This window comes from Nycticebus coucang, chromosome 7 (genome assembly GCF_027406575.1).
Source record: "Nycticebus coucang isolate mNycCou1 chromosome 7, mNycCou1.pri, whole genome shotgun sequence".
In the NCBI taxonomy this organism is placed as follows: domain Eukaryota; kingdom Metazoa; phylum Chordata; class Mammalia; order Primates; family Lorisidae; genus Nycticebus; species Nycticebus coucang.
Genome location: NC_069786.1, coordinates 97,550,989 through 97,613,745, shown reverse-complemented (window position 1 = coordinate 97,613,745; position 62,757 = coordinate 97,550,989). Strand labels below are relative to the sequence as shown.

Here is a 62,757-nt window from a genome sequence, read left to right as displayed (position 1 = left end):
AGATGTCTAAAAGACTTAACTTCCACCTTAAGTCTTTGGAAGATTTATGTTTATTGTGTTTATGACATTGCTGTTAGTCTGCCCGCCCACATCTCGTTATTTCTTCTAATATAAAATCCTGTGTTCCAGTTGTGATGCCAGCACTTAAATTAAGTTTTCACTTAAAAGCCCTCCTCATTTTTCTTTTAACTTTCGGAGTGAAAAGCGGAAGTGACATTTTGTTGCAAACTCTGCATTTCATTAGTATTTAGTATAAGGAAATACTAGAAAAATAATTAACTTATCGTTTTTCAATAAGGATTAAAATGGCTCAGTCTGCTTTCTTTCACTTGCTAGCAGCACCCCCCAACCGCCACCCCTGTGGATTTCTCTTTTCACAAGCCATTGAGGAACCCTACAGACTACAAGAAAATGTAAATTCTCTTTACTTCCCCAGCTCCTTTGTCTTTTAGATTTGTTCCTTTAAGCTTCAACTGCTTCCTGAGAGTACCTGTAGGATGAACAAGCAGGCCTTAAGGACTGGAAACACCTGGAAAGACGTCTGTCTGCAACCTTGCCTGAGGAAAAAAATGGACATGGCATTCACACTCACAATACCTTGTGATTTTGGCTGCAATTGCTTTTTTGTATTTTTCCCCCTTAAATTTATCTACGCACTGGACTTCAGTGCTGGAATTCTTCCTTTCTTTCTTTTGGAATGTCATGCGGTTGGTTCTCTAGCTCCTTTAACCCTCTTCCTTCCATCTTTTCTCTTGCTCCCGGCTCTTTTTCTCTCTCTTTTTTTTTTTTTGAGACAGAGTCTCACTTTGTTGCCCTTTGTAGAGTGTGTGATGTCATAGCTCACAGCAACCTTAAACTCTTGGGCTCAAGTGATTCTGTTGCCTCAGCCTCCAGAGTAGCTGGGACTACAGGCGACCTCCACAACGCCCTGTTGTGTTTAGAGGTGGGGACTCACGGTGGCTTAGGCTGGTCTCGAACCTGCAAGCTCAGGCAATCCACCTTCCTCGGCCTCCCAGAATGCTAGGATTATAGGCATGAGCCACCTGGCCTGCTCTCTCTCGTTCTGATCTATTCCCGCCTCCGCGCTCTCTCTCTCTTTCTAGTATAAAATAAACTTATACTTTTATATCGTCATCTTGGCCTAGAGAAATTCTTTTCTGTTACCTGCTCAGCATTAGCTGAGCAACTGAGCTTTCCAAGGCCTATCATTTATGTCTTGTACTAGTGGTCTGTCTTAGCTGAATAGAATGGCATTTTCCATTAGAGACAACTTCATTTTAAAAATGTAATATTTACAACCATTTGGGGCCAGAAGGTTGGGGCAGAGTTTCTTTTAAAACTGTCCTTGTGTAAGCATTCGGTCTGTTCAGGCCAGTAGGTCAGGCTGGTTTTGACCAGCTTGTTTTTGCCCAGAGATGGATTCTTGTGATGAGGCTGATTTCTGAGTCCACTTAGGCCTACAAAATGGGGGATCCCTGTTCAGCCTTGAGCCGGGGAACCTGTATCACTTACACTCCCCGGTTTGTCCAGAGAAGACAAAATAAGCAACACCCCACCACAGATCATGCCCAAGGACTCACTGAGCAGCCTATTGCCAACATCTGACCTGCACCCAATGCTGAAAAAATGACCACTATTAACCCCTACCTTATTATATTGCTAAAATTCCCACTCTGGGAGAGATTTATCCACAATTTTGATTATGGAATGTTTGTACTAGAGTGATTTTTCACTGTGCTTGCCTGCTCTGCACTCCACCCTAAATAAACAATGATGTTCACACCCCTCATGCATTATTCATTTAATCTCCAGGAAAACTTCTGACCCTGTTTGTTGGGGAGGCAGATTTAAGACAGTTCCTACCACCCACACCTGTGCAGCTGTTACCAGACAAGAGGATTGGGCTGCCTGTCACCGTCAGCCAGTACGCAGAGACGAGGATAGATCCACCAAACTTTGTCAGAAGGCTAGTGATTCTAGAGGACAGTGAGAGTAGCTTCTCCAAGATGTTCTGTTCTTCCATTTTCAAAATCATAGTTTTATACAGGATAGCCATAAATTGCACTTGAACTTTAGGGCCACCCTATACATAAAAGTTCAAAGCAAAGACCACATTAACCCTTATTTTAAATGATAATCAGCATAACTCCGTGACCTATTGCAACATTCCACTTCAAAAGTTAATCTCTTAAATCAATCCTCCTAAACTACTCAAAACAGGCATCTAAATTTACAAAGCAATAAGAACAGAGACTGGAGATAAAGGTGACTAAGGACCTAACGCCAACAGACTAGCTGTGTCATTTTGGCCCTGGCCTTTCTGACTCCATCTTATTCTCGCTACATGTGCTTTCACAACAAGCAACTGTGAACCTCCCGTGGGTTTATTTTTTATTATTTTTTTTTTTTGTAGAGACAGAGTCTCACTTTATGGCCCTCAGTAGAGTGCCGTGGCCTCACACAGCTCACAGCAACCTCCAGCTCCTGGGCTTAAGCGATTCTCTTGCCTCAGCCTCCCGAGCAGCTGGGACTACAGGCGCCCGCCACAACGCCCGGCTATTTTTTTGTTGCAGTTCGGCCGGGGCCGGGTCTGAACCCGCCACCCTCGGCATATGGGGCCGGCGCCCTACCGACTGAGCCACAGGCGGTGGGTTCCCCCCCCCCGTGGGTTTATTAACAGAATCACAACTTTCCATTTTACTTTAGAGAATCTAGACAAATGATTCAAAACACTTGTTTCCTAGTTAAGACCTCTTAGTCCCAGATATTTCAAGACTAGCCTCCAAACACATCTGGTTACATGAATCTTGTGTAGGGAGAAAAGTATTTACTGATTGGCCAGCTGTTTAAATTACATCATAAAATAAAAATTACAATAGTAGTGGTTTAGAATATAACATACTGGTTACAGACATTTCTGATTACCTAGGAGTTAACCAGCCCTATATCCTACATCTTGTTTACCCAGCCGGACACATTAAATGCTCAATGTGTGTTATATGTTCCTTTAAATGAACCTTGTAATGGCTGTGCCATGTAATGGTTATTTAATCTTGACCAAACCACTTAACCTCTCTGGGCTTCTGTTTCCTCATTTGTAAAATGTAGGTTAATAACAACATCTAATATATTTTTATGATGGCTGTAATCAGCAGACCCTTTTGTTCAAACACATTAATATTGCTTTCTTCCCAACTGACTCGTTTTGTACCTACAGCTTCAAAACCAAACAAGTAGAAAAGGAAGACAGGAAAGTCAGAGGGAAAGGAGAGAGTAAGGAGTATATCAAGACGTGAATATCAGCATCATAAAAAGTGATATCTTTATATCTTTATATCTCAGAGCAGTTAAAAGGACATAGCTGCTTCATTTATTGTAAAAAAATAATTCTCACGTAAATTGGATTTGATTTTGACTAAAGTACATTACTTAAACAATAATTTTTACTTCAACTTGTTAATATGTTGTTTAGGATACTCCATCCTCATTTATAAGTGAATTATGTTTGTAATTTCCCCTTTATAATACTTTTTCCAATTTTAATATCAGGTGTATCCAGATTAAGTAGAATGATTTTAAAGTATTTCTTCTTTTTCTATTGTCTGTAAGATTTGGCATGATCTGTTCTTTGAAATTATCTTTTATTTTTATTTATAAATATTAGCTGTCTATTCTTCGGTAGTTTGGGGAAAAAATAAGAAGTTAATTGATGACTCCATACTGAACCTCAGAGTCAAAGCATTCTATAATAGACATACTCCTATTTGACAATGTGAATGTTACTTTCTTTGCATTACTTTTATTGTTATTATTGCTTAATACTTCGTTGCAGCAATCATCTGATCTCTTTTCTGAATGTATTTGTCTTCATTCGTTCTTTGCAAGGTTTTTGTTTCTGGTCCCTATCTTAAACGTTGTTATTGTTGTTAAATTTTGAGCCTTTTTAATTTTGTGAAGGCAAAAAGTGGAAGCCTAATGGACACATGTATATGTGAAAATAAAAAAAAAAAAACTCCCGAAAATGTAAATTCTTATCATATAAAATCACAAACCTAAACAGTACAATTAATTGGGCTGAATTTAATCTGATATCAGCTGACTTTTCAGTCATTTGCCTTTGCCTGTTGGTATAATGGAATAGAAGCAGAAACCCGGGATTAGGAGTCTGGAGATAAAGTTAGCTACGGCTCAGCTATTACTGGCGTATTCCTTGTTGCAAGTTCCTTATCTATAAAACAAGCCAATTAAATTAAATGAGCTCACAATTCTATTATGATACTCTCCTGCACAAGGCACTGATTTATTCCTCTTTCTCTGTTTTTCTTTATTCTTATAGTCATTAATTGCCTAATATTTTCTACCTAAACGTAGATTCTAGTGAATTAGAATTTGATTGCCCAGATCCACACTGAAAAGGAGAAAGGAAGGAAAAAAAGTCCTTTTTAACACACCAACCTTGCTAAAAGAAAAATCATCCAAGAACAGTCCCTGAGCATGAACTAGGTAAAAGACACTGCAAATCAATAAACCAATAAAACAAAGTAGAAATAGTATACTTCCATTTTATTTAACCATCTGATCTGAGCATCTGTACTCCATCTGGCAAGTTGAATTGCACAAGAAAAATTAACCCGGGGTGATAGAAACATACAAGGACAATTGTGTGGTTTAAAGCATTTCTGGGAAAGATAGAGATAAAAGCTTGGACACCAAGGGGGTCTTGGCAGCAGACACGGACCTAGCCACACTCATACTACCACAACAGCTCTGAGGATGCTTATCTTACGCAGCCAACAGTGGCACTAGATGCTGCCAATGGGACCACTGCTGCCACTGCCACTGGAAAGAGTGGGAGTGGTATGCTACAGTCCCCCATACCTGCAGCTTGGCATTACTCACTCCTGTTGCTGGACCTGACTTGGATGTGTCTCACGGTCAGGCCTGAATCTTATGCTACAAGGGACAGAGCTAGCTGCTCCCTAGCTGCAAGGGAGTCCTGGACAGCTTGTATCTGGCTTTTCTTTTTTTTGACTTCTTAGTGAGAGACAATCTCTGCCTGGGCCTCTTGAGAAAGTGGGAAAAGTGGTTTGTTATCTCTCACTTCAGTTTTTTTGTTTTGTTTTGTTTTGTTTAGGCAAATGCAACAATCTTTCTATAACACACTAACAGGGATTCTTTGTAAAAAAAAATACAGCAACATTTCTTTTAATAAAAACTGTTGTACATATTTAAAGTAACATGATATTGTAAGATACATTTATAGTAAAATGGTTATGAAAGTAAGAAATTATAACATCCTTAGCCGGGCGTTGTGGCGGGCGCCTGTAGTCCCAGCTACTCGGGAGGCTGAGGCAGGAGAATCGACTAAGCCCAGGAATTGGAGGTTGCTGTGAGCTGTGTGAGGCCACGGCACTCTACTGAGGGCCATAAAGTGAAACTCTGTCTCTACAAAAAAAAAAAGAAAGAAATTATAACATCTTTATCATCTTATGTAGTCGTCCCTTTTCCCTGCTGTGGCAAAAGCAGCTATAATCTACTTATCAACAAAAAAATCCTGAATATAATACATTATCATTAACCAGAGTCCTCGTGTTGCACATTAGACTTTTGGATGCCTTCCTTCTACATATTTGTTATTTTATACTCTTTGACCTGTGCCTTGTCTTTCCTCCGCAGGCCCCACCATCCAGGGCTCTAAGAGGTTTGCACAATGATGACATCCCCTGATAGCACATTGCTCAGAATGTGTCCCCCTAGTGAAGAAAACCCGACCGTATATCCATCAGATCTATTAATGGACACTTAGAGCTAAAGTGCCTATTCCACTTAGATGTATCTTTATTCTCCTTACTTTCTATGACTACTGAATCTGTTTTGTACTGAAGTGGTGTATACGAAAATTTTGTTACTAGGGTGTTTCTATCAATGTTTCTTTGAAAGCCCTATAGTTTTGCTTTATAAAGCTTATTGCTGAGTTATTTGATGAATAGAACTCATAATTGTTACATATCCATTATGAATCGTGGCATTAAAATATATCCTCCCTGTCTCATTTAATACATTTTGGTTTAAATTCTACTTTGATATCAGGATCACAACCTCTGCTTTTATTTTTTTTGTTTCTATTTGTCTAGTATACCATTGTCCACCCCTTTAGACATTCTGAATCACTTTGTTTTAATCATGTCTCTTCATTTCAGCATCTTGTTTCGTGAACAAAATTGGAAATCTTTTCCTGCTAATGGATAAGGTAAACCCATTCATATTTATTAATGTGACATATATTTAGTGTCAACAATACTTTATGTTACAATTATTTTGTATAGTAATCTTAATATTATGTTCTGTTTGCTGTTACTTTCTGTACCTGATGCATTTTCTTTGCTCTTCTATTTTTTTATTTTTGTATTCATAAAGCTTGTATTTTATTCCACTGGTTACCTGTGTACTATACGTTTTTAAAAGAACCTTAGTTGCTTATTTCTTACTTAACCTTCTATTATATGATTTGTTAATTTTAATATTATCCCTTAATCCCATCTGTTGCTTGTATCACCATCAATGAACTTACTCTACTTTCCTCTTTCTCTTTCTTTTTCCCCATTTTTAGCTGTGTTGTTTCTACTTTGACAGAACTTATTATGCAAAACATGGGTGTGTATAACATTCCATGTTGACCTTCGTCCCACCTTTGTTTATTCTTAGATCTGTAATTAAATATAGTGAATGATCACTATTTCTCCTTTTTGTAGACATCAGCCATTTGGTTGAATGGAAATCACCTTTCCAAAGTTTCCTCAAGTAGGGCTCATGTACAAAATAAAAAGAAAATCTCTGAATCTTTTCATGTTTAAAACTCATTTTCTCCTATCTTGGTACTTGAAGAACGGGGTTGCCTTGGAAGTCCTTGATTCATGCCTTTTCCCTTGTATGTTTTTTAAAACTACTTTTCTATGGTTGCCTTGTTTGTATGTTGTTTTCGCTTGTTCTTTCTCGTTTTGTTGCTGTTAGTTTTTGCTTAGTGCTCTTGGAGACTATTTTCTTTATTTTTGAAGTCCGATCATTTGACTTGCACATGTTTTGGAGTTGACACGTCTAGATTAATTTTCCCATGTAATTTGTGGGTCCATTTCAGAATACAGACTTATGTCTTCTTTTATATCCTGAAATATGTTTGGATTATGGCCTTAAATATTAGTTCTGTTCATTTGTTATTTTGTTGATATTCTTTGGGGGGCTACCATCATTTGTATATTGTTTCTTTTTTCTTTTCTTTTTTTTGAGACAGAGTTGCAAGCTGTCACCCTGGGTATAGTGCTGTGGCATCCTAGCTCACAGCAACCTCGAAGTCTTGGGTTTAAGCAATTCTCTTGCCTCAGCCTCCCAAGTAGCTGGGACTACAGGCACCATGCCTGGCTACTTTTTTTGTTGTAGTTGTCATTGTTGTTTAGCAGGTCTGGCTGGGTTCGAACCCACCAACTGTGGGGGTACCACTTAGCTATGGGCGCCACGCCAGTATATTGTTTCTTCTTTGCCTGTCTTCCATTTCAACCACTTCTCTCTGAACCTGATCACTTCTAGTTTTTTTTTTTTTTTGTAGAGACAGAGTTTCACTTTATTGCCCTCGGTAGAGTGCCATGGCGTCACACAGCTCACAGCAACCTCCAACTCCTGGGCTTAGGCAATTCTCCTGCCTCAGCCTCCCAAGCAGCTGGGACTACAGGCGCACGCCACAACGCCCGGCTATTTTTTTGTTGCAGTTTGGCCGGGGCTGGGTTTGAACCTGCCACCCTTGGTATATGGGGCTGGCGCCCTGCTCACTGAGCCATAGGCGCCGCCCCACTTCTAGTTTTATATCTCTTTTTGATTATTGTGGTTATTTTCTTACCTTTTGCCAATGTCCCTTATTGAAATTTCATTTGATTCTATCTTTCCTTGGAAACTTGTAAGTTGTCCTTCACTTCTGCAATATTTTTTATCTTTTTCCTCACATATTTTTCTTTGATTCAATCCATTCTCTTTTTATTTCTTCTTGTTTTTTGTCTATTTCTAGTTTAAAATGTCTAGTTTATGGTGTTTTTTTTGTTTATTTTGTTTTTTTGAGACAGAGTCTCAAGCTGTCGCCCTAGGCTGAGTGCTGTGGCATCACAGCTCACAGCAACCTCCAACTCCTGGGCTCAAGCGAGTCTCCTGCCTCTACCTCCCAAGTAGCTGGGACTACAGGCACCTGCCACAGCACCCAGCTATTTTTTCGTTGCAGCTGTCATTGTTGTTTGGCGGGCCCGGGCTGGATTTGAACCCACCAGCTCAGGTGTACGTGGCTGGCACCTTAGCTGCTTGAGCCACAGGCGCCGAGCCTAGTTTATGGTGTTTTATTATAACCCAATGCTTCCTCCTCCTCTTATTCTTATTCTTATTTTGAGACAGAGTCTCCCTCTGTTGCCCTGTCAAGAGTGCAGAGGCATCATCATAACTCACAGCAACCTCAAACTCCTGGGCTCATGGATCCTCTTGCCTCAACCTCCCCAGTAGCTGGAAGTAAATTTTTCTGTCATGACATCTAGCTGATTTTTCTAGTTTTAGTAGAGACAGGGGTCTTGCTCTTGCTCAGGCTTGTCTCTAACTCCTGAGCTCAAGTGATCTTCCTGTCCCGGCCTCCCAGAGAGTGCTAACATCACGGTCGTGACCCACATGCCTGTGCCCCCAAATGCTTCTTTGAGGATTTTTTTCTTCACTTTGGAGTTCATGTCACAGTTTTCTTCTGCTTTGAGTCTGAGTTCTTTTGAGGAGGAGAGAATTTTCATCAGCTAAAGTGCTTTTTTGTCGTTGTTGTTTTCTTCTTATAATAGTTTTGTATGTATTTACTCTGTTTTCACCTGTAATAGTTAATTTTTTGTGTCAGATTGACTGGATTATAGGATTCCCAGCTATCTAGTTAAAATATTATTTCTAGATGTGGCTGTGAGGGTGTTTCTGGACTAGATTGGCATCGAAAGCAGTTGAATAAGAAAGCAGATTGAGTTTCTCAATATGGGTGGACACTACACAATCTATTGAGGGCCTGAATAGAGCACAAAGGTAGGAGATAGGTAGATTAGTTAGCTCTCTGCCTGACTACTGAGCTGGCATGGCAATCTTCACCTGCTCTCCGGGCCTCTGGTTCTCAGGTCTTTGCATTCAGTTTAGGATTGAGCCAGTTGGCTCCCCATCTCTAAGGCCTTTGAATTATGCCACTGGCTTTCCTGGGTCTCCATCTCACAGACAGAATATCATGGCACTCCTCAGCCTTGATGATCACGTGAGCCAATGCCTTCTAATTGTCTGTCTATCTATCTATCAATCTAATTGGTTTTGTTTCTCTGGAAAATCCTAGTACATCACCTATTCATTTCAAAGATTTGCTGAGGTTTGTAAGATTCCAAGTTCAAGGGTATCTTCTTCTCTACAGTGAAATGCAATTGTTAATGGATGGTTCTTGATGTGCATAAGTGTGCACATGAGAGTGTGTAGCTAAAGATCGTATTTTTTCAAAGCTTTGAAACTCACTTGCCTTACTTGCCCTAAAGTTCTTTTTACCTCTTTGTCTCCTCACCACACTCTGAAAATGCCTCTCCATTTCTTTTTATCTTCTGTCGCTCCAGAAGCAATGTTTTTTATAGACTGCTACCGTGAAATCATATGCACATTAATAAAACATATATACTAGGAATCTTTTCCAGTATTTTTTTTTCCTGAGACAGAGTCTCACTATGTTGCCCTGGGTAGAGTGCTGTGGCGTCACAGCTCACAGCAACCTCAAACTCATGGGCTTAAGCAATTCTCTTGCCTCAGCCTCCCAAGTAGCTGGAACCACAGGCGCCCCCCACAACACCCAGCTATTGTTTGGTTGCAGTTGTCATTGTCCTTTAGCTGGCCCAGGCTGAGCTTGAAACCGCCAGCCTTGGTGTATTTGGCTGGCACCCTACTCAGTGAGCTACAAGTGTTGAGCCTCTTTTCCAGTATCTTAACACATAGGGTGAACTTTCTCTTTTTTGTCTGTGGGGTTATCTTAGATCAATCACGGACACATGAACAGCTCTCCTCTGCTCAGTTCTGTTAATTTTCTCCTGACTGCTCTTTATCTCTGTGAAAGTTAGCACAGGAGCTCGGGAGGCAGCTTGCTGAGATTTGGTGCTTATTTTCTATTTCCCGTTAACTTTGAAATTTGAACATCCTCTTTTAGTTAAGCAGGCAGCATGGGTTTCATGTAGTTTTATTTGTTGCTTTTATTGTTCTGTGTTGTGGTGTTTGGAGAATGGGAGATTCAGATTTCTTCCACTGTGGCTGCTATTACCTGGGCTATTCAGAAATTCTCCCACCCATATTATTTTGGTGGAATTGCATCAAGCATTTTAAAAAGAAAAATGTTCCAACTCATCTCGGTTTTGTGAATAAAGAAGCAAACAGCTCCTTCCTTCTCTCATACCGTCTCCAGGATCTGAGAGAAGAACTTATTTATGGTTTGGGATCTCTTCCTGGGGGATGGCCACAAAGTTAATTTGTTTCTCCTTAACTGTGACAAGTGCTTATCTCTCCCACCTTAGAGCCAGAAGTGGCTAATTAGGTCTGTGAGTCAGACTGTTTGATTTTTATGATGCTTTCTCTTATTCTTTACTTCCAGGAGAGCTGCAGGAGGGAGTAGTCTCCTAAGAATTCTCCTAATAAAAAATAAAAAACAACTTTCTGAGCTGCTTAGGGAGGGCCCATACAGCTTTGGTCTGAATTCCCACCGTAACTTAAAAGGAAATGTTCACAATGTCTGGAGCCCTTGATGTCCAGCAAATGAAGAAGAATGTCCTCAAATACCTTGCAGCAGGAACCTACTGAGGTGGCACCAACCTTGGCTTCCAAATGGAACAGCACAGCTACAAAAGGAAAAGTGATGGCATCTACATCATAAATCTGAAGCAGACCTGGGAAAAACTTCTGTTGGCAGCTTGTGCCATTGAAAGGGCGGCGCCTGTGGCTCAGTCGGTAAGGCGCCGGCCCCATATACCGAGGGTGGTGGGTTCAAACCCGGCCCGGGCCAAACTGCAAAAAAACCAAAAAAAATAGCCGGGCGTTGTGGCGGGCGCCTGTAGTCCCAGCTGCTCGGGAGGCTGAGGCAAGAGAATCGCGTAAGCCCATGAGTTGGAGGTTGCTGTGAGCTATGTGAGGCCACGGCATTCTACCGAGGGCCATAAAGTGAGACTCTGTCTCTACAAAAAAAAAAAAAAAGAAAACCCTGCTGATGTCAGTGTCATATCCTCCAGGAACACTGGCCAACAAGCCATGCTGAAGCTTGCTGCTGCCACTGGAGCCACTCCTATTGCTGGCCGCTTCACTCCTGGAACCTTCACTAACCAGATCGAGGCAGCATTCCGGAAACCGCATCTTCTGGAGGTTACTGATCCCAGGGCTGACCACCAGCCTTTCACAGAGGCATCGTATGTTAACCTGCCTGGCAATGCTCTGTGTAACACAGATTCTCTCTGCGTTATGTGGACATCGCCATCCCATGCAACAAGGGAGCTCACTCAGTAGGTTTGATGTGGTGGATGCTGGCCCGGGAAGTTCTCCGCATGCGTGGCACCATCTCCTGTGAACACCCACGGGAGGTCATGCCTGATCTCTACTTCTACAGAGATCCTGAAGAGATTGAAAAGGAAGAGCAGGCTCAGCGTCTGTGGCTCAAGCGGCTAAGGCGCCAGCCACATACACCTGAGCTGGCGGGTTTGAATCCAGCCTGGGCCCGCCAAAACAATAATGATGGCTGCAACCAAAAAATAGCCGGGCATTGTGGCAGGCGCCTGTAGTCCCAGCTATTTGGGAGGCTGAGGCAGGAGAATCACTTGAGCCCAGGAGTTGGAGGTTGCTGCGAGCTGTGATGCCACAGCACTCTACCCAGGGCAACAGCTTGAGGCTCTGTCTCAAAAAAAAAAAAGAAAGAAAAGGAAGAGCAGGCTGACTCTGAGAGAGCTGTGACCAAAGAGGAATTTCAGGCTGAATGGACTACTCCTGCTCCTGAGTTTACTGCTACTCAACTGGAGGTTGCAGACTGGTCAGAAGGCTGCAGGTGCCCTCTGGGCCTACTCAGCAGGTCCCCACTAAAGACTGGTCTGCAGCTGCCACTGCTCAGGCCACCAACTGGGCAGTAACAACCACTGAATGATCTTAAGCTGTTCATTCACAACCTCTTAAACAAGTGGAAATAGGTTGGAGGAAAATAAAAAATAAAAAAAATAAGAAAAAGAATTTTCCTAATGCTTTGGTTCCTTTTAAGCCCCTCCCCTTCCTCCAGTCCATCAAACAACTGGGAGCAACCTAAGGGTAGGTTTACAACAATATCATTGAGCTAGAAGCCCAGGCTTGACCCTTGCATTAACAGAGCATTGGTACCTTTCTGGTTTTGTTTAGACCCCTGTTAACTGTAATCATTTCTGCAGTCCCAATTCCCCAAGTCGTCAGCTATCACCTGGCCACCATCCCCATATTATTTGTACCTGCTCTTCCCATTACTTCCCAACACCTCTACAGACCCTTCTAAAATTCCCTTTTAAAGGTTATCTTCACTTTTTAAGAAAATCACACTGAAACTTTTCTGTTCCTAGAGGTCTTGCTTCCTATGCAGCCTTCTTCAGTGGACACCACTTTTCCTTCCACTCCTTGCATATACCAGAGCCAGGAGGTGGGACATTGTTGTCCTCTTTTCTTTTATTAGCACTTCCAGACAATTTTTCCCCATTTGTCTTTCTAAGCCCTAGGTAATTTTAACTTTACACATGTATCTAGATAGAAGATCTTTCCTTCTCTCGATGTTGTTTTCTAAGACTTGGCCGATTATCAGTCATTGAGGACGTGGGCTTCTGTTTCGTCATCTTTCTCTCTCCATTCTTGTTGACTTTCTGGAGCTAACTCATCTTACATCCTGGCTTGCCATTTCCTTAAACTTTACTCCACTAACTTTTCCCTTTTTTATTTCATATTAATATAAGGGTACAAACGATTAGGCTACATTGTTTGGATTTGTTAGGTTGTAGTTGAGCCCTTCACCCAGGAGGTGTGCCATACACCACTACATTGTGCCCACTAGGTGAGAGCTTGCCAGACCCCTGTCTCTCCCCCCACTTCCTCCTCTCCCCTTCCCTCTGCTTGAATTTAATTCTGTTTTTCTGTCATGTTCCACTAACTTTTCTTTCACACCATTTCAGCCCAGAACCTTGGTTGGGTCGCAGAGTTAATGACTGAAATCCTGGATTCAAGTGTCATACTCTCTGACCACTGCCTTCAATCCTTCCAGCTCACTTCCTCTAGTGTCCCTATTTGAATAATTCCTCCACTCCACTGAGATCTCAAACCTATTAACTGCACTACCTTTTGACTATGCATCACCACACCTATATACTGATTTCCCTCTTTCCTCAGCATAGAGTCCATGTTACAGTAATCAAGCACCTACACCACATATCTTCAACTCTCTGCCCTCTCTCTCCTTGTTTTATGCTGTTTGGCTCAGTCCCAGCCCTGGCTGAGCCCAATTATCTACTTTCTCAACACCTGCACTGAAGCTGTTGCATGTTATTGGATGAAGGTTATATAACCAGGATGACTGGTTTGTCATCCACATTATAATGATCATAACCTTCAAATGGACACTCATCCCTTCCTGGCAAGCCTGCTGCGTTTCTGTAGAAAGTTTGCTTTTCAGTTCCCAAGATAAATAATTCATATTTCATCCTCCGTGTTCAAATCTCTTCCATGCTTCATCTCCTTTACTCTCAGCCTTTGACATTGCTTTAAACTAAATTGAGAATGTAGAAGCTATCTGATCAGAATTCCTCATCCTACCTCTGTGAAATCTATCAACTTAAGTGAACTTAAATATATCTTCTCTGTTTTACTTCTGTTTCTGCTCTTGCAAAGAGAAATTCCTCCACTCATGCTCTAACTCCAGGACTCTTTTCCTTTGGCTGTTCTCTCCCCCTCCTGCCTCACCTATCCCTACCCCTCTATTGGATCATTCCCTTCAGCATAAGCTGCTCTAGGACTCTCATCCTGAAATTCCTTCTCTTGACTCCTTATCCCAGTTCAACTACAGCCCCACTTCTCTACTTCTAATTATACCCAGTCACTCACCTCACTTTCACGCTCCAACCTGCTTTAATGTGGGTTTGCAGCCTCATCTCAGCATTGAAACTGTTCTTGTCAAGGTCACCAAGGACTCCTGCATTACCAAATCTAATTGACGTTTGCTCTATCAGTGGCATTTGACATTAATGACCCTTTGCTCTCTTGGTTCCTGTAATTCCATCCACTCCTGGTTCTCCTCCTTTCTCCTGGCTCTTTTTTTCTGAGCCTGACCTCAAAGTGTTGCAGTCAATGCTTCATCCTGTTTCTCCTCCTCCTCCTCCTCCTCCTCCTTTCCTTTTTGAGACAGAGTCTCACTCTGTCACCCTCAGTAGAGTGCCATGGTGTCATAGCTCACAGCAACCTCAAACTCTTGGGCTCTGGTGATCCTCTTGCTTCAGCCTCCCAAGTAGCTGGGACTATAGGCATGTGCTGTCATGCTCAGCTAGTTTTTTTCCCCCTATTTTTAGTAGAGACAGAATTTCATTCTTGCTCAGGCTGGTTTTTAATTCTTGAGCTCAAGCAATCCACCCACCTTGGCCTCCCAGAGTGCTAGGATTATAGGCATGAGCCATAGTACCTGGCCATCTTGTCCCTTCTTATTTTTCTGTCCTTTATATGGTTGATTTCATTCAGTCCCATGGCTTTGAATGCTTATGCCTTCCAGATTTATACCTTCAGCACAGAAGGTCAGATTTATTCAATTGCTACTTGATCTCTCTACTGGGATGTATCTTAAACATCTGAATCTTAGTCTCTAGTCAAAAATACACCTTCTGATCTCTTCCCTCCAACTTATTCCTCTCCCATAATTCACTTTCTCAGTAAAATCACCATCATTCGGTCACTCAAGGCAACAGTTTAGAGGTAGGCCTGCATTTCCCCTCTTCCCTTATTTCCAATATGTAGCATCCATGAAAATGTACCCCTCAGATTTCCAGCTGCAGGGAGCATCATTGACTGATGGCCCCAGCTGCTGTGTGCTGACATCTATTCCCAGGTTTCAGGCAATATTGCCCACTGACTGCTCCCAGCCAGCAGCTGAATGAGCGCACAGGGAGAAAAAGGCAGGCCCATTGTGGGAGACACAGGACTCCTCTGGTAGGGGACTTTGGCTTGCAGATTCCCCATTGGCTGTACTGAAACTTTCTTATAACTGCATCATATATACAACTCTTCCTATCTTTCCTTTCCGTCCTCCATGGGGGGCTGACTCTATCTAAGGTCTTTCGCAGTTCCCTGCAGATGCCTCCCTATTATTCTTTCACGAGTGAGAGAATAACTCTCTTGCATGCTTTTTTCTTTTGGCCAGGGCTGGGTTTGAACCCACCACCTCTGGCATTTGGGGCCGGCGCCCTACCCCTTTGCGCCACAGGTGCCGCCCTCTTGCATGCTTTTTAAACTGATATTGTTGCCTGCTTCTCAGAAAACTAACACATCATATTTTATCCATCACTAAATTTTACATCATTTCTATCTCTTGCACCCATCCACTTCTTAATGCCATCACTATGCAAGGAGAAACTATAACATTTCTCTCCTGGGTTACTGTAATGGTCACCCACTTCCATCTCACACCTCTCTAATCCATTGTCACCACGGTAGTCAGAGTGATTTTTTTTTAAATAGTAAATTTGTCATGTCACTTTCCTGCTTAAAACCTCTCAATTGCTTCCCATATGCTTAAATTCCTACCATGGCCACACCATGCTTTCCAGGCTGGCTCCTGCTTCTCTCTTCAACCTCATCTTGTCCTGATGCTCTGCTTCACATACTAGTATCCTTTCTTTTCCTACAACTTGCCAAGTCCTTGCCTGCCTCAGGGCTTTTCCACTTGCTCTCCCTTCTTCCTACAATACTCTTCCACCTTCTTTCTAAAATGCCATGTCCATCACTTCAGAAGGCAGGCCGATTCTCACCCTTAGCTCTCATCAGTAAAGTCTCCTCCACTTGACCAATCATTTCCACCCAAATCCTCCTGACTCCTTCCCGAGCAGTTACCATTGTCTGTGACTATTTTGCTTAGTGCCTGTTTCTCCCACTTGAACAGACTTAGGCAAATGATGGCTTGAACAAACACTGTTTGTTTTTTATGGCCAATGATCTAAAAACGTTTTTACATATTTGTTTGAAAAAAGCCATTTGTAAAGAGTCATTTCATGGTATATGAAAGTTATGTGAAATCTGAATTCCAATGTCCGTAAATAAAGCTGGAACACAGCCATGTTCATTTGTTTGTTTTGTCATGCTGCTTTCACAGTACAACAGCACAGCTGAGTTGTCGTATGCGGTTCACAGAGCCTAAAATATTCACAGAAAAAGTTTCCGACTGCTCTACTAGAATGTAAGGTCCGTGGGTCACTAGTGTTTGCCTAATTTGGTCCTTTATTCTCATTGCCTGCTCCATATCTAATGTTCGATAATTACAGGCTGAACAAACCTTTCCTCTCTCCCCAGACTATTAACATCTCTCCCTGGCTTATTCCTTTCTGTGATTCAGTCAGAACAATTTAGAACCAAGTATTTTTGACTCTGGAGAAGCACTTTGGAGACAGGAGTGTGTTTCACTCATCTTGAGATACCTAGCCCAAGTAGGATGCAGCTGGAAACCGAAAGCACTCTTAGAGTTATCTTTAAGAGAAAATTAAGTAGTGTGTGCGAAGGCCTTAGCACAGTTGTTAGGTGTTTGCTCCTAGCCCAATTTTCCTTGCTGTAACGGCAACAAAAATATCACCCTTTCCAGGACTGTCACACAGACTAAATTAAACAAGAATGCTGCGTGTGAGAAAGCTTTGCGAACTGCACTTTCCACAGGACTTATCCAGCTGCAGCATACTGTGTTACATAGTTATACACCTTGGCGCTGAACAGCCCTGTTTGGAAGGATGGGCCCCGACCTGGGAGTGAGAACACCTGGCATCCTAATTCTTGTTACTTATTTAGTGACATTGGACAATCGCAACTTTTGTGGCCTATTTCTTTTCTTGTGTAAAACCAGTCTCTCAACGGACAGGACCACCCCGGGAGTCCGGTCGCTGGCCGTCTCTGCCCATCTTTCCTTTTCCTCCCAGAGGGGAAGCCCACTCCCAGCCAATCCCGAGCTCGCCCTGGGGGGCGTGGCCAGGGCGTGGCCTCCCTCCCGACCTCCCTTCCGCCGCCGCCGCCGGGCTGGCCGCACGGGGGCGCCGCGGGCTCGCACTGTTCTCGAGTTGCCGGGCAGCCGAGGAGGCTCTCACTTCCGCGTGGGCCCCCCTGCGTCTGGCGGCCGCGCAGAAAGCCGGGCGGGCCGCAGGTCAGTCGGGAGGCCACCGCCCCGCCCTGCCGGCGCGGAGGAGCGGGGCGCCGGTGGGCCGCGAGCCCGGGAGGCGGCGGGGCACCCGGTGGAAGGGTCCGGGCCGCGCTGATCATTGTCGCCCTGGGCTGCAGGCTCGAGCTCTGGGCGGATTCGGGGTCTCCAGTACGTGGGAGACCCCGGCGGGGCTTTCCAGTTCCTCTCTCTTCTTTCTGCTTCGCCAGAGGAGTGTGAGCCCCTTGAACAGAGTTGCTCCAAGTGAGGTTTGTGGGAGAATCTCGACTCCTCCGCAGACCTTTTGAAGCAGACTGTCGGTGCTGTGGCCTGGGTGCCTGCAGTTTCCTCAGCATTCCTGATGGTTTTGATGTAGGTGGTCATAGCACCGCACTTTGGGGGCACTTTCCACATAACAACGAGCCTCAGAGGGTGCATTTGAGGGTGGAATCTGGGGCGTGTCACCACAGGTCTGGCCTTGGAACGGTGATGCTCCTCTGCCTTAGGAGAGCTGACTGGGGGAGGGGAGGCGTAGCTCTTAAATCCTTGAAAACCGGGTCTTGCTGCGTTCCTGTAGCCACCTGTCTTCAGATGGGTAGGCCCTGGGTCAGGAGCCATAGCCATCGGTGAAGACAGGGGCGAAGGAGGCAATGTTTAGTGAACCAGAAGAACTTGGCTTTGTCCTGCTGATGTGGATTGGAGTTGGCCCCATCACCTGCTAGCAGCCAGACCAAGTGTGGTCCCTGTACACATCACTCTTATTTTTTACCCCAGAGTCCTCATTTGTCAACAGGGACAGTAATTCCATTCATGTGAATTAGGTAATGTCTGTTTTACAGTGGCTGATACAGAGTGAGCATTCAGTAATGGGAATTAGTAGGAGTATAGATCAAAAAGTAGGGATTAAACACATAAGATAAAATATGGACAGAAAAACAAAGTATATTTTATTAGAACTGTGCAAGCATTCTACCTGGGGGCCGAGGGTAGGCTACTTGGGAAGGTCATATAAGAAGTGAAGTTTGCCCAGGCATTGAAGGATAGATAGTATTCTAGGGAGCTGGTAATTGGGGCAGGCCGAACCAGCTCCATCATATGCCTCAGTGGTGTTTCTCTCCATGGATCTTTGGAGTGCTCTCCCAGGACTTCTAGGGAGTGCAAGAAGTATCAATAAGTGGCTTTTGGAAAGGTAGCCTTCTGGTACATAATGGTTTCTGTCCATTGACTGTGTTTTGCACTAATGGTTTTGCGATGGAAGTCCATGAGGCAGATATTCTTCTACTGAACATGGGTAGAGGAGATTGTAAGGCTCTCTGATTTTATTGGAGACTGACTAAAGTTCAGTATCTATGAAAGGATCTTAGTTGATCACCGAGTAAGAATGGACATGGTGTAGTTGAGCCTTTTGGCAGCCATTTTAAACTTGCTATGAAATGTGTAGATGCTACACATTGTTAGTATGGGGAATACCCTCTCCATAACAGTCCCCTTCCATACAAATGCAACAGTGTCACTTGTGGTTCATTGAGCTCCAGAAGGGATTAAGAAATCCAACCCTTAAAATGTCCCCAGAGCTTTTGCCATTTGAGAGTGAAGAAGCCAGATGATTTGGAGGTGTTATTTGTAGTTCTAGACCACTCTGGCTACTGGCATACATAGAATCCTAATCTCAGTTGATAAATTATGTATTCCTCAATTACCTAATTTAAGAATTACAATTATTGTTGCTGATAATTTCTCCTCTTTTGTTCCTTTAAATCACTTTAGTCAATATCAACAACTTTATTACACACTTTATGGTAAAATTTGTGTCATTATACTTAATATTTATCATTTATTGCATACTTAATCTGAGCAAGAGGCTGTTCTAAATGCTTTTTCTATGTTATGTTAAATATTCCTTTGATAGTCTTTTGAGAATATTTAACCAATAGGCACCATCACTGTCTCTATATTATGGATGAAGAAACAAGAAGTGTGAGATAATGAATGGCTCATGGCCCCAGAGCTAGACAGTGACAAAGGCCAGCAGCTCAATTTATGCTGTCCACTGACCTCTGCTGTCTGGATGACTCCCTCAGACTTACCATAGTTGAAAAGGTTTGTGAATACGGAAGAGCATATGCACGCCTCACCTTTGCTTGATACAGGGAGACCATATGTCATCTCATTTAATTCTTTGAACAGTCATTTCAGCAGGTAGGATTGGGTTGGTTGTAGTTTTTTACCTTTTTTTTGAGACAGAGTCTCACTTTATTGCCTTCAGTAGAGTGCTGTGGCGTCACAGCTCACAGCAACCTCCAACTCTTGGGCTTAGGCAATTCTCTTGCCTTAGCCTCCCGAGTAGCTGGGACTATAGGTGCCTGCCACAATGGCTGGCTATTTTTTATTGCAGTTTGGTCAGGGCCTGGTTCGAACCTGCCACCTTCAGTATATGGGGCCAGTGCCCTACCCACTGAGCCATAGGCACCGCCCAGTTTTTTACCTTTTATATAGCCTCTGAGCCAATGTTTTACAAATTCTCAGCATATCTCATTATTTTTGTTTATAAAAATTGTGTCATATAAAGTCCTTCTATTCCATATTTCCAGTACTGAGGAGTTTATTTTCAATCACATTGTAATGTACTTATTTCATTATCTATTTTATGTTGTTGGAAATGTCAGGGACCATTGTCCTTTGTTCTTACAGAGGGGGACCGGGAACACCATTGTTTTGAAGTTTCTGAAAGTGTTGTTTGGCTAACGTTCAGGTGTCTGGGGAAGCGATGGAAGGCCACAAGGCAGAAGAGGTGCTAGATATTCTTCGCCTGAACGTGGGTGGCTGTATTTACACGGCCCGGCGTGAGTCATTGTGCCGCTTTAAAGACTCTATGTTGGCGTCTATGTTCAGTGGTCGCTTTCCTCTAAAAACAGATGAGTCAGGTAAATGTCTGAAGTCTGGAAGCATGATCATGAATATTCATTAATATAGGAGTCCAGTTTAAATTCCCTTTGATTTTCCTAATTACAGCAGAACATATTAGATTAGTATATTAATTACTGAGATCATTAGGACTATGGAGATTCATTATTACATGAGAGATAAAATGCCAGTTTTGAAAACTTGTGATACTGTTGCCAAAATTTCGCAAAGAAGGGGGAATGCAGAAAGGCCTGTCATGACCTAATTACGGGGATTAACTATATTTTGAAAGTCGTGACTGTCACGTTTTCACAGGTGAAGGTTTCAAGGCTGATTAAATAGATGAGCTTCTCTCTGTGTTCTTCAAGTTAGAAAATGTACTTCCCTGGACAAAGCAGCTGCCCTTATAGCAGACAGAGCAGTCAGTTGTCATCAGTGTAGAATTAGTGTTACACTTGCCACCTAGCCTGGCTTTGTAATCTTGTGGTGGGCTGAGGTGCATGGCGGAGCAAATGTCAGTGCAGTGATGCTATTTGTCTCTCAGAGGCAGAGGACCCCAAATTGCTGTTTCAGAAGAAACTGTAAGTCACATGGGTAGGGTTCTTTCTGGGTCCACTCCCTGCCTCAAGTGCTCTAGGACTCACTGAACCTACTGCTGGTTATAAAGAAACCTCATCAACAAAAGTGAAGCTTTTTGCACTATCGGGTGAGCCCCAGAACCCACTCTTGGTGCTGTGTTAGAGAGAAGAGTTGAGGAGTCTTGAACATGGGGGCTATTCTGTTAATAACCCCAGTGTTGACAATTGCTTTGCCAGCTAAATGGCAGTTGAAAGAATGGAAAAATCACTGATGCTTCTGCCCTGGGCTTGATGTCTCCTAGGCAGAAAGGTTTATTGGGGGAAAAGATGGTAGGTAAGCTGGGATTGGGTTTTCTTTTCTGCCTCCAACTCTTACCTTCTTTTCTAAACAAATCAAGGAAGAAAGGGAATTATTGAGTACCTTATTATTATTATTTTTTGAGGCAGAATCTGACTATGTTGCCCTTAGTAGAGTGCTATGGTATCACAGCTCATAGCAACCTCAAACTCCTGGGCTTAAGCGATTCTCTTGTCTCGGCCTCCCAAATAGCTGGGACTACAGGTGCCTGCCATAATGCCCGGCTATTTTTTTGGTTGCAGTTGTCATTGTTGTTTTAGCTGGCCCTGGCCAGGTTTGAACCCATCAGCCTGGTTGTATGTGGCTGGTGCCCTACCCACTGAGCTACTGGCACTGCCCTTATTGAGTACTTTAAACAGAAGTTTTTTTTTTTTTTTTTAAATCTAAGATAAATCTTTTATTATAAAGTAGTGCCATCATTGCATTTCTTCTTTTTTAAAGTTTATAGCTTCTGGCAGGGCACAGAGGGTTATGCCTGTTAATCCTAGCACTCTGGGAGGCCAGGGCAGGTGGATTGCCTGAGCTCGTGGGTTTGAGACCAGCATGAGCCAGAGCAAGACCTCATATCTAAAAATAGCTGGGCATTGTGGCAGGTGTCTGTAGTTCCAGCTACTTGGGAGGCTGAGGCAAGAGAATCGCTTAAGCCTACAAGTTTGAGGTTGCTCTGAGCTGTGATGCCATAGCACTCTACCGAAAAGTGACACTCTGTGTCAAAAAAAAAAAAAATAAATAAAATAAATAAATAAAGTTTATAGGTTCTCACAGTACAAAGGAACTAACGACAATTTCAAATACATGGCATGCTTGCAGATAGGAGCCCCAGGCACTGGACACGGTGATGAGCACCCCACATGTCCTCTGTAGTGGGCATGTCTGTATGTCTGTCCTGGTCCAGCTGGTGTGAGGCTAGGGGTAAGCTTCTGTTTCCACCAGCAGTCTGAGGTCTCCTTGGCTTTTGCAGTAGCCATATTTGGAATATAGTCATTGTATCCAAAGTTCCAGATGGATCTGAGAATGTATTTTCTCATATGGTGGGTGAAAATACTAAAGGTCCACCACTAACTCAAAGTCCTTTTGTGCAAGTTGCAGTTCCGTGCCATGGTGCATGACTTGGTCAGCAGAGCATGGGCTCACCAAGTAGCCTAATGATTCTGCTTGGCCTGGCACTGGTACACGCGGTACACCCACCAAACATGGAGACTCTGGTGGTACATGTTTGGGTTCAGACTTACATGCAGAGTTACAGAAATGCAGGTGGTTTTCCCATGCAGCTCACTCAGTCAGTTTTAGGATATCGCCAATTTGTAAACTAAGCATTTCTGGTGTATCATATCTGCCGTTTGAACGAAGAACCAAAAGTCTGGCTTAGTTAGATTAATTTGATCTCTTTGACATTAGCTATTAACCTTCTTATGAGAAAGAAATGTTTAAAAATTTTAGAAGTCCTCAGACATAGCTTGATTGTTGGAAGTTTTGTTGATAATCATATGTACCTTTGCAATCATTTTTGAATTGAATTTTTTTCTAGGGGCTTGTGTTATTGACCGTGATGGACATCTATTTAAATACCTTTTGGATTATCTTCATGGAGAAGTTCAGATCCCCACAGATGAGCAAACCCGCGTTGCCCTACAGGAAGAAGCTGATTACTTTGGCATCCCTTATCCGTACAGCTTGTCTGACCACTTGGCCAATGAAATGGAGACATATTCTTTAAGGTCAAATATAGAACTTAAAAAGGTCTTGGCATTTTCTTAAGTTTTAAAAAAAATACATATATTTATTATGCACAAAGCAATATTATTTTTTGTCACATAAACCAAACATGAGATAGTTTTTGTAATTTTTGAAGACACATTTTTTAATTACTACTACTTATTTTTTAAGGCCAAAAAATCTAGGAAAGACATTGCCTTGCAAAGGTCTGTTGAATTTATATTCCTCATTGAAGTTTTAATGCTTTTTGATGGCTTTTTTATAGAACAATTCTGCTCCTCAAGTTCTGTTTAAATTAAGAGAAATACTAGACTATGCGAGGACATAGTGCTATTATATTGTTTACTAAAATGAGTTTTTAAAAGAATGGTCACAAGAAATAACAAAATGTCTTTCCTGATTTAGTGAATGTAGCAGTTTGTTACTAATTTAAAGCATTAGTGTGATTAATTCACTTTGAGATCAGTAAATTATTTTAAAGGTGCTTCTATTTTAAACCACCTTTGAAAGCTCTGTTCGTGGCTTGAAAAGCTTCATTATCTGTTTTTGTCTTATTGAAAGTACTATACCTTCTGTTAATTAGCCTCTTTGGGTATTTAGGAAAAGTATTTTTCCTAGAGAATTGTTTAAAGTGAGAACTGATCTGAATTGGTTTGAATTCTTTGATTTGTATGTCAGTGTTTAGGAGGCAAGCTGATGGATGGTTAGTTATTAGGAGTGTGGTATGAAGAGAGAAAGTTGATTTGATTCCATATCCCCTTTAGGAATTTGGATGATTATATGGGTTCTGCTACTAAAGTTATTTATAAATCAAATTGTCAACCAATAGTCTGTCAATGGTGTTTGTCACATCTGCAGAATGGAGCTAAAAAAGTCTGATGAGAAGGTAGGGAAAGGGTTAAGAAGGTAGGGAAGGGTTAAGATTCATGTTTAAAAGGTTACTGCGCTGCGGCCCACATTCATGCTATCAGCCAATGTATGATTATTTCAAGAGTTTGTGACATATATGGCACTGTACAAGGGACTGTGTGGGACATCAAGAAATATACCATCCTGTTCTTGCCTTTGAATGGCTCATGGTATGGTCAGGAATTCTTACAGATGTATATGCAAGTATAGTTAAAAGCCAATACAGGAATTAGATAGCTATTTTAAATGAAAGTGCAAGACATGTTAGGACCCCGTTTTCATTTGCTGAATCAGTAAATACAAAGCATCTCCTTTATATCAAGCACATTTCAGACACCTGGGGTACATCAGTACCCACAACAGAAAAAAGTACTGGTTCTCAGGGTGCTTAAGGCAATAAAAGCATCCCTGTTAGGGAAGGCCTTGGCAGCCCTTGGGTAAAGCCCTTGGCTCAATGTGCCGGATCACCTTGTAGTCTCACTCGTGGCATTTCTTACATATACAGCGTGCTGACGGCCTGTTGAATGTCCATCTTCTACATTAGCTGTAATCTGCAGGAGGGCTGAGACTCCATCTCACCGTTGTTCACCATTAATCTCCAGAATGTGCTCAGCACAGAGTAGGAACTTAATATTCCAGTGAATGAATGAATAGGTAGATAATAGCAAATGAGTTCAGACAGTATGTATTGTTCATATATTCCTGTCTTATACTATAACAGAACAAAGGTAATCTGGTTAATCCAAGATTGAAATTTGGAGTTAAAAATAAGGATCAGCCATGGGGCTAGTCAGTAGAAAGTGAAAGGTAGATTAGGTCAAATGGGAAATTTGGGGGAAAATATTCTAAAGGGAAAAGAAAAAGATCTAACTTTTAATTATTATAAGAAGATTTTAAAATCAAAGGTGATGTTGGCAGGCTAAAAGAGAAGGAAATAAAATGGAATTTTATTTTCCATGTGGAAAAGGATTCTCTAGAGTCTAGATGAAAAGGTGTTGGAATTTTGGTTGGTACTTTTGTGATTATTTACCCCCCCACCCCCAATTAATTAAAAAAAAGAATGTTTGGTTTTTAAAGGCATAAAGACTAAGCTGAAATTTATAATCTTTTTATTTCCCTTATGACCAACTGAAATTATAGCTGTACAGGAAAATAATAGAGCAAATTGATTTTTATTTTACTCTAGAATTAAATTTAAATTATATATATATTTTTGCTTCAGGCTTTAACAGACTTCTGTGATTCATATGGTTTAGTTTGTAATAAACCAACAGTTTGGGTTCTCCACTATCTTAACACATCTGGTGCAAGCTGCGAGAGTAGAATTATTGGTGTATATGGCACAAAAACTGATGGAACAGATGCTATCGATAAGCAGCTGGGAGGAAGAATTCACAGTAAAAGCATTTTTAAAAGGTATGTCTGCATTTATGTAAAAAGGAACAAAATCTTGATCTCTTCTAAGAGGTTTTACTGCATGGAATATTGTGCTTGCCTGAAAAGACCATCATCAATACCTCTCAGTAGACAAGAGTAATAGAGTAAGGCCTCAGAGCTGTTGCAATAGGCCTGCTTTGTGAGGGGATTATAGTTCAGACTATTTCACATACAGTATACATAAGCTATGGGCCATCTACTTGATTTAGTACAGTGGTTCTCAACTGCAAGGGTGCATCTGAGTCCCCTGAGAGGCTTTAACAAAAAAAAAGGAAAGCCACATGCTCAATGTCTTCTAGGCCACAGAAACACTGGTCTGGAAGGCAGCAAGTCCACTGAGAGACCCAAGGCCAGCCTGCACCTTGTTGTCCTCTTCTGAGAAAATGATGAAATTTGAAGTTAAAATTTGGTCCCTTCCAACTTTAGAATTCTGTGACTTGATCACGGTAAATTCTTCTTTTTTTGAGACAGAGTCTTACTATGGCACCCTTAGTAGAGTGCTGTGGCATTACAGCTCTCAGCAACCTCAATCTCTTGGGCTTAAACGATTCTCTTACCCCAGCCTCCCACATAGCTGGGACTACAGGTGCCCACCACAACACCTGCCTATTTTTTTTTTTTTTTTGTGGTAGTTGTCATTGTTGTTTAGCACGCCCAGGCCGGGTTCAAACCTGCCAGCCTCAGTGTATGTGGCTGATGCCCCACCCACTGAGCTACAGGTGAGGACCGATCATGGTAAATTCTTAAGGGTTATTCTCTCCATATTTTTCCTGTAGTCTTATTTACAAAAGTCAATTCACTTAGCAAACTTTTTTTAATTGCCTGGGAGACTGGATTGGGTCACATATTAGTGACTAAAGCGTGACCATGTAAGCTTTTTTATTTTTTTTTGTAGAGACAGAGTCTCACTTTATGGCCCTTGGTGGAGTGCCGTGGCCTCACACAGCTCACAGCAACCTCCAACTCCTGGGCTTGCGATTCTCTTGCCTCAGCCTCCCGAGTAGCTGGGACTACAGGCGCCCACCACAACGCCCGGCTATTTTTTTTTTTGGTTGCAGTTTGGCTGGGGCCGGGTTTGAACCCGCCACCCTCGGTATATGGGGCCGGCGCCTTACGGACTGAGCCACAGGCGCCACCCCGTAAGCTTGTTTTTTAAATGATGAAGTATGTCATCAGCTTTTGAATTCTTTACAGGTGAGGATGTTTCTATATAAGATGTATTAGTGCCTTATATAATGCTAGAAAAGCTTTAGTCAAAGTTGAATCTTTTCTAGGGTTTTGGAGTTAGCTGATTTTCTTTAAAAACTTGATTTTAAAGATACGTTGATTTGGGCGGCGCCTGTGGCTCAAAGGAGTAGGGCGCCAGCCCCATATGCCGGAGGTGGCGGGTTCAAACCCAGCCTCGGCCAAAAACTGCAAAAAAAAAAAGATACTTTGATTTAACTTTGTGGTCTATGCTGTGGAATTAATAAATGCTTTACCACAATAAAGAGATCAAATGTAGGTTAGTATATGATCCAGGGTGTATGTGTATTTTTGTGCATATATATGCTTGGGGGCATATACTCCATACCTACCTATTTTTTCCTTAATTATAAGCACTTAGTGTTTGTTAGCTGTATGTATGTACATGAACTCATATTTAGGTAGTATATTTTCATTAATTTTTGCGATATTTCTAGAGAGGCTGGAAATAACGTTCAATACATTTGGAGCTATTATTCAGTAGCAGAATTGAAGAAAATGATGGATGCCTTTGATGCTTGGGAAGGAAAAGGTACATGTGCAATTCTTTCATTTCATGGAAGCAGGTAGACTCTTCTTTAATACGACAAAGTAAGCTCAAATACTGTATTTTGTTTTTTTGAAAACATGTTTTTTCATGTGTGTCAAGGTATTTGTCATCTCGTGGTAACATATACACAGTTCACTTATAAATCTTTAAATCCCCTGAGTTGCTAGATATTATTAGTAGTTTATGATTCAGTAACCTCAAATATGCTTCTGTTAGTTATGTTTACCCATGTTCAATTAAACAAGAATTCATTGAAGGTCATAACTACAACTTGGACTTTACCTTACAGATGCAAACAATGTAACCTAATTGTATGTGCCCTCATATAAACCTGAAACTTAAAAAAAAGAAGAAAAACAAGAGTTTATTAGTACCTACTATGCATTGTTCTAAGAATACTTCTAAATTAAGCATATAGACCAGCCATGGTGGCTTATGCCTGTAATGCCAGCACTCTGGGAGGCCAAGGCAGGTGGATTGTTTGAATTCAGGAGTTCAAGACCAGCCTGAACAAGAGTGAACAGCCTGTCTCCACTAAAAATAGAAAAACCAGCCAGGTGTTGTGGCATGTACCTGTAGTCTCAGCTACTTGGGAGGCTGAGAGGCAAGAGGATCACTTGAGCCCAAGAGTTTGAGGTTGCTGTGAGCTATGATGCCATGACATTCTACCAATGGTGACAAAGTGAGACTTTGTCTTAAAAACAAACAAACAAACAAATAAATAAATATAAAATATGTATTCAAGAAAAGAGAGAGAAAACAAAAATAATGCTGGGAAGATGTGTAAAGAATCCTTATAAAACAAAGTAATTTTTAAATGCATACTTTGAAAATTGATAGTTTTTATCAAGCTGCTTGAACTTTATAATAATAATGCTGTTTAATATCCACTGTGATGCGTGGCTTATATTCAGTATCTTTTAGTCCTAACACAACCCTGTATGCTGTATGCTGTTTACCATTCCTATTTTATAGATGAGAAAACTTGAGTGTGAGAAAGGCCATCCCACTTGTTTAAGGATCACAGAGGGTTAACTGTTCCTGCCTAAGTCTTTTTTTTTTTTTTTCTTAATTAACAAGGATGTATATTCCTATTAGGGGCAAAATACTATAATAAGTCCTAAAATTGGGCCCAGAGATAAATAAGACACACTCTATCCTCAGATGATCTTAAAAGCTAGTAGAGACAGACTGTCAGTCATATAAGAATGACTGAAAGGGGAGGAAGAGGTGTTTAAAAGCTGTGCACTGGCTGTTCTTTCTTCGGGCAGTGCTAGCACCAGTGCTGTTTCCACTCCTCAGCTTGGCCCCCGTCACTTTTCCGTCTTTTTTCCTTTCTGATCATATTCCTCAAGCAGGCAGGATAATGTCTTTAAGCTTATTATTTTAGATTTAATTTACTTTGAGATACCCATACTCAAGTGGAAGAATAAACCCCATGGTTTCTCTGGAGGCTTAGGGAGTAGCTTTTTCCTCCACTGACTTAGGATGCTGAAGCAGAGTATTGGGATCACTACCTTTTTACAAAGCTTGTGACTGATTTTAACTTTTCAAAAGCATGTAATGAAGCATCATTGTCATTTTTTTTTTTTTTTTTTGAGACAGAGTCTCACTTTGTTGACCTCCGTAGAGTGCTATGGCATCACAGCTCACAGTAACCTCCAGCTCTTGGGCTTAGGTGATTCTCTTGCCTCAGCCTCCCGAGTAACTGGGATTACAGGTGCCCATCACAACACCTGGCTATTTTTTGTTGTTGTTGCAGTTTGGCTGGGGCCGGGTTTGAACCTGCCACTATTGGAAGGGAAAAGACAGTTGCTGTTATTTGTAGAAATTGTCTTAGAAAACTCAAAAGAATAAACTACAAGTATTTTAAGGGCTAAGTTTAGTAGACTGAACCAACAGAACAGAATATACAGAATATAGTATATACAGAGCACTAGTAAAACTATTATAAGTGAATTAGAAATTATAGGGGACGACCTCATTCACAGTAGTTATAAACACAACATAAAATAACCAGGCCCGTGCTTTGGACGACTAGAGATGCTTGAGTCTTTTATGAAGAAAATTGCTGAAATGTATTTATCTATCTGTTTGTCCATCTATAAAAAAGAAGGCCTGAAGATAGTGGTGAGACATAGCATGATCCTGAATGGGAAATCTAAATATTATAAGGATGTCAGTTCTTCTCAGATCAAATTATGAGTTTATTGGAATATTAATGGAACTCTTTGGGAATCTTGAGGAAATGATTTTAAAATTCTTCTGAAAGTATAAACAGATAAAATAAGCAAGAACATTTGAGAAGTATATAGTAGAAGTAATTAGGGGGATGTGTCTGTCGGCTAGTAAAACATGCTATGGACCTATGATAGTAAGGAACATGTGTTTTTGGTATAAGAATAGAGCAGAGATCAAGGGTTAACTCTTATCAAGTTGTAAGAATAAAAATACTATGTGATAAAAAGTATTAAATATTAGTAGAAAAAGAATAGATGATTTAATAAATAATTGAGAAATATGCTTGGGAGGAAAAACAAAACTGTAACCTTGAATTATTTATTAAAATCTCAGATAGATTGGGCGGCGCCTGTGGCTCAGTGAGCAGGGCGCCGGCCCCATATGCTGAGGGTGGCCGGTTCAAACCCAGCCCCGGCCAAACTGCAACAAAAAAAAATAGCCGGGTGTCGTGGCGGGCGCCTGTAGTCCCAGCTACTCGGGAGGCTGAGGCAGGAGAATCGCCTAAGCCCAGGATTTGGAGGTTGCTGTGAGCTGTGTGATGCCACGGCACTCTACCAAGGGCCATAAAGTGAAACACTGTCTCTACAAAAAAAAAAAAAAAAATCTCAGATAGATCTATGAATGAAATAAGAAACTGTAGTAAACTAAAAGAAAATGTGAGCATATAATTAATTTTGTCATAGGGAAAGAAATTACAAGCTCAAATAAATCATAGGGACAAATTTAACAATTTGGTTATATAATATTTAAAACATTAACTTTAAAACATAAAAAATTATAAATAAAAGACTAATAAAAAACTAGGCTAATCAATGTAACCTGATTTCTTGTACCCTCAATGAATCCCCAACAATAAAAAAAATAAATTAATTAAAAAAAAAACTAGGATAAATAATGTTACACTAAGGCAGTGCCTGTGGGTCAGTCAGTAGGGTGCTGGCCCCATATACTGAGGATGGTGGGTTCAAACCCGGCCCCAACTCAACTGCAACAAAAAAATAGCCGGGCGTTGTGAGAGGCGCCTGTAGTCCCAGCTACTCTGGAGGCTGAGGCAAGAGAATCTCCTAAGCCCAGGAGTTGGAGGTTGCTATGAGCTGTGTGACGCCACGGCACTCTACCCAGGGCGATAAAGTGAAACTCTGTATCTACAAAAAAAAAAAATAATAATAATGATGTTACATTCACTGAACAAAGAATAGCCTTAATACAGAGAGAGTTTATTTAAACTGATTAGAAAATCAGCTCAACCCCTACTACCAAAAATGTACAAGGTTCGTGACCATAAAATTCCTAGAAAAAGAAACACGTAGCAGGAGGGTCAGTCTCATTATTTTTCAATGAAATATATATTAAAACTAGTTTTATATATCATATTAGTAAAGATCTCTCATGGATTCCTGCCAGGAAGATACAGCTTAGTTGTGAAATAACTTGTCAGGTCACATACATACTATTGAAATTGTGCATATTCTTTGATCCAGTAATTCTACTTTAGGAATCTATCTTAAGGGCATAATCAAATGCAGACAAAGGCTTATGAACAGAAATGTTGTATCAGGCATTCATAAGAAGGACAAAATAAAAAAATTTAAATGTCTAAAGACACATCCAGGGATAGAATGTAATAATACTGTTACCAGTATTTTGAGTAAATTTTTTTTTCGTTAGAGACAGGGTCTTGCTGTGTTGCCCAGGCTGCAGTGCAGTGGTGTGATCATAGCTTACTGCAGCCTGAAAGTCCTGGGTTGAAGTGATTCTCTTGCCTCAACCTCCTGAGTAGCTGGGACTACAGGAATGTGCCACCATGCCCAGCTAATTGTTTAATTTTTTTGTAGTGTTGGTGTTGCATTATATTGACCTGTCTGGTCTTAAACTCCTGACTATAAGTGATCCTCCCACCTCAGCCTCCCAAAATATTGTGATTACAGGTGTAAGCCACTATGTCCAGCCCTTGAATAACTTTTATGTAGATGAATGCCAAAGATAAAATCAATGATAGAAGTTAAAATGCTAATCCCTCTCACATGTGGTGCCCTGAGCTGCCCCAGGACTCTGCAGAGAATCCTCACCAGCAAAAAGGCCCTCGCCAGAGGTGCTCTCTTGACCTTCCAGAACTGTAAGAAATTCCTTTATACAATACCCAATTTTAGGAATTCTGTTATAAACAACAGAAAATTAAGGCACTGAAATACTGTAATTGCATATGAGAATTTGTTATTAACAAAATAATTTCCTCAATATATATGTAAGTAAATTATTGTGTAATAAAATGACCATGATGATGACAATAATAGTCATATAGAAAACAGTCCTCTGTAGGAGCCTACATTGTGTCTCTGCTTGATACTTTTTAAAAAAATTTCTTGGGAATTGATTTAGAGTTCTATTAGAAATATTGGAGAAGGAAAAATTAATAAATATTAACAGTGAAAGGTTAATAGGAATATGAGAAGATAGATTTAAAATTGCAGAAGAAATATTAACAGATCAAAAATAGTCAATGATAAGATAAAACATTTTTTTTTCTTTTCTTTTTTTTTTTTTTTTGTAGAGATAGAGTCTGACTGTACCACCCATGGGTAGAGTGCCGTGGCGTCACACGGCTCACAGCAACCTCTAACTCTTGGGCTTACGCGATTCTCTTGCCTCAGCCTCCCGAGCAGCTGGGACTACAGGCGCCCGCCACAACGCCCGGCTATTTTTTGTTGCAGTTATTTTGTTTAACTGGAACAAAATACATTAGCAATAAAATATGAGTTATTAAATTTTTCTTTTTAGTTATAAAACTAACTTTTAAAAACTCAACTTGTGGGGCAGCGCCTGTGGCTCAAAGGGGTAGTGTGCCGGCCCCATATGCCAGAGGTGGCAGGTTCAAACCCAGCCCTGGACAAAAACTGCAAAAAAAAAAAAAAAAGTTCAATGTGTGTAGCCAACATAGAAAATACACAGAGTGAGGAGCAGGCCCCACAGAGTAATGGTGGCTAAGAGTACAAGTAAATTCCAAAATCCATTAACAGGCTTACCAAGGGATAATTCTGTCGCTGCCTACAAAATTGTTTAAATTTTCTGCCAGAAGACCAGATGCTGTCCTGTAAAAAAAAAAAATAATAATAAAGTCCCCTTGAATTAGTCTGTGGCCTGTGGCATCTGCTTTCAAAGGTGGAATAAAGCAGTATCTATAGTAAGAATTAATAGACCTGTTTGTAAAAGCAAAACTTTGCCAAAAAAAAAAAAAAAGATAGTGCACACTTAGGTGCAAGTATGTATGTGTATAAAATCTATTGCAAAATAAGAATAACTCAAAATTGCACAGCTCTTTTATTTTTTATTTTTTTAATTGTTGGGGATTCATTGAGGGTACAATAAGCCAGGTTACACTGATTGCAATTGTTAGGTAAAGTCCCTCTTGCAATCATGTCGGCCCCCATACAGTGTGACACACACCAAGGCCCCACCCCCATCCCTCCTTCCCTCTTTCTGCTTCCCCCCCATAACCATAATTGTCATTAATTGTCCTCATATCAAAATTGAGTACATAGGATTCATGCTTCTCCATTCTTGTGATGCTTTACTAAGAATAATGTCTTCCACGTCCATCCAGGTTAATACGAAGGATGTAAAGTCTCCATTTTTTTTTAATGGCTGAATAGTATTCCATGGTATACATATACCACAGCTTGTTAATCCATTCCTGGGTTGGTGGGCATTTAGGCTGTTTCCACATTTTGGCGATTGTAAATTGAGCTGCAATAAACAGTCTAGTACAAGTGTCCTTATGATAAAAGGATTTTTTTCCTTCTGGGTGGATTCCCAGTAATGGGATTGCAGGATCAAATGGGAGGTCTAGCTTGAGTTCTTTGAGGTTTCTCCATACTTCCTTCCAGAAAGGCTGAACTAGTTTGCAGTCCCACCAGCAGTGTAAAAGTGTTCCCTTCTCTCCACATCTATGCCAGCATCTGCAGTTTTGAGATTTTGTGATGTGGGCCATTCTCACTGGGGTTAGATGATATCTCAGGGTTGTTTTGATTTGCATTTCTCTAATATAGAGAGATGATGAACATTTTTTCATGTGTTTGTTAGCCATTCATCTGTCATCCTTAGAGAAAGTTCTATTCATGTCTCTTGCCCATTGATATATGGGATTGTTGGCTTTTTTCATGTGGATTAATTTGAGTTCTCTATAGATCCTAGTTATCAAGCTTTTGTCTGATTGAAAATACGCAAATATCCTTTTGCATTGTGTAGGTTGTCTTTTTGCTTTGGTTATTGTCTCCTTAGCTGTACAGAAGCTTTTCAGTTTAATGAAGTCCTATTTGTTTATTTTTTGTTGTTGCAATTGCCATGGCAGTCTTCTTCCCTTCCAATATCTTCCAGTGTTTTTCCTATGCTTTCTTTGAGGATTTTTATTGTTTCATGCCTTAAGTTTAAGTCCTTTATCCATCTTGAATCAATTTTTGTGAGTGGGGAAAGGTGTGGGTCCAGTTTCAGTCTTTTACATGTAGACATCCAGTTCTCCCAACACCATTTATTGAATAGGGAGTCTTTCCCCCAAGGTATGTTCTTGTTTGGTTTATCGAAGATTAGGTGGTTGTAAAATGTTAGTTTCATTTCTTGGTTTTCAATTTGATTCCAAGTGTCTATGTCTCTGTTTTTGTGCCAGTACCATGCTGTCTTGACCACTATGGCTTTGTAGTACAGACTAAAATCTGGTATGCTGATGCCCCCAGCTTTATTTTTGTTACAGAGAACTGCCTTAGCTATACGGATTTTTTTTCCTGTTCCATACAAAACGCAGAATCATTTTTTCCAAATCTTGAAAGTACGATGTTGGTATTTTGATGGGAATGGCATTGAATAGGTAGATTGCTTTGGGAAGTATAGACATTTTAACAATGTTGATTCTTCCCAGCCATGAGCATGGTATGTTCTTCCATTTATTAATATCCTCTGCTATTTCCTTTCTGAGGATTTCATAGTTTTCTTTATAGAGGTCCTTCACCTCCTTCGTTAGGTATATTCCTAGGTATTTCATTTTCTTTGAAACTATGGTGAAGGGAGTTGTATCCTTAATTAGCTTCTCATCTTGACTGTTATTGGTGTACACAAAGGCTACTGACTTGTGGACATTGATTTTATATCCTGAAACATGACTGTATTTTTTGATGACTTCTAGGAGTCTTGTGGTTGAGTCTTTGGGGTTCTCTAAGTATAAGATTATGTCATCAGCAAAGAGGGAGAGTTTGACCTCCTCTGCTCCCATTTGGATTCCCTTTATTTCCTTGTCTTGCCTAATTGTATTGGCTAGAACTTCCAGCACTACGTTGAATAGTAAAGGTGACAGAGGACAACCTTGTCTGGTTCCAGTTCTAAGAGGAAAAGCTTTCAGTTTTACTCCATTCAGTAAAATATTGGCTGTGGGTTTGTCATAGATAGCTTCAATCAGTTTTAGAAATGTGCCACGTATGCCTATACTCTTCAGTGTTGTAATTAGAAAAGGATGGTGGATTTTATCAAATGCTTTTTCTGCATCTATTGAGAGGATCATGTAATCTTTATTTTTGCCTCTGTTGATATGGTGGATAACGTTTATAGACTTGCTTATGTTAAACCAGCCTTGCATCCCTGGGATGAAGCCTACTTGATCATGATGAATGACTTTTTTGATGATAAGCTGTAATCTATTGGCTAGGATTTTGTTGAGAATTTTTGCATCTATATTCATGAGTGAGATTGGTCTGAAATTCTCCTTTTTGTTTGGGTCTTTTCCTGGTTTGGGTATCAGGGTGATGTTTGCTTCATAGAATGTGTTGGGGAAGATTCCTTCTTCCTCAATTTTTTGGAATAATTTCTGCAGTACAGGAATAAGCTCTTCCTTGAAGGTTTGATAGAATTCTGGAGTGAAGCCATCTGGACCAGGGCATTTTTTGGTTGGAAGATTTTTTATTGTTTCTTTGATTTCAGTGCTTGAAATTGGTCTGTTCAGGAGCTCTATTTCTTCCTGGCTGAGTCTAGGGAGAGGGTGTGATTCCAAATATTGATCCATTTCTTTCACATTGTCAAATTTCTGGGCATAGAGTTTCTGGTAGTATTCAGAGATGATCTCTCGTATCTCTGTGGGATCAGTTGTTATTTCCCCTTTATCATTTCTGATTGAGGTTACTAGAGATTTTACTTTTCTATTCCTCGTTAGTCTGGCCAATGGTTTATCTATTTTATTTATTTTTTCAAAAAACCAACTCCTTGTTTCATTAATTTTCTGAATGATTCTTTTGTTTTCAATTTCATTGATCTCTGATTTGATTTTGGATATTTCTTTTCTTCTACTGAGTTTAGACTTAGATCGTTCTTCTTTTTCCAATTCCATAAGATCTCTTGTGAGGTTGTTGATGTGCTCTGTTTCTGTTTTTCGAATGTAGGCATCTAAAGCGATGAATTTTCCTTTCAAAACTGCTTTTGCAGTATCCCACAGGTTTTGGTAGCTTGTGTCTTCATTGTTGTTATGCTCAAGGAAGTTAATGATTTCCTGTTTTCTTTCTTCCTGCACCCATCTGTTATTCAACAGAAGATTGTTTAATTTCCATGCCTTTGGGTGGGGTTGAGCATTTTTGTTAGAGTTGAGTTCCACCTTTAGTACCTTATGGTCTGAGAAGTACAAGGTAAAATTTCAATTCTTTTGATTCTGTTGATATTTGTTTTGTGTCCCAGGATATGATCAATTTTGGAGAATGTTCCATGGGGTGATGAGAAGAATGTATATTCTTTATCTTTGGGATGGAGTGTTCTATATGCGTGTATCAAGCACAGTTGTTCTAGGGTCTCATTTAAATCTCTTATATCCTTGTTTAATTTCTGTTTAGAGGATCTGTCCAGCTCTGTAAGAGGAGTGTTAAGGTCCCCTGTTATGATGGTATTATCAGATATCATATTGCTCAGACTGAGTAAGGTCTGTTTCAAGAATCTGGGAGCATTTGAATTGGGTGCATAGATATTTAGAATTGAAATGTCTTCTTGTTGTATTTTTCCCTTGACCAATATAAAGTGACCATCTTTGTCTTTTTTGACTTTAGTTGCTTTAAATCCACATGTATCTGAAAATAAGATTGCAACTCCTCTTTTCTTCTGAATTCCATTTGCCTGAAAAATTGTCTTCCAACCCTTGACTCGGAGCTTGAATTTGTCTTTTGAAGCCAGGTGTGTTTCTTGCAGACAGCAAATGGATGGCTTGTGTTTTTTAATCCAGTCCACCAATCTATGTCTCTTCAGTGGGGAATTCAAGCCATTAACATTTATTGAGATAATTGATAAGTGTGGTAGTATTCTATTCGTCTTATTTTGTGAGAGTCCATTGCTTAGTTTTATGTTTTGCATCAGTGTGGAGGTTAGGTTCTGTCCTTTAATTTCTGAGTTCTTACTTTGCTGCTGATCCATTGTGGTGGTCAGTGTGCAGAACAGGTTGAAGTATTTCCTGTAGAGCTGGTCTTGTTGTGGCGAATTTCCTCAATGTTTGTATATCCGTAAAAGATTTGATTTCTCCGTCAATTTTGAAGCTTAGCTTAGCAGGGTACAGAATTCTGGGCTGGAAATTGTTCTGTTTAAGTAGATTAAAGGTAGATGACCATTGTCTTCTTGCTTGGAAAGTTTCCTTAGAGAAGTCTGCAGTCACTCTGATGGATTTGCCCCTGTAGGTCAACTGCCGCTTGCTCCTGGCAGCTTGCAGAATCTTTTCTTTTGTCTTGACTTTGGACAGGTTCATCACAGTGTGTCTTGGAGAAGCTCCGTTAGAGTTGAGGCGACCTGGGGTCCGATAGCCCTCTGAAAGCAGTGTGTGAGAATCTTTGGTGATATTTGGGAAATTTTCTTTTATAATATTCTCTAGTATGGCTTCCATTCCTCTGGAGCATTCTTCTTCCCCTTCTGGCATTCCTATAACTCATATGTTGGAACGCTTCATAAAGTCCCATAATTCTGACAGTGAATGTTCTGCTTTCTCTCTCTTCTTTTCTGCCTCTTTTACTATCTGAGTTATCTCAAAAACTTTGTCTTCTACCTCTGAAATTCTTTCTTCTGTATGGTCTAACCTGTTGCTGATACTTTCCATTGCATCTTTAAGTTCCCCAATTGACTGTTTCAGTTCCTTCAGCTCTGCTATATCCTTTTTATATTCTTCATATCGTTTATCTCTTATTTGATTCTGTTTTTGAATTTCCTTTTGGTTATTTTCCACTTTATTAGCAGTTTCCTTCATTATTTCCATCATTTTTTTCATAGTTTTCAACATGTGTATTCTAAATTCCCTTTCTGTCATTCCTAACATTTCTTTATAGGTGGAATCCTCTGCAGTAGCTACCTCATGGTCCCTTGGCGGGGTTGTTCTGGACTGGTTCTTCATGTTGCCTGGAGTTTTCTTCTGATTCTTCCTCATGAGTGATTTCTTTTATCTGTTTCCTTGCCCTAATTTTCCTTTCACTTCCTGTTGCTCTTTAAGTTCTCGTGCCTGTGGAAGTTGCGGGCGGGTTTAGACAGATTGAACACACGCGACCACTTGCCGGTTTTCCACTGTTTTAGTCCTCCTCTTGGGGTCCAGAAGTCTCTCGCTGACTCCCTGTATCCTCTCAGGGGTGATGATAGGCAGATCCCACCAGCCAGAGATGCCTGGAGTCCTGTCTCCCCAAACTCACGGTGCCTAGATGCAAGGATGCTGTTACTTGGCTGCTACCTTGCCTGACCTCCTGCACAGCTCTTTTTATTTTTCAATAGCATTTTCAATGCAATGCTCTAAAACAAGTAGTTTTATTATGACTATTATTCTACCTTCATTTTACAGATAGAAGAAGTTGAAGTCAGAAAAGATAATTAACCAGTGACACTTAACTATAAATGTTTTAGAAACAAGGAGGCATCAAACTGAAAGTTAATAGATTTTGTGTATTTTGGCAATTACAGGATATGCCCTCCCCACCCCCCCCACTGAAAGCTTTCTTGGCTTTATTTAGAATTTGGTAAAAAGGCAAAATTAAGTCAGAAGGTGACTCTTGGCTCATTTATTTTATCCAAGTCTGTGCGTTACTGATGAAGCCTTATTGCTGACTACTTTTATTTCATGGATATGAGATAATCTGACTTAAAGAGTAATATGATGAGATTTAGCAATAATTTCATGGTTCCAGTTTACTATGGCTACGTAGATTAAAATAACAGTAAGAGGCTTGGCGTGGTAGCTCATGCCTGTAATCCTAGTACTCTGGAAAGCTGAGCCCGGTGCATCACTTGAGCTCAGGAGTTCAAGACCAGGCTGAGCAATAGCAGGACCTGTTTCTACTAAAAATAGAAAAGTGAGGCAAGAGGATCACTTGAGCCCAAGAACTTGAGGCTGCTGTGAGCTATAATGCCATGATACTCTAGTCAGGGTGTCAGAGTGAGATTCTGTCTAAAAATAAAAAAATTCAAATAAAATAACAATGAGAAAACAGTTGATCACAACCAAGTATATCAATTTTCCAAGTGTATTTCTGTAGGATATTTCTTTTTACAATTTATAATTTCTTTTTATTCTATATAACTGAAAAGTGAAACATTAAAAATGATAAAAAGCAGGAAACAAAATTAAATGTAAAATTTTGTGAATAGAAAAAATGAAATGTATCAATCTGTTTCCTGAGCCATGATTCCTGATCTTTGGATTAGGAGTGATTTTGATTTTCTTATATATACTTTTCTGTATTTTCCAGGTTTTTTTTTTTTTTTTTTACATTAAGGGTGAGTTACTTTATAGGCAGGAATAAAAAAGAAAGTTATTTAAACCAATTGCAGTGTACCATGCAGTGGAATACTACTCAACAATGAAGGAAATGGTCACTGTCACACACATCAACATGGATGAATTTTTTTTTTTTTTTGCAGATTTTGGCCAGGGTCAGGGTTTTTTTTTTTTTTTTTTTTTTTTTATTAAATCATAGCTGTGTACATTAATGTGATCATGGCACCATACACTGGTTTTATAGACTGTTCGACACATTTTCATCACACTGGTTAACATAGCCTTCCTGGCATTTTCTTAGTTATTGTGTTAAGACATTTATATTCTACATTTACTAAGTTTCATATATACCCTTGTAAGATGCACCGCAGGTGTAATCCCACCAATCACCCTCCCTCCGCCCGTCCTTCCTCTTCCCTCTCTTCCCTCTCCCTCTTCTCCCTATTCTTAGGTTATAACTGGGTTATAGCTTTCCTGTGAAAGCCATAAATTAGTCTTATAGTAGGGCTGAGTACATTGGATACTTTTTCTTCCATTCTTGAGACACTTTACTAAGAAGAATATGTTCCAGCTCCATCCATGTAAACATGAAAGAGGTAAAGTCTCCATCTTTCTTTAAGGCTGCATAATATTCCATGGTGTACATATACCACAATTTATTAATCCATTCGTGGATTGATGGGCACTTGGGCTTTTTCCATGGCTTAGCAATTATGAATTGGGCTGCAATAAACATTCTGGTACAAATATCTTTGTTATAATGTGATTTTTGGTCTTTTGGGTATATGCCTAGTAGAGGAGTTATAGGATTGAATGGCAGATCTATTTTTAGATCTCCGAGTGTTCTCCAAACCTCTTTCCAAAAGGAATGTATTAATTTGCATCCCCACCAGCAATGTAGAAGTGTTCCCTTTTCTCCACATCCACGCCAACATCTCTGGTCTTGGGATTTTGTGATAAGGTCTAATCTTACTGGAGTTAGATGATATCTCAAAGTAGTTTTGATTTGCATTTCTCTGATGATTAAGGATGATGAACATTTTTTTATATGTCGTAGGCTGTGCACCTGTCTTCTTCAGAGAAGTTTCTCTTCAAGTCCCTTGCCCAGCCTGCGATGGGATCACTTGTTTTTTTCTTGCTAATACATTTGAGTTCTCTGTGGATTCTGGTTATTAAACCTTTGTTGGAGACATAACCTGCAAATATCTTCTCCCATTCTGAGGGCTGTCTGCTTGCTTTACTTACTGTGTTCTTGGCTGTGCAGAAGCTTTTTAGTTTGATCAGGTCCCAGTAGTGTATTTTTGAAGCTGCTTCAATTGCCCAGGGGTTCTCCTTTATAAAATATCGCCCAGACTGATTTCTTCAAGAGTTTTTCCCAGCACTCCCTTCTAGTATTTTTATAGTTTCATGTCTTAACTTTAAATCTTTAATCCAGTCATTGTCTATCTTAGTTAATGGTGAAAGGTGTGGGTGCAGTTTCAGTCTTCTACAGGTTGCCAGCCAGTTCACGCAGCACCATTTGTTAAAATGGGAATCTTTTCCCCATGGAATGTTTTTAATTGGCTTGTTAAAGATCAAGTAGTGGTAAGTAGCTGGGTTCATCTCTTGGTTGTCTATTCTGTTCCAGACATCTACTTCTCTGTTTTTGTGCCAGTACCATGCTGTTTTGATCACTATCGATTTATAGTATAGTCTGAGTTCCGGTAGCGTGATTCCTCCTGCTTTGTTTTTATTTCTGAGTAATGTCTTGGCTATTCGAGGTTTTTTCTGATTCCATATAAAACGAAGTATTATTTTTTCAAGATCTGTAAAGTATGACAGTGGAGATTTAATAGGGATTCCATTAAAATTGTATATTGCTTTGGGTAATATGGACATTTTAACAATGTTAATTCTTCCCAGCCAAGAGCATGGTATGTTTTTCCATTTGGTAACATTTTCAGCTATTTCTTTTCTTAGAGTTTCATAGTTCTCTTTATAGAGATCTTTTCACGTCCTTTGTTAGATAATCTCCCAAATATTTCATCTTCTTTGGCACTACCGTGAATGGAATAGAGTCCTTAACTGTTTTTTCAGCGTGACTATTTTTGGTATATATAAAGGCTACTGATTTATGAATGTTGATTTTGTAACCTGAGACGCTGCTGTATTCCTTGATCACTTTTAAGAATTTTGTAGTAGAAGCCCTGATGTTTTCAGATATATAATCATATCCTCTGCAAAGCACGAAAGTTTGATCTCTTCTGACCCTATATGGATACCCTTCATTGCCTTTTCTTCCCTAATTGCAATGGCTAAAACTTGTATTACAGTGTTAAAGAGAAGTGGAGACAATGGGCAGCCTTGTCTGGTTCCTAATCTGAGTGGAAGTGATTTCAATTTAACTCCATTCAATATGATATTGGCTGTGGGTTTGCTATAGATGGCCTCTATCAGTTTAAGAAATGTCCCTTCTATACCAATTTTCTTAAGTGTTCTGATCATGAAGGGATGCTGGATATTACCAAAAGCTTTTTCTGCATCGATTGTGAGAATCATATGGTCTTTGTTTTTTAATTTGTTTATGTGCTGAATTATAGATTTATATATATTGAACCAGCCTTGAGACCCTGGTATAAAATCAACTTGGTCATGATGTATAATTTGTTTGATGTGTTGCTGGATTCTATTTGTTAGGATCTTGTTGAATATTTTTGCATCTATATTCATTAGTGATATCCGTCTATCATTTTCTTTTCTTGTTCGGTCTTTTCCTGGTTTGGGGATCAGGGTGATGTTTGCTTCATAGAATGTGTTGGGTAGTCTTCCTTCTTTTTCTGCATTTTGGAACAGGTTGAGTAATATAGGTACTAGTTCCTCTTTAAAGGTTTGGTAGAATTCTGACGTGAAGCCATGTGGTCCTGGGCTTTTCTTTTTAGGGAGATTTTGTATGGTTGATGCTATTTCAGAACTTGATATGGGTCTGTTCAACATTTCCACTTGATTCTGGTTAAAGTCTTGGAAGGTGTCGTGCTTCCACGTATTGGTCAATTTCCTTCAGATTTTCATATTTCTGAGAATAAAGTTTCTTGTAATATTCATTAAGGATTTTTTGAATTTCTGAGGAGTCTGTTGTTATTTCGTCTTTGTCATTTCTGATTGATGATATTAGAGATTTTATTCTTTTTTTTTTTCCTGGTTATGTTAGCCAAAGGTTTATTTTATAGACCTTTTCAAAATAACCAACTTTTTGATTTATTGATCTATTGTATAATTCTTTTGTTTTCAATTTCATTTAATTCTGCCCTAATTTTGGTTATTTCTTTTCTTCTACTGGGTTTGGGGTTGGAATGTTCTTCCTTTTCCAGTTGATTGAGATGTCCCATTAAGTTGTTAACTTCCTCTCTTTCTGTTCTCTTGAAGAAGGCTTGCAGTGCTATAAATTTCCCTCTTAGGAATGCCTTTGCGGTATCCCAGAAGTTTTGATAATTCGTGTCTTCATTGTCATTTTGTTCCAAAAATTTGGCAATTTCCTTTTTAATCTCATCTCTTACCCAGCTATTATTCTGCATAAGGTTATTTAACTTGCATGTTTTTGTATGAGTATGCAGATTCCTGTTGTTACTGAGTTCAACTTTTATTCCATGGTGGTCCAAGAAGATGCAAGGAATAATTTCTATTCCTTTAAATTTACTGAGGTTAGACTTGTGACCTAAGATGTGATCAATTTTGGAGTATGTTCTGTGGGCTGATGAGAAGTATGTGTATTCAGTTTTGTTGGGATGAAATGTTCTGTAGATGTCTGCTAAATCCAAATGTTGGATGCTTAGGTTTAAATCTAAAATTTCTTTGGTCAGCTTCTTCTTGTAGGATCTATCCAACACTGCCAAAGGAGTGTTGAAATCTCCGACTGTTATGGAGCTGGAGGAAATCAAGTTGCTCATGTCTGTTAGAGCTTCTCTTATAAATTGAGGTGCATTCTGTTGGGTGCATAAATGTTAATCATTGAAATCTCATCATATTGAGTATTACCCTTAACAAATATGAAGTGACCATTCTTATCCTTCCTTCCTTTTGTTGGTTTAAAGCCAATTGTGTCTGCAAATAGAATTGCAACACCTGCTTTTTTCTGGCTACTATTTGCCTGAAATATGCACGACCGTCCTTTCACCCTGAGTCTATATTTATCTTTTAAGGTAAAATGTGACTCTTGTATGCAGCAAATATCTGGCCTGAGTTTTTGTATCCAGTCAGCTAACCTGTGCCTCTTTAGAGGACAGTTTAAATCGTTTTCATTAATGGAGAATATTGATAAGTCTGGTACAATTATGGGTGTCAAGTTTTTCAAAAGTCCAGTGGACATTTTTAATCCTTTCACCACTGTGGAAGTTGGAGTTTGATCAAAAGTTTCTGAGTGAGTTTACTTTTGTGGTAGAGGATTGGGTTGGTCATTATGGAGGATAGGTCTGAGAATATCCTGAAGAGCTGGTTTGGTTATGGCAAATTTCTTCAACATATGAATGTCATTAAAATATTTAATTTCTCCATCACAAATGAAACTCAGTTTACTTGGATACAGGATCTGGGGTTGAAAGTTATTTTGCTGTAAGAGATTAAATGTCGATAACCACCCTCTTCTGGCTTGAAAAGTCTCAGCAGAGAGATCTGCAGACATTCTAATATTCTTCCCTTTGTAGGTAATGGATTTCTTATGTCTGGCTGCTTTGAGAATTTTCTCCTTCATATTCACTTTAGTGAAGTTAATTATGATATGCCTGGGGGATGTCTTATTTGGATTGAGTCGTGCTGGGGTTCTGAAACTGTCTGCTATCTGAATTTCAGAATCTCTTGGCATGTCTGGAAAATTCTCTTCCATAATTTCATGGAGAAGGGCCTCTGTGCCTTCCGAGGCCACTTCATCGCTTTCAGGGATTCCAGTGAGGTGGATATTAGCCTTCTGAGAATTATCCCAGAGGTCTCTGAGAGAATGATCTGTTTTTGCTCTCCATTTCTCTTCTTCTTTGAGAGTTGGGAGCGTTCAACAGCTTTGTCTTCAATGTCAGAAATTCTTTCTTCTGCTTGCTCCACTCTGTTACTGTGGGATTTTACTGTATTTTTCAGATCTTTGAGGGCTGCAAATTCTTGCTTCAGTGTGTCAAAATCTTTGGTGGTTTTGTCTTTAAATTCGTTAAATTCTTGAGACAACTTTTGAATTTCTCCTCAAATTTCTAATTCCGACATTTGAATTGCTCCTTGAATTTCTAATTCCAAATTGTTCTCCATTCTATTAATCTTGTTTGCAATCCAAATTCTGAATTCGATTTCTGACATCTTGGCCAGCTGTTTATGAATGGGATCTTCAGTTACATCTGCCATATCTTTTCTTGGCGGGGGGGCGGGTGTTGATCTATTCTGGTTATTCATGTTACCAGAGTTTTTGTGCTGATTCCGCCCCATGATTATTTTACACCATTCGATTTTTCCCCTGGAGCTTTGTCGAGGACTTGTACAGTGCTATGGCCTGAGAAACTGGGGACCTGTTTGGTGTGGTGGGCTAAGTGGTTCTGTGTTGTTTTCAGCTGGTCTCTGTCAGACCCTAGTGAAACAGTTACTCTGGGTTGAAGTCTCAGCTGTGGACAAATACCAGCAATTAAGTCACCCTGCCCCCCACAGGTAACAATTGAAAAAGGAAAATCAAACCTTCCTATAACCACACACCCAGGGCACCACTTGAATAGTCCTCGGGCGATTGGCTCAGTTCAAAAGGTCCAAATCAATTGTTTCAGTCAGCACCTGTCTCAGATGGAAGAGTTTAAAAGGTCTCTGGCAACTGGATTGCAGGGGTCTGGTGACCAAATCCATTCTTGGGACTTAGATGATTATTCTTTTTTTTACATTTTATTTTATTTATTTATTTATTTATTTTTCAGTTTTTGGCCGGGGCTGGATTTGAACCCACCACCTCTGGTATATGGGGCTGGCGCCCTACTTCTTTGAGCCACAGGTGCCACCCAGATTATTCTTTTTTAAAATACCAAGTAATTTCTATTAAACATAATCTTTGACCTTTTTTTTCAAGTGTCTATATATGGTATTTATGGATTTAAAAAAAATCAGGTGAAATTCACATAACAGATTTAACTGGTTTAAATCTAGTTAAAGTATGTATTTACTTTATACTTTATTTATGCACTAAAGTATGCATTTTAGTGGCATTTACCATATTCACAAAGTTGTGCAACGATTGCCTCTGCCTAGCTCCCAGACATTCTCATCACCCCAGAAGGAACGCCCATCCCCGTGCAGCAGTTCCTTTCTACTCCCCTCTCTCCTGGTGATCACCAGTCTGCTCTCTGCTTTAACGGATTTACATTCTCTGGATCCTTCACATAAACGGAATAAAACAATGCGTGACCTTTTATGTTTGCCTTTTTTCACTTAGAATAATGTTTTGAGGTTTAGAAGAATATATTTTTCAGCTTTCAGTCAGAAATATCAGATTTAAAAATTAAAATGAATTTGACTGAGATTAGCCTAACGTATTATCTCAGATTATTCTAATTTGGAAAAGTGCTTCCATATTTGCATAGTGGTTGCTGTTTATAGAGTGGTTCACAAAATTTCCCTGATGTGATGGTCACGGCAACCCAGTGAAGTAGACAGGGTGAGTGTTACAACCCCCACTGTACAGTACTGATATTACTGCCAGCACCAGCGCTGATCGTAAAGGCACCTAACATTTTTGGAGTGCTTAGTCTGTGCCAGACCCTCTTCTAAGTGCTTTGCATTTATTTATTTGATTTATTAATCATCACCACAATCCCGTGAAGTACATGCTATTATTGTCATGATTTCACAGATAGGAAAATTTAGGCCCAGAAAAATATCTTTCCCAAGGTCACATGATTCATGAGTGAGAGGTGTAGTCTGAGACCCAGACAGTCTCATGTGCACACCTCCCTCCTCACATGGGAGGCATGAACCTCACACTCTTTCTAGCCAGTCTTTTGTTTTGTTTTGTTTTAATCTTTGCTGTTTTTCTGCTGGTCTTGCAACAGTGTTGCTTAACTTTTCACAGTGGGTTCCTAAACATGTCTTTTCATCTTGCAGGTGTCAGCTACTGGCGGGTGCCTCATGAGCTGATAGAATGCTGGACTCTGGAAGAGCGGCCTTTACTTGGAAGCCTGCGTCACATGGCTCCCATTCGAAAGAGGTCATCTGTGTTCTGTTATTTGTTTTGTTTTTTAATCTGTGGCCCATATTTTTACTGCCTTTATGAAGGGAAAATGAATGATAGTTCATGACCTTAACTAAGCATTCCTTGCTGCATATGATAATTTTCAAATAACCATGCCATTATGATCCTATTTTTTTTTTGAGACAGAGTCTCACTATGTTGCCCTTGGTAGAGTGCCGTGGCATCACAGCTTACAGCAACCTCAAACTCTTAGGCTTAAGTGATTCTCTTGCCTCAGCCTCCCAAGTAGCTGGGACTACAGGTGCCTGCCACAACGCCTGGCTATTTGTTGTTGTTGTTGCTTTTGCATTTGTCATTGTTGTTTAGCAGGCCTGGGCTGGGTTCCAGCACACCAGCCCAGGTGTATGTGACCAGCGCCCTAACCACTGAGCTATGGGCGCCGAGCCTATGATCCTATATCTAATAATGTGAGTTCACTGTGTTATTAGTCATCTAGGTAAACATCCTGCCTGACTATGAAAATACAGATTTTTTTTTTTTGAAACCGAGTCTTACTCTGTTGTCCTGGGTAGAGTGCCATGGCATCATAGCTCCCAGCAACCTCAAACTCTTGGCCTCAAGTGATACTCTTGCCTCAGCCTCCCAAGTAGCTGGTATTATAGGCATGAGCCACTGTGCCCAGCTAATTTTTCTATTTTTAGTAGCGACAAATACCACCAACAGCAAAGGAAAGTGCACTTGTATCCTTATTTTTCTTTTTTTTTTTTGAGACACAGTCTCAAGCTGTCGCCTAGGGTAGAGTGCCATGGTGTCTGTCATAGCTCACAGCATCCTCCAAATCTTGGGCTCAAGAGATCATTTTGCCTCAGTTTTTCCATTTTTAGTAGAGACAGGATCTAGCTTTTGCTTGGGCTGGTCTTGAACTCCTGAGCTCAAGCAATCCACCCACCTGGGCTTCCCAGAGTGCGAGGATTACAGGTGTGAGTCACGGTAAAATATAGATCTTGATAAAATATAGATCTGAAAATATAGATCTTGATAAGTACAAGATCTTTTGATCTTGAAAGTTATCAAAACTATGTGAAAAGTGGGAATAATTCTCTACAATGGCATGTGTGGCATGTTCTTATTGGGAAGGTGATTTTAAAACTCCTAGTGGACACAGTGAGAATGCTGTGGTAAGTATTTTACCCCACAAAAATGAACTCTCAGGCTTCATTGGCAATAGTCAAAAAAAATCTATTTAGTCTTAATACTTGAAATTTTTTATGACTTACTCTGAATTCCTTTCTCTTTTCTGTTGCCACAAATAACATTTTTATTGAACAGTTTTTTGTGTCTGTGTTCCATGGAATTATTAGCATTAGACACCTCCATGTCTGTGTCTTTTACTTTCGGGTGTTTTAAATACACAAAATCATATTTCTGCTGACTGTGGTAGCTCATGCCTATGACCCTAGCAACTCAGGGCTAAGGCAAGAAGATCACTTGAGTCCAGGAGTTTGAGACCAGCTTGGGCACCAGAGCAAAACTCTGTCTCTAAAAAATGAAAAAAAGCTGACTGTGGGGAGGATCACTTGAGCTTAGGACTTGAGGCTGCAATGAGCTATGATTGTCCACTGTGCTCCAGCCTGGGTGACAGAGACCCCATCTTTAAAAATAAATAAATGAACTAATTAAAGTTTAAAATATTTTAAAAAATCATATTTCTTTTTGGTATCTTGATTTTATTCATCACCTGCTCTAAAATTTGATTTATTGCCCCTGTGGAATTTCAGACTACTTTCTTCTTTCTTTTCTTTTCTTTTCGTTGCAGTTTTTGTACAGGGCTGGGTTTGAACCTGCCACCTCCAGCATATGGGGCCGGGGCCCTGCTCTTGAGCCACAGGCGCTGCCCTCTTTTTTTTTTCTTTTTTTTTTTTTGAGACAGAGCCTCAAACTGTTGCCCTGGGTAGAGTGCTGTGCCAAAATAGCTCATAGCAACCTCGAACTCCTGGGCTCAAGCAATTCTCCTGCCTCTACCTCCCAAGTAGCTGGGACTACAGGCGCCTGCCACAACACCTGGCTGTTTTTTGGTTTCAGCTGTCATTGTTGATTGGCGGGCCTGGGCTGGATTTGAACTCACCAGCTCAGGTGTATGTGGCTGGCGCCTTAGCCGCTTGAGCCACAGGTGCCGAGCCTCTTTTTTTTTTTTGAGACAGAGTCTCACTTGGTTGCCCTCCTTAGGGTGCTGTGGTGTCGCAGCCTACAACAACCTCAAACTCTTGGGCTTAAATGATTCTCTTACCTCAGCCTCCCAAGTAGCTGGGACTACAGGCACCCACCACAATACCCGGCTATTTTTATTTTTATTTATTTATTTATTTTTGAGACAGAGTTTCACTATGTCACCCTTGGTAGAGTGCTGTGGCGTCACAGCTTACAGCAACATCAAACTCTTTGGGCTTAAGTGATTTTCTTGCCTCAGCCTCCCAAGTAGCTGGGACGACAGGCGCCCACCACAATGCCCAGCTGTTCTTTTGTTGTTGTTGTTGCAGTTGTCATTGTTGTTTAGCAGGCCCAAGCCAGGTTCGAACCTGCCAGCCTTGGTGTATGTGGCTGGCACCCTACCCACTGAGCTACCAGCACTGATCGTGCCCATCTCTTTTTTAGAGACAGGGTCTTGCTCTTGCTCAGGCTGGTCTCCCACCTGTGAGCTGAGGCAATCCACCCACCTCAGCCTCCCAAGTGCTGGGGTTACAGGTGTGAGCTACCGTGCTCAGCTCAGACTACTTTCTTGCTTTTGCTCTCTGTCTTTCACAGACACGTAGAGAGTTTTATTCAGTTTTTAGTAGTTAATCATCCCTTGTCAAAATAGATCCTATTTCTTAAAGGGCATAGTTTTATTGCCATTATTTATTTTGGCTTTTGAACCTATAGTTAGTAAATATTATTTGAGTCAAGAGCAGTGGTTCTCAGCTGGGGGTGATTTTGCCTCCAAGTGGATATTTGACAATGTTTGGAGACATTTTTAGTTGTCCACTGTAGGAGGGCAGGGGGTGGGGGAAGCTACTGGCATCTACTGGGTACAGGCCAGAGATGCTACCCAACATCTTGGAACACACAGGGCAGCCCCCACAACACAGAATCATGTGACCAGCATGGTAATAGTGCCAATGTTGAGACTCTTCAGTGTAAATTCTAGTAGAAGATGTAAACACAGAACAGGCGGATGGCTTGTGGAGACTCTCCTCCATGTTAGTTCCTTCTCCTTGGGGATTTTAGGAAGCATTACTTTTGATATATGGACAGGATAATGATGTTGATGGCTGAGAAGCACTTGTGAGGTCCAGAGGAGCCATCTGACTCACCAGAGAAAATATTCATTAGAGTTTTAGGGTTGAATATACCATATTTGCGTTTTTTGCTGCATATGGAAATTTTCAAATAATGATGTCATTCTGATCACATTTCTTTATCTTTTTTTTTTTTTTTTTTTTTGAGACAGAGTCTCACTCCATCACCTTGGATAGAGTGCCCTGGCATCATCATAGCTCATAGCAACCTCAAACTCTTAGTCTCAAGAGATCCTCTTGCCTGAGCCTCCTGAGTAACTGGTACTACAACATGTGTCACTAGTTTTTTCTATTTTTAGTAGAGACTGGGTCTTACTCTTGCTCAGGCTGGTCTCGAATTCCTGAGCTCAAGCAATCCACCTGCCTCAGCCTCTCAGAGTGCTGGGATTAGAGACATGAGCAACTGTGCCCAGCCTATGATCCCATTTCTAAGAATGGGTTCACTATGTTATAATTGCTTCTAACAATTCCTTTTGAGCGAATTAACTTGGGGGATCACTGTCACCCTTGATTTTCGAGGGGATGGGCCTCAGGAAGTGAACCTGGTCAAAGCAGTGGAAAGAGCAGACAATGTTTTGACATTTTAAGGTCATTTTTTTTTTTTTTATATTGTTGGAGATTCATTGAGGGTACAAAGAACCAGGTTACGTTGATTGCATTTGTTAGGTAAAGTCCCTCTTATAATTGTGTCCCACTCCCAAAAAGTGTGTCACACATTGTGACCCCCCCACCCCCTCCCACCTTCCCTCTACTCTCCCCTTTCCCCATTCCCTAACTAGGTCATTAATTGTCCTCATATAAGAGTTGAGTACACAGTATTCTTTCTTCTCCATTCTTGTGATGCTTTACTAAGAATAATGTCTTCCACTTCCATCCAGGTTAATACAAAAGATGTAAAGTCTCCATCTTTTTTGATGCCTGAATAGTATTCTATGGTATACATGCATATACCACAGCTTGTTAATTCATTCCTGGGTTGGTGGGCATTTAGGCTGTTTCTACCTTTTGGTGATTGTAAATTGAGCTGCAATAAATAGTCTAGTGCAAGTGTCTTTATAATAAAAGGGTTTTTTTTTTCTTCTGGGTAGATGCCCAGTAATGGGATTGCAGGATCAAAAGGGAGGTCTAGCTTGAGTTCTTCAAGGGTTCTCCATACTTCCTTCCGAAAAGGTTGTATTAGTTGGCAGTCCCACCAGCAGTGTAAAAGTGTTCCCCTCTCTCCACATCCATGCCAGCATCTGCAGTTTTGAGATTTTGTGATGTGGGCCATTCTCACTGGGGTTAGATGATATCCCAGGGTGATTTTGATTTGCATTTTTCTAATAATTAGGGATGATGAGCATTTTTTCATATGTTTGTTATCCATTCGTCTGTCTTCTTTAGAGAAGGTTCTGTTATTCTCTCTTGCCCATTGATATAAGGGATTGTTGGCTCTTTTTATGTTGCTTAATTTGAGTTCTCTATAGATCCTAGTTATCAAGCTTTTGTCTGATTCAAAATATGCAAATATCCTTTCCCATTGTGCAGGTTGTCTATTTGCTTTGGTTGTTGTCTCCTTAGAGGTACAGAAGCTTTTCAGTTTAATTAAGTCCCATTTGTTTATTTTTGTTGTTGTTGCAATTACTATGGAAGTCTTCTTCATAAAGTCTTCCCCAGGCTGATATCTTTAAGTGTTTTTCTCATGCTTTCTTTAAGGATTTTTACCATTTCATGCCTTAACTTGAGGACTTTTATCCATCTTGAATCAATTTCAGTGAGTGGAGAAAGGTGTGGGTCCAGTTTCATTCTTTTACATGTGGATATTCAGTTCTCCCAGCACCATTTATTGAATAGGGAGTCTTTCCCCCAGTGTATGTTCTTGTTTGATTTATCAAAAATTAGGTGGCTGTAAGATGTTTGTTTCATCTCCTGGTTTTCTATTCGGTTCCAGATGTCTATGTCTCTATTTTTGTGCTAGTACCATGCTGTTTTGACCACTATGGCCTTGTAGTACAGGCTAAGATTTGGTAGGCTGATGCCTCTGACTGTGTTTTTATTACTAAGAATTGCCTTAGCTATACGGGTTTTTTTCTGGTTCCATACAAAACAAAGAACTATTTTTTCCAAGTCTTGAAAGTATGATGTTGATATTTTAATAGGGATGGCATTGAATCTGTAGATTGCTTTGGGAAGTATAGACATTTTAACAATGTTGATTGTTCTCAACCATTTGCATGGTATGTTCTTCTATTTGTTAATATCTTCTGCTATTTCTTTTCTTAGGGTTTCATAATTTCCTTTATAGAGGTCCTTCACCTCTTTTGTTAGGTATAGTCCTAGATATTTCATTTTCTTTGAAGCTACTGTGAAAGGGATTGTGTCCTTAATTAGTTTCTCATCTTGGCTGTTACTGGCGTATACAAAGGCTATTGACTTTGGACATTGATTTTATATCCTGAGACATTACTGTCAATGTTGATCACTTCCAGGAGTCTTATGGCTGAGTTTTGGGGGTTCTCTAAGTATAAGATCATATCGTCAGCAAAGAGAAAGAGTTTGACCTCTGCTCCATCTTGATGCCCTTTATTTCCTTCTCTTACCTGATTGTATTAGCCAGAACTTCCAGCACTATGTTGAATAGTAGTGGCGATAGAAGACAACCTTGTCTGTTTCCAATTCTAAGTGGAAAAGCTTTCAGTTTTATTCCATTCAGTAAAATATTAGCTGTGGGTTTGTCAAGATGGCTTTGATGAGTTTAAGAAATGTGCCACCTATGCCTATATTCTTTAGTGTTCTAATTAGAAAATGATGCTGGATTTTATCAAATGCTTTTTCTATATCTATTGAGAGGATCATATGGTCTTTGTTTTTGCTTCTGTTGATATGGTGAATAATGTTTATGGACTTGGGTATTTAAAACCAGCCTTGTATCCCTGGGATGAAACCTACTTCATCATTATGTATGAATTTTTGATGAGAAGCTGTAGTCTATTGGCTAGGATTTTATTGAGAATTTTTGCATGTGTATTCATTAGTGAAATTGGTCTGAAGTTCTTCTTTTTGGTTGGATCTTTTCCTGGTTTTGGTATCAGGGTGATGTTTGCTTTGAAGAACATGTTGGGGAAGATTCCTTCCTCCTTAATTTTTTGGAATAATTTCTGCAGTATGGGAATAAGTTCTTCTTTGATGGTTTGATAGAATTCTGGTGTGAAGCCATCTGGACCAGGGCATTTTTTTGTTGGGAGATTTTTGTTTTTTAGACAGAGCCTCAAGCTATTGCCCTGGTAGAGTACTGTGGCATCACAGATCACAGGAACCTCAAACTCCTGGGCTTAAGCCTCCCAAGTACCTGGGACTATAAGTGCCCACCACAACGCCTGGCTATTTTTGGTTGTAATTGTTATTGTTTGGCAGGCCCTTGCTGGATTTGAACCCACCAGCTCTGGTGTATGTAGCTGATGCTTTAGCCACTTGAACTACAGGTGCCACCTGTTGGAAGATTTTTTTATTGTTTTTTTGATCTCAGTGCTTGAAATTGGTCTGTTCAGGAAATCTAGTTTCTCCTGGCTAAGTCTAGGGAAAGGGTGTGATTCCAAGTATTGATTCATTTCCCTCACATTGTCAAATTTCTGGGCATAGAGTTTCTGGTAGTATTCAGAGATAATCTCTTGTATCTCTGTGGCATCTGCTGTTATTTCCCCTTTATCATTTCTGATTGAGGTTACTAAAGATTTTACTTTTCTGTTTCTGGTTAGTTTGATCAAAGGTTTATCTATTTATTTTTTCAAAAAAACAATTCCTTGTTTTGTTAATTTTCTGAATGATTCTTTAGTTTTCAATTTCATTAATCTCTGATTTAATTTTGGATTTTTTTTCTTCTGCTGGGTTTAAGCTTAGATTGTTCTTCTTTTTCCAATTCTATTAGATGGTTTATGAATTTGTTGATGTGCTCTCTTTCTGTTTTTTGGATATAGGCATCTAAAGCGATAAATTTTCCTCTCAGGACTGCTTTTGCAATATCCCACAGGTTTTGGTACCTTGTGTCTTCATTGTTGTTATGCTCAAGGAAGTTAATGATTTCCTGTTTTATCTCTTCCTGAACTCAACTATCATTCAGGCTAAGGTTGTGTAATTTCTGTGCCTTTGTATGAAGTTGAACGTTTTTGTTGGAGTTGAGTTCCACCTTTATTGCCTTGTGGTCTGAGAAGATATAAGGTAAAATTTTAATTCTTTGGATTCTGTTGAGGTTTGTTTTGTGTCCTAGGATATGATCTATAATGGAAAATGTTCCATGGGCTGATGAGGAGAATGTATATTCTTTAGCATTGGAGTGGAGTGTTCTATATGTGTCTGTCAATCACAGTTGTTTTAGGGTCACATGTAAGTCTGTTGTATCTTTGTTTCATTTCTATTTAGAGGATCTGTCAGCCTCTGTAAGAAGATTGTTTTAAAGTCTACTATTATTAATGGTGTTATGGGATACCATAATGCTCAGACTAATTAAGGTCTGTTTTAGGAATCTGGGAGCATTTAAGTTGAGTGCATAAATAGTTAGATTTGAAATGTAGAATAGGTCTAAGTATTTCCTGTAGAGCTGGTCTAGGTGTGGTGGCAAACTTCTTCAATGTTTGCATATCAGTAAAAGATTTGATTTCTCTGTCAACTTTAAAGCTTAGCTTAGCAGGACATAGAATTCTGGGCTGAAAATTGTTTTAAGTAAATTAAAGATAGATGATCATTGTCTTCTGACTTGAAAAGTTTCATTTGAGAAGTCCGCAGTCATCCTGATGGATTTGCCCTTGTAGGTCAATTGGTACTTACTCCTGGCAACTTGCAGAATCTTCTCTTTTCCTTGACCTTGGTGAGGTTCATGACAATGTGTCTTGGAGAAGCTCCATTTGAGTTGAGATGACCTGGTGTCCATTATGACTCTGAAAGGAGTGTATCAGAATCTTTGGTGATATTTGAGAAATTTTCATTTATGATATACTCTAGTAGGGCTTCCATGCCTCTGGGGCTTTCTTCTTCCCCTTCTGGGATACCTGTAACTCATATGTTTGAATGCTTCACAAAGTCCCATAATTCTGTCAGTGAACGTTCTGCTTTCTCTCTCATTCTTTCTATTTCTTTAACTGCCCGAGTTAGCTTAAGAGTTTTGTCCTCTACCTCTGAGATTCTTTCTTCTGCATAGTCTAGTCTGTTATTGATACTTCTACTGCATCTTTAAGTTCCCTGACTGATTGCTTCAATTCCTTCAGGTCTGCTATATCCTAGTTCTATATTCTTTATATCATTCATTTCTTACTTGATTCTGTTTTTGGATTTCCTTTTGGTTATTTTCCATTTTCTCAGCAACTTCTTTCATTGTTTTTACTATCCATATTTTAAATTCCCTGTCTGTTATTTCTAACATTTCTTTATGGGTGGAATCTTCTGCAGTAGCTACCTCATGACCCTTGGGATCATGCTCTGGTCTGGTTTTTCATGTTGCCTGGATTTTTCTGCTGTTTCTTCCTTATCTGTGTTTTTGTTTTGTCTACTTCCTTGCCCTGCTTTTTCCTTTCACTTCCTCTTGCTCTTTAAGTTACCATGCCTCCGAGCTAAGGTGTTGAAGGACTTTTGGTAAAGGACTGAGGAGATGAGTGAAGAGCAAGATGGGATAAAAGATAAAAAAAAAAAAAGAGAGAGAGAGAGAAGAGAAAAGAAGGGGGGTGAGTAGAAGGGACTATTGACAAAAAAGAAGGAAGGAACAGAAAGAGAGAGAGAGGAGTAATAGTGGTGCACAGTAGGGTACTTTGACCCACACCCACAAATTCCAATCTCTGAGGAGGCTGGGTTAGGTGGATCCCTTGACTTCTGCAGCTCTTTGCCAACTTGAGCAGACACAGGACCCCACCTCCACCAAATAGAGAAGAAAAACAAAAATACTCTAAATCAAACCAAACCAACCAAACAAAAAACCTTAAGAGAGAAAATCGGGTGAAAAAAAAAAAAATCAGGGGCAGAAAATCTAGCAAAAGTGAAGTTCTTATTATTAAAGAAGGCAATAATTAAAAAATATATTTCCATGAAAAGCATGACAAGAAAAAGAAAAATCTTGGGGAAAAATTTTGAAAAAGAAAAAAAATTTTTTAAAAGAAAAACAAACCAACAGACAAACTAACAATAACAACTTTAATAGCAACAACAACAACAAAAACAAACAAACAAACAAAAAAAACTATGTATTTCTATCTTGATGAATATTCCCTGGGCAACAGGTGATCTTCTGGGATATGAGATGCTAATCACAATACAGCTATATGAGGTGGAGACTGGAAGCCTCTGTTGACTTCTTTGCTCTCAAACCCCACAGGGTTGGGAGTCTGGATCTCTCCTCAACTCAGTAAACATGCCTCAACCTTTCCAAACCATGTCCCTTGGCTAAGCAGTGGCTATCTCAGGAAAGGGTGTGTTGCTCAGGTCTCTCGAGAAGTGGCTGCCCACTTGTCAGGCACGTCGGAGAGGCCTTGCTCTAGGACTCTGAGGGCCGAGCCTGAAAGCAACTTTCCCACAACGGCTGCTTGCTGCCTGCAGTGGAACAGTGAAACCTCTGTTCTGTCCCAGTGGCTCAGTGCTGGCCTCTGGGTGTTGTTCAAAGTCACTTGCTCACTGGCTCAAGGTCTCCCAGAACCAGCCTAGCTCTAAGACCCTGAGGGCTGAGCCTGCAAGGCAGCTTTCCCACAATGGCTGTGCATGGCCTGCAGCTGAACAGTGAAACCTCCACTCTGCCCCAGCAACTCAGTGCTATCTCTGGGCTCTGTTCAGCGTCATGCTCGCTCGTCCAAGGTGTCCCAGGGTAACTCAACCCAATGCCCAATTCCAAAAAAATCCTGCAGGGAAGGCCTTCCCTGTCTGCCCACTCTCACCGCTGCTGCTTGCAGCCAGGTGGCCTCAGACCGATCGCAAACACTTGCTCCTTCTCCACTGCTTTCGTCCTCCTCCTGTGGTCCCGAAGTCTCCCATTACCTCCTTGTGCCCTGGAAGGGATGATTCTGGGCAAGGTCCGCAATTCTGAAGTGCCTGGAGTCTTCTCTCCCTTTAAGGTCACTTTTAAAAATGTCCCCCCTTTACGCTTTTTATAGTGAGTAGTAAACTCAGGTTAGGAATCTTTGACGTTTCCAATACTTCTCAAATTTAAAACTCATCCAACCGCAGCATGGCTTTGACTATTCTAGCTGTTACTAAGATGTGTTCCAAAGAATGCAAACTTGACTGTCAAAGGTTTCATTACAGAATCATCAGGAAATACATATTTAACAAAGTTAAAGAGATGTCTTTAGTATGGGCCTTCTCATAACTTTTAATATAATACAGATTTTAAGGCACCAAGAGGAGAAAAAAATGTGCAGCCATATTTCTCACATGGATTTGACTGGGAAATCCTTTAGTTCCCCAGTATACCTCTTGTAACTCCAGTTCTGGGAAGATCAGTTTGGGATGTTGCTGATTATCTTCTGGGTGACACTGGGATTTTGGGGAACAGGGTTTATACATCATATAATTCTCGTGTAACATCCCACATTTTAACTTAATGGTATTAATATTATTTTGCACAGTTTTCAAGGTAAAACAATCATTTGTCACCTTGCTAATTTGCCTATTGACCTTGGTGAGAGATGACAGATGAGGCAGGTACTTGCAAACCTCTTGACTCTAATTCTGGATAAAAGTCTTTTCGTTAGCCCTGAAGGTAGACTTTGCAGATATTTTCATTAGTTACTAAACCTGTAAGTTCTGAAGAATGACACGCTTTTGTATTTCTAGGCGACTGGTATCATTCAATGAAGAGGAAGAAGGAGGTGTAAACTGTAAGACTGGTCCTAAGCCGGTCAGATTTTTGGGCCCTTCCACAAGTACCCAAATTAAAGTCAAGAACTCAGCCTCAGTCAGAGTGTCTCCACCCAGTGCGGCTCTGCCAGCGACAAATCGGTTTCAAGGTGGCAGCTGCAGAAAGGCAGCTCAGCTCTCTGCACTCCCAAAGGCCACTTCTCCTGTGGGGACGGGGGCACCTGGGTGTTCTCAGGCTCCCGATGGGGCCAGGAGCACTGAGAATGGAGGAACATACCTGTCTCCAGCAAAGGTGCAGCTCTCCGACAAGAAGCTGACGCCACATCGCGTGATAAAGTTGAAGAGGACTCCGCTGTGTGCTGCCACAGCCTCCCCCACAGCCTCCACTGTGAGCAGGCAGGCCTGTGGCCCCGAGCCACCTGCACCTGCAGCTTCCAGTGTTGGGGATGTGCAGACTGAGGATGGGAAAGAGGAGGCTAATGGATAAGCTCGTGGACTTGAAACTCCTGTCCATCTTCCAGAGCTTTCAACCTGTTTGTTACAAACAGGCGACACTGTTCCTTGATGCGGTGGAGGGGAAAGCCTGTTTGTAGGCTTCTAAGTATAAACAGAAAGCGAGGAGACTTTAAGTGGTTGGGGCTCTATTTATTTCTCATTTTCCCAACTTTTAAATGATTATTTGTCCACAGAGTTTGTATTTCTGGTTTTTGTTTTTTTAATGGTTAATTCACACTAAGGCGACAAAACAGTACAACAAAATAATCACTAGAGAAGTCCACTCTACTTTGTTGCTGAAATAAATGTTCCTTAGTGCAGCCTGGGGATAGGGGTGATTTGGGCTTAGATCTTCCTGCCTGGTGAATTGAAAAGGGCAAATTAGTACTTAGAAAGGGCAAATTAGTGCTTCCTTCAGCTACATCACAGCCAAGAGAGAAAATGTACATCTGGGGGAGTTGCCTGCAAGTTACCCTGGAAAGACTGCATGAGAAGAAGTGATGGGAAGGAAGAGAAGGTAGTGTGTTAAGATCACACTTGGACTCTCACTTAATAGAACTATTTTCTTTCCTAGATTGGGCTTTTCTTGCTCTTTTCTGTTAGCAGATTTATTTATGAGCACCACAAGATTTCTCAGGATAAGAACAATCTAACATGCTTTTGGAATGAATTGTTAAAATATCTTATTCAATTTGAATATGATGTTTTGAAAATACTTTGAAGAAAAGTTAAACTTTTTAACTAAAGTTAGTATTTGTTTTTCAGAAATGACCATTGACGAGTCCTTCTGATTATAAAATACATATGATTTTTATGCATAAGATTTCCATATAATTTGAATTTAGTATTTTTAAGCAGAATATTTTTATTAATTCTCTATTTTTTCACGACTATTCAGTTGTGCGTGTTTATTCTCAAGTGTTATGTTTTATAATTGATCACATGTTTCTATTTTCAGTGAGCAGGATGCCCTCACATTTTAAAAAGTAAGTTCATATGGCAGGGTACTTTTTACTCAAATGCTTATCATTGTACTTGCATTGCTTTGAAAGAGTAAAGTAAATATACTCAAAACTTTTAACAAAATAAAGTAAAACTTTTCCATAAAAAGTGACATTTTCTGTGGCCATACTTATTTAAGCTATGGAGTCCTTTAGTAGTTTGAAAGCTTATTAGTTTATATGGGTTAGCTGTTGGTGCTAGCAGAGTTACTTTCTTGTCCAGATACTGTATGAAATATGAAATAATTAAACCAATTTTGGATACTTAGCCATCTATTAGCAACTTTTTTTTTTATTTTTGCAGTTTTTGGCTGGGGCTGGGTTTGAACCCACCACCTCTGGCATATGGGGCTGGCGCCCTACTCCGTTGAGCCACAGGTGCTGTCCACACTAGCAGCTTTTTAAATAGGTGTTTTATTTGGGTAAAAAAAGTGATTAATTGAAGATTTGTAATGACATTCTCCTGTGGAATATATAAAATATTCAGTCATCCTTGAAAAATGCTGTTATAAAGAATCCAAACTTTCTGAAAATCAAAGACCATAGTTAATTTTTAAAACTACCAATTTAGATATTATTAGTACCATTGATCTAGGACATTGTGGTTGCTGATTCATGTAAGAATACTAGCAAATAGCTTCATTAAGCACAGAGCCGGTTAGTCGCGTCGACTGTCCAGAGTCCGCGGCCGAAGATCCCGCAGGAGCCCAAGTGGCCATGGCCTACCACAGCTTCCTGGTGGAGCCTATCAGCTGCCATGCCTGGAACAAGGACCACACCCAAACTGCCATCTGCCCAAACAACCATGAGGTGCACATCTATGAGAAGAGTGGGGCCAAGTAGACCAAGGTGCATGAGCTCAAGGAGCACAAGGGGCAGGTGACCGGCATTGACCGGGCTCCTGAGAAGATATAGGCTGAGAAGATGATGAGAAGATGTCCACATCATGACCTGCGGCACAGACCGCAATGCCTACGTGTGGACACTGAAGGGCCGCACATGGAAGCCTACCCTGGTCATCCTGCGGATTAACAGGGCTGCCCGCTGTGTGCGCTGGGCCCCCAACGAGAATAAATTTGCTGTGGGCAGTGGCTCCCGTGTCATCTCCATCTGTTATTTTGAGCAGGAGAATGACTGGTGGGTGTGCAAGCACATCAAGAAGCCCATCCGCTCCACTGTTCTAAGCTTAGACTGGCACCCCGACGACGTGCTCCTGGCTGCAGGCTCCCATGACTTCAAGTGCTGGATCTTCTCAGCCTACATCAAGGAGGTGGAGGAGAGGCCGGCACCCACACCATGGGGCTCCAAGATAACCCTTTGGGGAGCTGATGTTCGAATCCAGCAGTAGCTGTGGCTGGGTGCATGGCATCTGCTTCTCAGCCAGCAGGAGCCGTGTGGCCTGGGTCAGTCATGACAGCACTGTGTGCCTGGCTGATGCAGACAAGAAGATGGCCGTTGCAACCCAGACCTCTGAAACACTGCTGCTGCTGGTACTGAACTTCATCACAGAAAACAGCCTGGTGGCAGCGGGCCGTGACTGCTTCCCGGTGCTCTTTACCTATGATGGCACAGCAGGGACGCTGATCCGTGGGTGGCTGGACGTGCCCAAGCAGAGCTCTCAGCGGGGCTTGACCGCTCGTGAACGCTTCCAGAACCTAGACAAGAAGGCAAGCTCAGAGGGTGGCGCATCCTTGGGCGCTGGCCTGGACTCACTGTACAAGAACAGTGTCAGCCAGATCTCAGTGCTCAGTGGGGGCAAGGCCAAGTGCTCGCAATTCTGCACCACTGGCATGGATGGGCGGCATGAGCATCTGGGATGTGAAGAGCTTGGAGTCAGCTTGGAGTCAGCCTCAAGATCAAATGACCCATGAGGAATATGTTGCCTTCATCCCAGCTGCTGGGGAAGTGGGGAGAGGGGATCAGGGAGATTAGAGTTGCTTTGCTGAATGTTTCTAGGGTACTAGTATGGGTCACTATAGGGGCTGCTCCTTAAAAGGGAAGGAGACAGGCCTCAAGCAGGGGCTTTGCAGATATCTTACTTAGTCAAGGAACATGTGCCTTTTTCTTAAATGCTTTCATTTATTGTAAAAAATACCCTCAGAGCACTATGCGGGTCATTAATTGCTTCAAAACATGGAGGTAATAAAAATGCAGTGGTGGAAAAAAAAAAAGAATACTAGCAATCGACTAGTTGTCTATTTTAAATTGCACACAAACTTTATGGACATCTTGTATAATGTGTACTTTTGTACGTAAGAAACATTTATCTAGAAAGAAAACACACCGAAGATCAATCATGGGTGATTCACCCAACATCCTCCATTTCTTTGCAGCAGATAGTTTAAGAGAAATCTATTTATCGTACGTATCTTTATAAGAGAAGAGATGCTGGGTAATTAGTGAGTGCAGCTGAGGGGGAGTGGCAACTGATCCCTTGTGGGTGTCACATGTCAAAGTCAAGTTCAGAATGCTGAATTAATATGAACATGATTTGGGTGTGGTTCCCTGGGGGCTAACTTAATTTTACATGAAAAAATATTTTTCTTAATGTCAGACTTTGCAAACGTAAAAGAGTTAGTAACTCATCATAACCCGTTACTCTTCCTGGGAAAATAAGGAAAAAAAAAAAGGAAAGCTTTATAAATAGTGAATGGAGAAGAAGGCGTATGCAGTTGGATCAGGAGACACATAGAAGTTCTTTTTTTTCTTTCACATAGAGTCTCACTTTATCTCCCTGGGTAGTGTGCTGTGGCATCATAGCTCACAGCAACCTCAGACTCTTGGGCTCAAGCAATTTTCTTGCCTCAACCTCCTGAGTATTTGGGCCTACAGGCGCCTGCCATGATGCCTGGCTATTTTTTAGAGATGAGGTCTGGCTCTGGCTCAGGCTGGTCTCCAACTTGTGAGCTCAGAAAATCAACCCACCTTGGCCTCCCAGAGTGCTAGGATTCAAGGCGTGAACCACCATACTCAGCAAGAAATTCTTAATGATAAGTTAGATATGTGTATATATATATATATATATATTTTTTTTTTTTTTCACTTTTGGCTGGGGCCAGGCTTGAACCCACCACCCCCGGTATATGGGGCCCGTGCCCTACTCCTTGAGTCACAGATGCTGCCCATGGTAAGTATGATATTTACAAAATGTCATTGATGGTGCTCTTTCAGGTAACTTGTGTCGAAAACTGGTTTGCCCTGATTAAAACTCATTTGTCGTGGTATGGAGAGAGCCTACAGCTGGCAGGCAGACCTACTGAAGGATTTCTTTGGTTTATATTGCCTTGTGTTACAATTTTTAAATTATTTTAATATATGTTATTTCCTTGCTTTTTAGTTTCAGAACAATACATGATGAAGGTAGTCTTTCCCAAATTGTAAAGACTGAGGAAATGAGGTTCAAGCTGTGAACAATATGTGATAGTGATCTCTCTCTCACACACATATGCTTTAGACCCGTAATGTGATTTTTGCAGAAAGACACAGCATCACTCTGACTGAAAGAATAGCTAGAGGGAGAAAGTAAGCATAGAATTCTATGCATTTGCTTACTATTTCAAGTTTCTGAGAAGTATGAAGATACTGGATTATGTGTCTGCTCATACTAGACAAGGACTCAGTCGCTTCTGTACCAGTTGTGCCTGGTACACAGTAGGCCTTTCGTAAGTTTCTGAACAGTTAAGGGCAATCCCCTACCCCAAATGATTTTAGAAAATTTATCTGGTGGTGGTCTTCACAGGTACAGAAACTGGTTTCTGACCTTTCAGAGTTTATGCTCCTATTTATACAGGAGAACAAAGGATGTACTTGCCAA

The 62,757-nt window shown here is 40.5% G+C and overlaps 1 protein-coding gene and 2 pseudogenes across 8 annotated transcripts; all 3 read left to right on the top strand.

Annotated features, from left to right (window-relative positions):
- The first annotated feature begins 10,731 nt into the window (after nt 1–10,731).
- On the top strand, nt 10,732–15,194 carry LOC128589756 (40S ribosomal protein SA-like; annotated as a pseudogene).
- A 2,119-nt stretch (nt 15,195–17,313) lies between these two features.
- KCTD18 (potassium channel tetramerization domain containing 18) lies at nt 17,314–59,056 on the top strand. 8 transcript variants are annotated; one of them, XM_053596286.1, is made up of 7 exons: nt 17,355–17,437; nt 20,184–20,355; nt 22,800–23,011; nt 25,119–25,312; nt 27,016–27,110; nt 46,216–46,318; nt 57,424–59,056. In XM_053596286.1, exons 2-7 carry the CDS (start codon nt 20,199–20,201, stop codon nt 57,932–57,934), a joined length of 1,272 nt encoding a protein of 423 aa, XP_053452261.1. In that variant the 5' UTR covers nt 17,355–17,437; nt 20,184–20,198; the 3' UTR covers nt 57,935–59,056. The 8 variants fall into 8 exon arrangements, with proteins under 8 accessions (XP_053452265.1, XP_053452264.1, XP_053452263.1 ...); XM_053596284.1 differs by having other exon boundaries at nt 20,123–20,355; XM_053596285.1 differs by lacking the exon at nt 17,355–17,437 and adding an exon at nt 17,466–17,695 and having other exon boundaries at nt 20,123–20,355.
- A 112-nt stretch (nt 59,057–59,168) lies between these two features.
- LOC128589607 (actin-related protein 2/3 complex subunit 1B-like) lies at nt 59,169–61,098 on the top strand (annotated as a pseudogene).
- Nucleotides 61,099–62,757: the final 1,659 nt, after the last annotated feature.

Excerpts from the sequence above, each read along its gene's own strand:
- KCTD18 (XM_053596283.1), top strand. The coding sequence starts at position 19,472 with ATGCTGTCCACTGACCTCTGCTGTCTGGATGACTCCCTCAGACTTACC. Across the intron at positions 19,532-20,183 it reads GACTTACCATAGTTGAAAAG|GTGTCTGGGGAAGCGATGGA; the intron begins GTTTGTGAATAC and ends GCTAACGTTCAG. Across the intron at positions 27,111-46,215 it reads TGATGCTTGGGAAGGAAAAG|GTGTCAGCTACTGGCGGGTG; the intron begins GTACATGTGCAA and ends TTCATCTTGCAG.